Source organism: Ictidomys tridecemlineatus, chromosome 1, assembly GCF_052094955.1.
Source record: "Ictidomys tridecemlineatus isolate mIctTri1 chromosome 1, mIctTri1.hap1, whole genome shotgun sequence".
Taxonomy (NCBI): Eukaryota; Metazoa; Chordata; class Mammalia; order Rodentia; family Sciuridae; genus Ictidomys; species Ictidomys tridecemlineatus.
This window is the reverse complement of record NC_135477.1, coordinates 261,732,218-261,800,473: the sequence shown is the minus strand read 5'-3', so window position 1 is coordinate 261,800,473 and position 68,256 is coordinate 261,732,218. Positions and strand designations below refer to the sequence as shown.

Here is a 68,256-nt window from a genome sequence, read left to right as displayed (position 1 = left end):
GTGACTCTGGGCCCTTGTGATGGGACCAGTGCTCTTGGAAGAAGAGGCGGGAAGGGGCTTGCTCCCCACTGGCTGAGGACATGGAGAAGGGGCCACCTGTGAACAGGAAGAGGCCTTTTACTGAACTCAAGTTGACCAGCTCCTTGGTCTTGGACTTCCAGCCCCCGAGTGTGAGAAGCAGAGGGTGCTGCCTGAGTGCCTCGCCTGTGACCTCCATGCGGAAGCCCAGTACACCAAGACCGCATCCTTGCCGCCCAGAGAGCGCCTCACTGAATCTGTGGAGGGGCCTCCTTGTAAGTTCCAAGTTGAAGGAACGTCAGTGCGCTGTCTCCATACCACGCCGGGCTCCAGGGGGGTCGTCCTGCTGTGAGGTGGTCAGCAGGCAGGCCTCGACAGCTCGGTGGTGGTCGGCCTCCGTGGTGGAGACCTCTGCTCCCAGGGGCTGGGGAGGCTTGGCCTTGCCCTGAAGACCGTCCTTATGTGGTGACCCATGACCTGGACTTCCTGCTGGTCTTTCCTTGGGTGATCCCCCAACCCCAGCAGGGCTGGACCTGGCGACCTCTTCCTAAAGGTGAGTGTCTGGCCACAGGGACAGTCCTCTGAGGTTAGTAAATAGAGGAAGGGCTGGGGGCTGGCTGCTCCTCACCCCTCTGCTTGCTCATGCTGGCAGCCACTGCTGTTGGGGGCCCTGTGGGCAGGGGACAGGGGGCAGGGAAGCCACTGCCAGGAAGTGACCCCTGCCAGCAGCCACAGGGGGAGCCTGCCCCAGCCTCGGTCTCTCTAGAACCTGGAGGCCACTGAGTCCCTCCTGAGCTCACAGCCGCTGTGAGAGGACCGCAGAAGCACCAGGGCTTCCTGGCTTTGTGTGACCTAGGTCTCCTCCAGAGGAACAGGGCTCTGCCCCGCTCAGGGAGGCCACAAGGCTCGCAGCGAACGGCACAGCTGAGCTCCACCGCCTCAGTGAATCTGTCCCTGGGTGCACCGAGGAGGCTCCCTGCACAAGCCCTGCTGTCAACCAGCAACTCTGGGCCAGTCACAGGAGGCTACAGACTGTGGCCCCAGGGCCTGCGTGTCCAAACCAGGGCACATGAGTGGCTCCAGGGTGGTAGCAGAGCCTGAGCGTCTGCTGTCCTCCTCGGCCTGGACCACGCCCAGTGGACGGTGAGGAATTTACAGGAGGTGGGGGCTGCATTCAGGAGGACTCACACTGAGAATCAGCCTCCACTGTGCAGGGGTGAGGCTGCCCTCGGGGATCAGAGTGGGAGCAGCAGGTCTCCAGGCCGGGCATGCTCTCTCCGTCCACATCCCAAGAAAGCACCAGAAGGGCTGGAGATGTGGCTCAGTGGTCAAGTGCTCCTGAGCTCAATTCCTTGCACCCCCCGAGTATGTGTGAGTGTGTGATATTAATATGTATGTCATATTCAGTCCAGACAAAAAGCCTGTGTTTAAAAGCAGCAGAGGGTGAAGCTCAGTGGAAGAGGGGTTGCCTAGCACATGTGACGCCCTGGGATCAAGCCCCAGGACTACAAAGGAAAAAAAGAGAGCCTCGGAGACAACTCTGTCGTCAAACAGGAATAAACAGGTGCCAAATGGACACAGTTCTATAAGCCAGGCAGAACACACGTGGACCTGTGTGATCCACATGGTCCACGCCTTGTCCATACACGAACCCCAGGGCTCGGACGTGACTCCCACACTATTCACACATGATCCACGTGATGGTTGCACACACAGGATTCCCACCGACATGATCCACACACAATTAATACAACTGTGCACCCAACCACGACCGCACGGCAGGACTCCTGTGTGATTCAAATGTGACCCACACACGACTCCCACCCGTGATCCGCACACGCGAGTCACACGCTGAGTTGCACACAGCGCCCGCAGCTCCCCACCCTGCCACTCCTTTGAGCCCTGAGCTTCCCATGAGACTCAGGCAGAGGGGCCAGAGGGGCCCACGAGCTGCTCTACGGTGGCCCTGGGCTTTAGGAGAGGGGAGGAGGGGCAGCAGGAGCACCGTGGGCAGAGGAGGGGATGAGAGGGAGGGGAAGAAGCGCGGACCTCTGCTGCCCTCCTGCACTGCCTAAGCCTGGCCTTGGGGCTGGCCAGCTCTCAGAGTGCCCAAGGGTGCCAGCCACACGAGGGCATGGCACTGCCCGCCCACAGTCCTGCACCTGGTGCCCACAGGCACTCACCAATGCTGAGCGCTGACCTGTGGTCGGCAGCGCAGCCCAGGCTCTGGAGGGCACGCTCATAGGGGACCTCTCCTATCTCTGGAGAAACTCAAGCTCCGGGCCCCCCGACGGAGCAGGGAGGAGCTGCCCCAGAGCACCTGGACGGCGTCCCTCTGCATCCCTCCACGGAGCACCAGACTATGGCCCTCTGCAGAGCAGCTCTGCTGCCGGGGAAGGTCCTCGGGACCCAGGGATGAGGGCCGGGACATGCAGAAATGGCCCAGGCCACTTTTGCAAATGACCACAGGCCATTGAGGACTGGCAGGATCCAAGAACAATCCTGCACAAGCAGCGTCCCACTCCCTGCTCCTCTCGGCACAGCGGCCAGTGCAGGACCTGAGACACTGGCCAGGCCTCCTGAATGTGGAGGGTCCGGGCTGTTTCATCTTCGAGCAGAGGACAGCACAGTTGGCCCATGTCACACTGACGACAGACCCCACATACACTGCAGCTTCTCATGACACTGTCCTCTCTCCTGCTGGTGGCCTGTGCTGGACACTCCTGGTTTGCTGCTCCTCATGGAGTCCACCTGCTTCTGTCCAGTCTGCCTCTGAGAAGAGATGCTCAGTCTAGAAGGAGAGGCCACCCCTGCTCTGTGTGGGCTGGGGGGAGAGGTGTGCCTTGAGAGGGAGCTGGACAGGCTCTGGAGGAAGTTGAAGCCCACCCACCACTCCTCCAGCTGGACCCTCTGCTGTGTCCCTTCCAGCCCCCACTTCACCCTCTTGAACCCCCTGACCCCTCTACGTGCTGCACAAATGGGTCTCTCTTGCTCCCCTAAAGAAAACCCAGGCTGCTTGGAATCGTAGCATTCTCCTAGGGCCCGTCCCCTCTCCTCTCCTGTGCCCGGTCCTTCTGAGCCAGGTAAGGGCACGCACACATGCACGTGTACAGGTGTGCACACCACAGGCCACCTCAGTAGGTTGACACACACTCCCTTGCGTGGGTGCACACACTAACACTCCCTGCCAGCCCCGGGAGCTCTGTGTGGAGAACACCCGCTGAGCCCCACCTGGGATCCCAGCCCTGGGACCCTGCACTGGTTGTGCAGGCCTGACGAGCCACCCGTGGACCCCAGGCCTGGCCACGTGAGGGGCCCTCTGTGGACCCCAGGCCTGGCCACGTGAGGGGCCCTCTGTGGACCCTGGGTCTGGCCACGTGAGGGGGTCAATCTATGGATCCCAGACCTAGCCACATGAACTGCTATCTGTGGACCCTATGCCTGGCCACGTGAGGGGCCACCTGTGGACCCTGGGCCTGGTCACCTGAGGGGTACTCTGTGGACCAGGGCCTGACTACATGAGAGGTCCTCTGTGGACTCAGGGTCTGGCCATGTGAGGGGCCCTTCTTGGGCCCAGAGCCTGGCCATGTGAGGGGACATTCTGTGGACCCTGGGCCTGGACATGTGAGGAGACCTCTGTGGACCCAGGGCCTGGCCATGTGAGAGGACCTCTGTGGACTCCAGGCCTGGCCATGTGAAGGGCCCTTTGTAGAACTCTGGCTGTGGCCAGATTAGGGGTGGCCTGTCCTGAGCCGGTGCTCTGAGCTGGCTGAGGGGATGGAGGGAGGCCACGTCTTCCTCAAGTCCTGGCTGCTGTCCTGCTCCATGGAAGTTGTCCCCTGCCTGGCTCTTGGGAAGGACCTTATTCCCGCCCTGGAGCCATACCCCTCAGCCAGGCCCACTGCCCCCATCCCAGCCCCGGAGGTGTCTCAGTTGTCCCCCCCCTCCAGGTCTGCCCCTCACCCTGACTCCTGCTGCTCCTCCTGGCTCTGCCCTCTCCCCGTCCCCACAAATGGGCAGCTCTGTGGCAGTTCCCTGCAGTCCTCACACTTGGAGCTACCTGGGTCACCTCGAGGCCCTGCCCTCCCAGGCTTGTTGTCATGGTGGGTATATGGTGGCCTGCTTCTCCTGGCCTTCCCTGGGGCCCTGGGCACAGGTGGACAGAGGTCAGGACTAGGCCTGAGAGGATGCTGCAGGCCGTCCACTCAGCCTCTGCCACAGAGCAGAATCAGGCAGAGCTGGAAGGGCCTCTGGGCACCTGGCCTCGTCCCTTGTTCTGTGCATGTGGAGGCTGTGGCAGAAGGATTGGCAGCCTCGTCTCCCAGTACACATGGGGCCTGGAGCCCTGGGAGCCGCCCTCCTCTCCATGCTTGGGGCACGGGCAGGGCAGAGGGCTGGCACACTGCCCCTGGGCATGAGTTAGGCCCCAGGACAGCCCCCAGCCGCATCCTGCTGCTGAGGACTTGCTGTGGGCTACCCAGGTCCCCTCACAGGCCGGCTGGGTATCCTCCTTCTGCTTGGATGTGGCCTTCCGGTGGGAGGACCCTGCCTATTCTGCAAGGACAGGCAGAGCTCATTCCGTGTTCAGTAAGATACAACAGAGGAGATCATTGGAGCAACTGTGTCAGCTTAAATGTATTTCCTTGTACTGTGCGAAGCCCTTCAGGAGGCCCTGCAATTACTTTGTCTTGCTGAAAACAATATGTTCCCCGAAGACCCCAGCACGAGGCCATTACAACAGGAAATTCATATTGCATAAGCTCAGAGATGTTCGGCCCGAATGACAAATGGAGGCTTCGGTGCAGTATTTATGCTCTGCGGGAGCACAGCATCCATAAGTCATGGGCGTCCCAGGGCACGGCCGCCCCGCGCCTGCCCAGGGTGTGCTCGGCTCCACAGTTAATGCCCAAACAGGCCTCCTCTGCCAGCAGCAGCTTGGGGTGACAGGAGGGGACGTGTGAGCGGAGCACCTTCCTGCTCCTCATGCACACTGAAGACTTGTTCAGAGACGGGGCCAACTTTGCCTCCTTAGTGTCTAGGGAGAGAGGGAGGCTGATAGGTGAAGTGCAGAGGAGACACTGTGACACACGCAGGGGACAAAGGGTTTGCATTCAGAGCACAGATGAGAGCAGTGGCCCAATTGGAGGACGCCCAGCGGCAGAGCGGCTCGCCGTCCAGGCGGAAGCTGTGCGCACAGGGAGGCGGGCCTCGTGAGCCACCTCTGGAGTCACATCGTCACCAAGGAACGCGTGACCCGGCCCAGCTGGGCACAGTGAGGATGTGTGCAGACTTCCTGAGCCCCTCGGGGGCCACATGCCGCAGCCACGGCAGGAGCAGGACACACAGCCCACACCTGGAGCTCCCCTGTCCTGGGAGCTCACCCCTGTGACAGGCCCATGCTGGACACAGTGCAGTGGCCACCCGCAGTTGGGGCACAAACCGTCTGCCCTCGAGGAAAGAAATGCCATAAGGCCATGCGTGCGCCAGCCGCGGCCACAGGCGGGGGGGGGGAACTGGCTGGCAGTAGTGCGCTCGCACGCTCGACTGAGACGCAGACCAGGCGACCACCAAACGTTCCCTGGCTGGCAATCTCACTCACCGTGCACGTCCAAAGACCTGCTGGGAAGGCAGAGTGGGTCATGTCCAGGGAGACTGGCCGTGCCATCTGCAGGCGTGATGCCCGGGAAGGGACGGGGAAGACACCGTCAGAGGCCTGAGCTCTGCGGTTTAGGGTAAGGAAGGAGCAGGTCTGCAAGCCCTGCTCTGCCTGTGCTCCTGGGCGCACAGGGGCCTCCCAGGGAGGCTGCCTCCGCAGGCTCACCGTGCTCGCCCTTCCTGCAGAGGCTCATAACCCAGGGTGGGCCCACGTTCCCACCCCTCCCTTCTGTCCAGGTGGGAGCCGCCTCCGGACGTGGGCCACGGAGCAGCCTGCCGGCTACCAGACCTCCTAGGACTGTCCCCTGGGTCCCTAGCCACGGAGCTGCATAAAGCCAACACCCTTGTAGACGGACTGGGTGGGGACCGAGTCATGCCCTGGCTGAGGACACAGAGACAGCCAGCACCCTCTGCTGCGCCTCTGTGAGACGCCTTCGTGGGACCCTGGACAACCTGGCAGCTGCCCCTGGGCAGTGTCTGTGTCTGTCCCAATGCAGACCGCTGACCAGCCTGGATGTCGTGGCTTTGGGCCACAGGGTGTTCAGAGCACAGAGAGGGGACCCCCCAGGGGCTGCGGAGAGGCATAGGAATACAGGTGCAGAAAGACCTGGGAGGTGGTGGCAGAGGGTCGATGGCAGAGTGTCTCCTTCCAGGGACGCAGACTGCTGCGGAGGCTTCGCGTCAACTGTTTTGTGCAAATAATGAAATTAGAGCCAAAAGAAGAAAATGTGATCCTGGAAATTGAAAACAAGCTAAAACAAAAGAAACTAATTATGTATCAAGTTGGTGACAAAACCCAGGAGAGCAGCATTATTGGAGTGACTTGAGGACACCGTATTGTGACTGTTCATCCTCCCTGGGAAGTCCTGTCAGGACAAATGAGAACTTAAAGAGATCTGAGACCTCACGCAGAATTCTAAATTCCAAACTCAATCAGAGCTGCCTCGTGTGCACGGGTTGTGCTCCTGTGATTCAGCCCGACTCTGACGGGAACAATTGGGAACAAGGCGTCTGTGCCGAACACACGCACCTGCTGTCCCTGTCACCAACAGGGCAGCGTGGCTGCTCTCTGAGGAGCTAGTCCTCCCAGGGAGGGGCAGTGCTCATGGCCAAGTGCAAGCACCATGCCTGTGTGCCAGGGACCTGAGGGGCTGTGGCTGCGGAATGCGGGGGCACCCTGGGTGCCAAGGGGCACTTGTGTGTCGGAGAGGAGCACACAGGGAGGCAACAGCACCCTAAATGTAAGCAAGCTCCGCGGTGGTCCTGCCATCGGACGGGGCTGAGCTGCAGAGACCCGTGGCTGCCCGGGGCCCACCTTGGCAGAGCCTCCTCTGGGGGACCCGCTGCCTCCTGGGTTGGTTCCCATGGTCTCAGGACAGTGGAAGCTGGCCAGCAGTGACCTGCTGCGGCGCATGCAGCTTCTGCAGTCTTCTGACCACTTGCCGCGATCCGGGCGGTGTCTTGGTTCATCCTCACCAGTCCAGCACTTCTCGGCTCCCAGAGCCAGCCCTCCTGCCAACCTCCCGCCAACCTGGAGGACTGTGCCTCCCAGCCAGTGTGGGCATTTCCATGGCCACTTGACCCAAGGCCTGCAGAAGCTCCCTTTCTGCATCTTACGGGGAGCCCAGTGCAGAGTCCCCAGCTGCCTGGTGCGTCACGCCTGGCTGCACCCAGGCTTGAGGTGCAGCCCTGTGCACACTCATTACTACCACACAGGGGACAGCGGGGATGTGAGCTAGCCGCTCACCCACCCTGCCATGGCCTGCTCCTTCCTGGCTCTGCCTCTGCTCCAAGGCTGCATCCCTGGGCACATCCTCTCTGGGGCTTAGGACAAAAAGGCTCTGGGAAGAGCCCGCACAGAGGGCCCAGGACCTGAATGACACTACAGCTCCTACTGCACCCTCCACAGGACCTCCATCCTGATACCATCTACTCCTCCAAGGGGACCTGTCCCTCCTGTTTCTCCTCCTAACTCAATAACAGGACCTCCATCCTCCTACCCCTTCTCCTCCAAGGGGACCTGTCCCTCCTGTCCCTCCTCCTGCATCAACCCCAGGACCTCCATCCTCCTCCCCCTTCTCCTCCAAGGTGACCTGTCCCTCCTGTCCCTCCTCCTGCCCCCTCCCCAGGACCTCCATCCTCCTCCCCCTTCTCCTCCAAGGTGACCACCCCTCCTGTCCCTCCTCCTGCCTCCTCCCCTGGACATCCATCCCCCTCCCCCTTCTCCTCCAAGGGGACCTGTCCCTCCTGTCCCTCCTCCTGGCCCCTCCCCAGGACCTCCATCCTCCTCCTCCTTCTCCTCCAAGGGGACCTGTCCCTCCTGTTCCTCCTCCTGCCTCCTCCCCAGGACCTCCATCCTCCTCCCCCTTCTCCTCCAAGGTGACCTCTCCCTCCTGTCCCTCCTCCTGCCCCCTCCCCAGGACCTCCATCCTCCTCCTCCTTCTCCTCCAAGGGGAACTGTCCCTCCTGTCCCTCCTCCTGAACCCTCCCCAGGACCTCCATCCTCCTCCCCCTTCTCCAAGGGGACCTCTCCGTCCTGTCCCTCCTTCTGCCTCCTCCCCAGGACCTCCATCCTCCTCACCCTTCTCCTCCAAGGGGACCTGTCCCTCCTGTTCCTCCTCCTACGCCCTCCCCAGGACCTCCATCCCCCTCCCCCTTCTCCTCCAATGGGACTTGTTCCTCCTGTCCCCCCTCCTGACCCTCCCCAGGACCTTCATCCACCTCCCCCTTCTCCTCCAAGGGGACCTCTCCCTCCTGTCCCTCCTCCTGGCCCCTCCCCAGGACCTCCATCTTCCTCCCCCTTCTCCACCAAGGGGACCTGTCCCTCCTCCTGCCTCCTCCCCAGGACCTCCATCTTCCTCCCCCTTCTCCTCCAAGGGGACCTGTCCCTCCTGTCCCTCCTCCTGCCTCCTCCCCAGGACCTCCATCTTCCTCCCCCTTCTCCTCCAAGGTGACCTGTACCTCCTGTCCCCCCCCCCCCGACCTCTCCCCAGGACCTCCATCCTCTTCCCCCTTCTCCTCCAAGGTGACCTGTCCCTCCTGTCCCTCCTCTTGCCCCTCCCCAGGACCTCCATCCTCCTCTCCCTTCTCCTCCAAGGTGACCTGTCCCTCCTGTCCCCCCTCCTGACCCTCCCCAGGACCTTCATCCACCTCCCCCTTCTCCTCCAAGGGGACCTCTCCCTCCTGTCCCTCCTCCTGGCCCCTCCCCAGGCCCTCCATCCCCCTCCCCCTTCTCCACCAAGGGGACCTGTCCCTCCTGTCCCTCCTCCTGCCTCCTCCCCAGGACCTCCATCCTCCTCACCCTTCTCCTCCAAGGTGACCTGTACCTCCTGTCCCTCCTCCTGGCCCCTCCCCAGGACCTCCATCCTCGTCCCCCTTCTCCTCCAAGGTGACCTGTCCCTCCTGTCCCCCCTCCTGACCTCTCCCCAGGACCTCCATCCCCCTCCCCCTTCTCCTCCAAGGGGACTTGTCCCTCCTGTCCCCCCCTGACCTCTCCCCAGGACCTCCATCCTCTTCCCCCTTCTCCTCCAAGGTGACCTGTCCCTCCTGTCCCTCCTCCTGCCCCTCCCCAGAACCTCCATCCTCCTCCCTCTTCTCCTCCAAGGTGACCTGTCCCTCCTGTCCCCCCTCCTGACCTCTCCCCAGGACCTCCATCCTCCTCCCCCTTCTCCTCCAAGGTGACCTGTCCCTCCTGTCCCTCCTCCTGCCCCTCCCCAGGACCTCCATCCTCGTCCCCCTTCTCCTCCAAGGTGACCTGTCCCTCCTGTCCCTCCTCCTGGCCCCTCCCCAGGACCTCCATCCTCCTCCCCCTTCTCCTCCAAGGGGACCTATCCCTCCTGTCCCTCTTTCTGCCCCTCCCCAGGCCCTCCATCCCCCTCCCCCTTCTCCTCCAAGGGGACCTGTCCCTCCTGTCCCCCCTCTTGCCCCCTCCCCAGAACCTCCATCCTCCTCCCCCTTCTCCTCCAAGGTGACCTGTCCCTCCTGTCCCCCCTCCTGACCCTCCCCAGGACCTTCATCCACCTTACCCTTCTCCTCCAAGGGGACGTGTCTCTCCTGTCCCTCCTCCTGCCCCCTCCCCAGGACCTCCATCCTCCTCCCCCTTCTCCTCCAAGGTGACCTGTCCCTCCTCCTGCTCCCTCCCCAGGACCTCCATCCTCCTCCCCCTTCTCCTCCAAGGTGACCTGTCCCTCCTGTCCCCCCTCCTGACCCTCCCCAGGATCTTCATCCACCTCCCCCTTCTCCTCCAAGGGGACCTCTCCCTCCTGTCCCTCCTCCTGCCCCCTCCCCAGGCCCTCCATCCCCCTCCCCCTTCTCCTCCAAGGGAACCTCCCCCTCCTGTCCCTCCTCCTGCCTCCTCGGACGATGGACGCCTGTGACGTGGCCCAGACCCTGCGCTGGAACACTAGAAAAGGCACAGAACCGAGGGCCCGTCAGGGCTGCCCCAGGGGTGGCTTTGGTGTCCTTGTGGGACGTCAGAGTGACCTCTGCCCCTCCTGAGGAAAGGAGGAGGAGAGAAACAGTGAGACCCACCGCAGGAGATGAATGGAGTAACAGACTCAGCAGAGAAGACGCACAGGCCCGAGGCACTCGCTCCCCGCAGCTGAGCGGGTCGATGCCCACTGGCACAGACCCACAGGCAGGCCCCAGTCAGGGGCAGGGGGCATCCCCAGCCCCGGGGGACGGACGGCCTGCCGCTCTACCCAGCCAGAATAATGCACACGGCCCGCGAAGGATGGCTGCAAGTGACCCCAAGAAAAGAGAAAGTGTGACCAGTCCCTTGTTAGGCTTAGTCCGAGGAGAGACCAGAGCCAGGTGTGAGAGCTCAGCTGTCCACGGGGGCATGGCTGGGTCACGAGAGGGTAGGCTAACCCTGGATTGATCCACTGACGGATCAGCTGGGTGGCCAGTGCCGGCGGGCTGGACGTGGCTGGAGGAGGGAGGTCACTGGGCCACGCCCTGGGGTTGGTCATCTTGAGGGAGATGTGGAAGGGGGAGGCAGCAGGGCAGGAGGGGGCGTGAGGAGGTGGAGACAGGGCCAGACCAAAGGAGCACGGAGAGGGTCTTCTGATGAGGTCAGCTTCCTGCTGGACGAACGTGCTGGTGGACACAAGCTGGGACCCACTCAGACAGACACCTCCGTACTCGTGCTCTTAAGTGTGAGTCCAACAGAAAAACTAAAACAGATGTGTGGACAGGTGGCCACCAGTCAGTAACAGAGAGGACTGCGTGGACAGGGGAGGAGACAGGGAAAGGAGGAGATTCCAGAGCCCATAAGAAGAACAGGCCCAAACTGCCCCGCTGGACTCCCAGCCTGGGGCCCGTCTCTGGGAGGAGTCTGTCTCTGTCGCTGTGCCATAAACCTGTGGTGGCTTGGTGTCTCTGTCCTGCTCTTCCGTTCTCTGCTGAACGTAGACACGAGCCCAGCACCCTGGACGGGGACCCTTGTCTGTGCCGAGCAGAGCTCTCTGCCTCCCGGTGCCACGTCCCAGGCTGCTCCCTGCGCTGTCCTGTTCTGCCTCGCCCAGGCTCGGGCCACGGACTGGGGCTTCTGAAACTGAGCCAAAATAAACTCTAGTTTTTTGTCACAGTGACCAAAAAGCTGATGAAGAACACCCCTATTTATTAACCCCTATTTATTAAAGAACACCCCTATTTACAAAATTTCTCAGAAAACCTCAGGCCCGATAACCCTGGGTGGCAGCTCGCAGGATGGTCAGGAAGCAGAGAGGACGATGCCCTCCGTCTCTGCTACTGGCCAGTGCCCCCTCTGTCCATAGTTTTCTACTGGATCCCCACTTGGGAGCACGAGTACGGAGGTGTCTGTGTGAGTGGGTCCCGGCTTGTGTCCACCAGCACGTCCGTCCAGCAGGAAGCTGACCTCATCGGAAGACCCTCTTCCCGAGGGAATCCCACCAGTGTGCAGGGAAGAAACAGCTCCATCCTGGGAACCTGCATCAACAGAGGAGGCGCCAGGGGTTCCCGAAAGTATCTAGTGAGACTGCCCCAAGCCGGACTCAGGGGACGTCATCTGAGAGAGGAACGCGGAGCCAGCTTCCTTCCGGAGTGGCCTGGGGCTCCGCAGCGCCACCTGCCGTCGAGCAGCTCACCGACGGTGCGTCCTCCCGAGGGCTGCAGGGCAGAAGGTGCTCCCAGAGAGCGGGAGAGCACCCGAGCTGGGAGACACGGCCGGCCACAACGCCTGCCAAGGAGGAAAGGCAGTGCGTCCCTGTCGGGTGCAGAGCGGCCGGCCACTGTACAGGGTCACACAGACGGCAGCTGGCACAGATCAAGGAGGACGGGCACAGACGCCCCGTGGAGGTGCACCTGCCCAGTGGAGGAAGCCCGTCGGCTGGTCTGCACGGAGCAGCTCCCTCTCATGACACTCTGGGGGGCGAGGCTGAGCCCCGCTGGAGCCACCCTGTGGTGCTCGGGAGTGGCCAAAGGGCCCTGGGACCTGGCCCTGCCCTGCCTGGCGCCACCCCTCAGCTTCCAAGAGAAGCAGTGACCAAAAGATCTGACGAGGACGACTTAGGGAGGAAAGTGCACTGGGCTCCTGTTCACAGGTCTCCGGGCGCAGACAGCCAGGTCCAGTCCTCGGGGCTGCAGTGAGGCTGACCACCGTGGCGGAGGAGTGTGGTGGGAGGCCGCTCACAGGATGATCAGGAAGCAGACAGACTGAGCTCAGCGCCCCGCGCCCCTCCTCCTCCAGCCACCCCCACGCACGCGCCCTCAGCCCCCACTCAGTCGCTCCCGTCAGGGGATCAAGCTCTCACAGCCCAGCCACTTCTCCCTGGACCTTCCCGCACTGCCCCCCCCCCGTGAGCTTTTGGGGGACCCTCACATCCAAACCAGAGCATCCAAGGAGTGGGAGCCGGGCCTGTCCTGCCTGGAGCTTCAGTGTGGGCAGAGGGGTGGCCGTCCCTCCTCCGCGCACTGCCGGGGTCCTCTCCGAAGAATGCCACTCAGCGGGCTGGGTGATGGCACCCGTGATGGCCGGGCCACGGGCCTCACGCCAGCAGAAGTCAGGGCTGGCCAGCCTGACGCCTGCCCCCAGCGGAGCCGGGCCGGGGCGTCCGTGTCTTCACGGCGACTTCCACCGCCCACACCTGTGCAGGGTGCTTCCCTGCCCCGTCCCCAGGAGCACTGCCAGGTCTTCCCTCCACACGTCCTCAGTGGTCCAGGGCTCAGGCCAGCACACAGCTGGGGTCTTTGTCTCTGGGGCACCAGGAGTCACCTGCCTTCCCGTGGCTGGTCCCTCCCGGGGCCTGGTTCTCCTGCAGCCCCAAGACCCAGGCCTGGTGGGGAAGGGGCTGCCCTCAGGCTCACAGGCCCAGTCCTCTTCACGCCTGGCCTGCCCCCCCACACTCCTTTCCCTCTGAGTGGCCGCTTCGGGCACCAGGGCAGGACGGGAGCGTCCGAGGAGGCTCTGACACAGGGAGCACTGAGGGCAGAGGCCACGGAGCCTCCTGTGGACAGTGAGTAGGGGTGTCTGTAGCCCTGTGGGAAGGGGAGGGCCCCAAGGGACTTCCTGTCCCTCAGTCAGCGCACCTGCAGCTCACGCTGTCTGCTGTGGCCCGTGACCAGGACAGACCTGGGGCTGAAGCGTGGCCTCCGAGCCCACTGCGCAGCCCTGGCCCCACGAGTCTGTACTGGAGACAGGGTCTCGGGGAAGGGATCAAGGTTCAATGAGGTCGTGAGGGGGACCCCACAGAGCTGTCCCTACAGGAAGAGGGAGACTCGAGAGCCCTGGGCATGGAGGACCCAGGAAGAGGCCTCAGGAGGAGCTGCTGGTCCTGGCCGCCAGCCCCCAGCACCGGGGGGCTCTGCTGTGAACCCCCACCTGGGTGTTCGGGGGCCTTGGCCCTGGCAGGCGAAGACCTAGCGACGCAGGCTGGTGGCTGAGGGCCTGGGTGGTGGCAGGGGCAGGAGGCCCCCAGCAGGCTGGAGGCACAGGTGAGCGGGTGTTTGGGGCTATCTCGTGGAGTGGGTGGCGGGCAGTGGAGCGCTCTCCACTAGAGAGGGGCAGTCACAAGCTCCACTGATGTGGACCTGGGCACTGGCTCTGTGCCTGTCTGTCCTCAGATGACCAGCATCCTCTCCCTGGGACGTGGCTAGGACAGTGCATGTGCACCTGGGATGGAGGACAGGGAGGCCGGCTGTGCTGTCCAGGAGCAGGGACGACGGCCTGCTGGGTGACCCACCAAGGCTGCAGTGGCCACAGGAGCCTGTGCCGGGGATCAGCGCCCTGTGCCTGTCTGTCCCAAAGAGCAGGGTCCCCAAGAGGCGAGTGTGTGTGAGTGTGCACATGCATGCTGTTATGGATGTGTGTACCTGAGTTACTTGCACCTGGGTGTCAAGTGTGCACATGTGTGTCCATGTTGATGTGTGTTGTGTGTGTGTGTTAATGTGTGTGCATGTGTATGTTTATGCTGATGTGTGTTGTGTGTGTGCTAATGTGTGTGGATTGATTGTGTCATGTGTGCATGTATGTATGTTGATGTGTGTGTGCTGATGTGTACATGTTGATGTGTGTCACATGTGCATGTGTGTTTGTGTGTGTCATGTGTGTTGGTGTGTGTCATGTGTGCATGTGTGTGCATAGGTGCTGAAGTGTGTGGGTTGATATGTGTGTGTGCATGAGTGTGTGTGTGCTGCTTGCATGTGGGTTGATGTGTGTGCATGTGTACATGTGTGTGTGCTGATGTGTGTGCATGTGTACATGTGTGTGTGTGCTGATGTGTGTTGTAGGTGTGCTGATATATGTTGTGTGTGTGCTGATGTGTGTGTGTTGATGTGCATGTGTGTCACATGTGCATGTGTTGGTGTGTGTCATGAGTGTGTGCTGACGTGTGTGTGTGCATGTGTGTGTGCGTGTGTGCTGATGTGTGTGTGTGCATGTGTGCGTGTGTGTGTGTGTGTGTGTGTGTGTGTGTTGCTGGCGTCCTCCCAGGAGGAGAGGGGCTTTCCGACCCTGCCGCAGCCCCAGGCTGGGTCTGGGGGTGCTGCTCCGTCCCCCAGGCCTCCTCCGGGCCGCCCCGGGGTGTTTTCCCCAGACAGGGACAGGCCAGGCGGAGGGTGTTTGCTTCTCTGGGAGGAGGCTGCTGCACTGCGCGGTTCTAATGAGCAGCTTTCCTAAGGAGACCCGCAGCGGTAGCGGCTCGGCAGCGGGTTCTGTAAACGTGTAATCGCCGTGTCAAACACAGCGCGGTGTTTTCCCTGTGAAATAGAGGCGTGGGAAGCCATCGAGAGTGGGCCGGGGAACGGTGTTCCTCTGACAGAAGTTAATTCTAAACTAAGCGTTCCCCGGAAGGAAGGCGGGGGACATTTTACACGTCTGTCATCATCCTCAGAGGCTGGAAACAAACGTGTTTCTCGGCGCCTGACACCAGCATTACTCGCTGGCCTCGGGCTATGTGCTGTTTTCCAGTTGGTGGAGTTGGGGGAGCAGCTGCATCAGAGGAGCGCGCTGTGCAGGTTAATCACAGCCCGGCGGGAACCAGGGCGCTGCCCGCAGAGGCAGGGCCTGGCCCCAGAGGGCTGCAGACAAGGTCAGGGCCCGGCCTGGCCCGGGCCACCTGCCACTGGCCAGGCGCCCTCCGTGCCGCTCCCAGAGCGCCCAGAGACAGTGCCAGGGAAGGGCCCCGGGAGGTGGAACGGCACTGCCGGCTCCCCTTTCCCAGAAATGCTGTGTACTCAGATCTGCTTCTTCAGAGCAGATGACCAGGACACCAGGTGGCAGTCCCTCTGCCAGTCTGGTGGTCAGTGCTCCCTGTTAGTGGCGCAGAGGCTCCCAGCCATGTGGGGCCAGGCGACAGAGGTGGCCTTCTGGAGGCAGGTTCTCCTGGTGCTGGGGACGTGCCCAGGGCCTGGCACATGCTCAACCAGTGCTTCTTCTGAGCCCACCCCACCCCAGGAAGGGCTGAGCATGGGCTCCCCAGGGCACCCCGAGGGCTTCGGCTGGCCTCTCCCAGGGCTGGACTTGGCCGGTCCTCGGCTCTCTCCTGGGGTCTCCACCTTGGGGTTCTTGATGCAGGTCCTTTCAGGAGGAGGCTGGGTGCCTTCTCCCAGGTGGGAAACAGGGCTTTGGGAGTGAGCTCTATCACAGTCTAACTTCCCCAACCTTCTGCCCTGACCCTGAGGACTGTGCTCCCACTCCCCGGCCCTGGGACAAACATGAGAATCTGAGGTCAAAGTCCTGCCACAAACCACCCCTCAGGATCACAGCTTGGCCCCTCCTGGCCCGCCTGGCTCCGCCCGCCTGGCTACACTCCTGCCCAGGCCCAGCAGGAGGCCCACTGTGGCCTGGCCTTGCCCCCTCCAGCCACCTCCTGCACCCTAGCCTGATCTGCTGGAGCCTGAGCCAGGCAGGTGCACGGGGCTACCTGGACCCACCAGACCCCCAGTGTGACCAGAGGGTCCCAGCCGGGGCTGCTGGCCGGGCCCTTGCCCCTTCCCACCCTCTCCACAGGCCAGGTGAGCACAGGCCCTTCACAGCCCTCCAGAAATGCCCAGCACTGACCCTGGGGAGCTTCCCACAGGAACCTTCTAGGCCTCTGCCTCCATCCCTGCACCCCACTTCCCAGGTCACCAGGGTCCCACTGGGTGGCCTTGACTGCTCTGCGGGGATGGGGCTCTCCCCTGTCTCTGTCCCCCGCCGTCTCTCTTTACTTTCTCTCCCGTGAGCCCAGCTGCACTTGGTCCTGCCTCAGGCCAAGGCCAGCTCCCACTGACTTGGGGACCACTGGGGGGTACTTGTTCTCAGTCCCAAGAGGATCACCCTGAACCCCAACCAATGAGGAGTCAGCTCAGTCTCGGGAATGCCATGGGCAATGCCAGCCGCTCCCCGCGCTCAAGGACCCTGGCTCAAAGGGCACTCGGGCAGCCCTGGCCCTCACTTCCCTCCCACAGTGTGAGGCAGCACCGGGGGAGGCAGACGGGGTGGGATGCGGGTTCCCGCCATCACTGGGCACCCAGCCCTTCCTGGGACCCGCCGCTGCCCTCCTGCCCTTCGGGAGCTCTCCAGGGAGCCCAAGCAGGTGACGGGTACGTCCCACTGGTGTCTCACTCGCTCCCTGGTGCAGGAGGAGGGAGCCGTGTCCCCGGGAGGTGCCCTCATCTGCCTCCCCCCCTGGGTGTCACGTGGCCCGTCAGACGGTGGTGGCCTCTCAGCAGCGCTCAGGGGCGTCATCCCTGCCTTCACGCAGCTCTGGCCCCCGCACACCCAGTCCTCGAGCTACAAGTCAGGAAACGGATCGGCCCGACCGCCCTCCCCAGCCCCCAGCACGTCTCCCAGGGGAGGCTGAGCACCCAATGTCCTTGCCCAGCGGCGGGCAGCTGCCTCACCCAATCGGCCCCTTACGCTCAGCACTAGGAGGCTCGCCTCCGGGTTCTGCTGCCACCAACACTGGGGGTGGGGGGGCTCGGCCCATGCCCTCCACGCTCCATGGGCACTGGCCACTGCTGCAGAGTGGCCAGGCTCAGAGGTGGTCAGGTTCCCCACCCCCAGCACGCCGCGTCTGCCAGGGCACATGCCTGCACACACACCTCAGCGCACACACAGGGTGCCCGTGTGAGCACCCACAAGTGGTGCAGTGCACACCTGCACACACCCTCATGAGCAGGCACCAACATGCACGCACACAGGTGTGCCCAGCACATGCACATGGCCCACAATGTCACACAAGAACACACACAAACCACGTTGGCACATGTGTGCACACCTATGTGCATGCACTCCCCACATCTGTGCACACTACACTACCGAGTACATCCGCGTGTGCCCACACACGGTCTGTCCTCCTGACAAGCCCCAGTGGACCCCTGCCAGCTCCCTTGTGGGAGAATCTCTGGGGAAGTCATGAGCAGTTACCCCGACGGGCGCTCTGACCCAGCGGGCTCTTTGAAAAGGCCGAGCGGACGCCCAGTCCTGCCAGGGAGCACGAGCACTTCAGGGCTTTCTGAAACAAAGACTCATCCCCTGGGCTGCTGGCCACATGACCAGAGTGGCTGCCCGTCACCCGCCGGGTGTGGGAAAGGGCCCGTAGGTGAGGCTGGATTACTTATCAATAAGGGGAATTTCCCAGCCTTTTGAAGTGCCCTCTGGGTCTGGAGGCTGTGCGCTTGGTGCCTGTTCACAGTCGACGCGTCACCTATAAATAACAGTGGTGACAGGTCCCCTGTCAGCACCCGCTGATGGACGGCTCCTTCTGCTGCCATTACAGCCTTGTGACTGTGGGAAAATTAATTTAAGTGGTAGTTAATTTCTAATGAATTCCACTCAAGCGGCTAATACGGTCCTCGGTGTTATGGTAACCTTCATGGATCATCGCATTATGTAAATAAATTCCACTTTATGCTGGTTTATTAGAAAAGAGAGTGGAGCCCGGGAAGTCTGGCTAACTCTGCTCACGCTCACGACCCACCCACCGTGGACCACTCTGGTGAAGGGGGAGATCCAAGCCCCTCAGGAGTGACCAGGCAGGCTGACCTCTCCAAACTGGGCTCCAAGCACCTTCGGTATCATCAGAATCTGTGCAGTTCTCATGTTCCTTCACACGCAGGCACGCAGGACAGCCTCACTCTGAACCTCGAGTGACAGGGTCCAGGCAGGGCCGGTCCTGGAGCCGGCTGGGAGGAGAGGGCAGGCCAGCTCGGGGCTCAGGTCCAGGCTATGGGGACATGTGTGAGGCGCCTTGGAGAAGGCGCAGGGCTTCCTCTCCTTGAAGACCCACGCACTCCCCATCCAGGTCTGCGTGTGCCGAGGCTGCCCGGCTCACTGCGGAGTCCAGGTGAGGGTGGACGGTCAGCCCGAGTGGGCACCGAGGCTGTGACGTAAACCTGGGTGGGGAGTGCTGGCGCCCGCCAGCCCTCCACGCTCCGCCCCTCCTGGCCACCTGTGTTGGAAGCCCCATCCCCCGCCGCCCTCGGGCCCCCTGGCCACCCCACAAAGCCGCCTGGGCCCCCCCTTCACTCAGCCTGCTGCCGCCTCGCTGTCCCCGAACCCTGCAGCCCTTTCCCGTCCTGGCATCTCAGCCCCCTCCCTGGACACGTCTCTTTCCTGCTGCCACGGCAGAAAGAACAGGGCAACTGGACAGAGTGAGGCCACCCCAGGCAGAGGATGCCATCGCCACTGAGCCAAGGCAGCTGGCAGGTGACCGCACCTACAGGGGCCCGTGCAGGGAGAGGGGCCAGAGGGCGGGAGAGCTGCACCCTCAGGACGAGGCAGTGCGGTGGCAGCCTCCCTTGGACCCATGGGCCACCAAAGGCCCCACAGCCCCTCTGGCAGCAGTTGGGTGTCCTGGGGCTCAGAGGCAGCCGGACACTGCCACAGGCTGGGACTCTGATCTCTGGCACCTGAAATGGAATTTATTTATAGAAAAATAGAATTATGTTGCAAATAGAACAAAACCAAACAAGCAGAAAAAACCTCCGACAGTTCATGACAATGGACCGACCAAAACCAGTCACAGTCCCCTGCAGAGAGGGTGGGCGCTGCCTGAGGGCTGGCCTCCCTGGTGGACACCCAGCACTGGTTCCTGCCGGCCTGCGCCTGGCCAGGCAGGGCCATCTCCAGATGGATCACCCGGGGCTGGCTGACCGGGCCGGGAGGTGGCACTCAGCCTGGGCTGGTCCTGCAGAGGCCACAGCGGCATCAGAGGGGCGGACGTGCAGGCCGGCACCTGCCGGGGGACCTGGCCAAGGGGGAAGGGCCAGGGCGAGGGGCTGTGTGGACTGAGGGCTTGGAGATGGAGCAGGGGCCAGAACACGTGACCAGGTGTGTGCCTCTGGCCCAGCACGGAGGAGAGCCACGGACACAGGCTCCTTCCTGTCCCCTCTGCCTCAGGGCTGGTTCTCTGATGCTGCAGGCACAGAGGGTGTGTTCCTGGAAGGCCCTCCCAGGCCCTCCCAGGAGTCTGTCTTGGTTTCCGCTTCTCCCCCGTGTTTTAAAGAGGACAGGTGGATATGTGGAGAAGGAAATGACTGACCTGAAACCGGGAATGGCAATCATCAATTATAAAACAGGAAAAAGATCCAGAAAGGAACAAGAAGAGAATTCACGTCGGTGCAGGAAAATGCCCTAAATGAAGAGCACTCAGGACACATTCCTCCTGGCCCGAGAAGCCCAGGGCAGAGCCACGTGGGCGGGGTGAGGCCGGTGCTGGCCAGAAGCAGGCTGGGCAGCCTCGGGGGCAGGGGGTGTGCAGGGGAAGCATGGCCTTCGCCAGGGGCCCGAGGACTGAGCCCGCCTGCTGAGCCCCCCGCCCCCAGGAGACGGGGAGACAGAGATTTCACTCTGTCCTGGGGTGCCTTCTGCACCTGGGGACACGGGAGTGACGACTGTAGTCTAGATTACTCCTGTTGCACTTGTGGAGGGCACACCCAGACGTGGCAACGCGACGCTTAGGAAATAGTGTCTTGGCAGACGTACTTAGGTTAAGGGCCTCGATATGAACCATCCTGGACTCAGGCAGGCCCGCGTCCCAGGACTGGGTGCTTGTAAGACAAGGGACAGGCTCAGGACAGCGGAGGGGCCGCGTGGAGGTGGGGCTGCCGTCCAGCCCTGGAGCCGGGGCTGGAACAGGCGGAGGGCGGCCGGCCATGCCCAGGTGCCAGGCTTGTGCTCGGAGTGCAGAGGAATTTCTGCTGCTGCCAGCTGCCCGGGCTGTGGTCCTTGTCACAGCCAGGAAACCACAGGACCTTTCTTCCTGACCTGCTTGCCTCTGGTTGAGTGTGACCTCCCACTTCCTGTCGCCCACCCAGGGGCACAGAGCCAGCCCTCCCAGAGCTGCAGGCTGGCCCGGGCAGTGGCACCCTGGAGGAGGAGCGGAGAGCCCCGGGGGCCTTCCTGGGAACCGGCTTTCCCAGAGAGGAAATGCTTTGGTGAGAAAAACTGGTTCAGTGACTTCCTAAGGCTTTAAATTTTAAAATTTAGGAAAAGCACGTTATTCCAAGATTTAAATTTTTCAACAGCAACTGAAGTAGAAAATAACTAAACCCTGGAGGGAAGGTGAGCGCAGCTTCTCCGTGGGAATCGATCCAGGAAGGGCCAGCGGCAGAGGGGGTCCGAGGGGTGCTTGGGGGGAGTGCTGCATCTCCTCCAGATCCCTCGGTTAATCTGCACTTTCTGACTTTAAAAATGAGTCAGTTAATCCAAGGTCCTCAGAGCAGACATGAAGGCCCAGCTGCTGGCTGCCCAGACGGAGCTGTGTGCACAGTCACTACACAGCCATGCGGCACGGTGGCAGTGAACGTTCTAGAACAGGGATGCAGTACTTTCTGGAAAGCCAGAGGGCCAAGGCCCAGGTCTCTGCCGCAGCGTGAGCAGGTCCTGGTGCCCGCGTGGGGCTGAGTGTGGCTGTACCCGAGAAACTCCACTGGCCGCACCGGTGAGGGGCTGCAGGCTCCGCCAGGGGTGAGCAAGAGACCATCCCGGGCAGAGGGCAGCACAGAGCCCAGAGGGCCCAGTGAGGCGAGGGCCCGAGGACTCCTTGGTCTTCTCACGTCAAGTGTGAAGACTAAAGACACTCTTAAAAACGGGCAGCACCGGGCTGGGGATGTGGCTCAAGCGGTAGCGCGCTTGCCTGGCATGCGTGCGGCCCGGGTTCGATCCTCAGCACCACATACCAACAAATATGTTGTGTCTGCCGAGAACTAAAAAATAAATAAATATTAAAAAATTCTCTCTCTCTCCTCTTGTTACCGCTGTTGACTGGTGACGAGTTCTTGCTCCCAGATGTTGAAGAATGACACCAAAGAAGCACGCCGAGGCAAGGTCAGAGTAGAGATTAGAAATTTATTAAAGGACAGAAGAAAAGACTTCTCCCGGAGGAAGAAGGGGACCCAGGAGGTGGAATCCGTGGAAGTGCGGTTGTCTCCCCTTTTTATAGTTCTTTCGGTGATGGAATGTAGGTTGGAAGGCCGGAGGGGTTCACACAGGTGGGCCAAAGAAGTAGTCTGAGCAGGAAGGACTTCATTATCACTTCTTTGTGATGGGCTATCTTCAAATCTGCTGGGGGCTATTCATTAATACTTCTTCCAGGTGGACTTTGGCCTCGGGCCTTTTCAGGACTTCATTAACATTCCATGAGTTGTCCTGTGTTTCCCCTGAGTCATTCCCAGCATGGCCTCCATTTTAGAGATTTACCTAACTACACTGACTACCTAACTTTTAAATCTGGCTTCACTCTCTCACTCTCTCTTAAAAAAAAACAAAAACGGGCAGCACTGCGGTCACTGTGTGGCTGATGACCGTTGTTCCCCTGTGGTTCTGGAAGGAGGAGAGGAAAATGAGATCCCAGGGCCTTGGGAGGCTGAGGCAGGAGGATGGCATGTCGGAGGCCAGTCTGGGCAACGTAGCGAGACCCTGTCTTAAAAAATAAAAAGGGGCTGGGGCTGGGGCTCAGGGGCACAGCCCTTGCTCAGCTGGGGCTCAGTCCCCAGCACCATATCAATAAACAGCAGGAGAGCAGGGAGGCGGGACCCTGCCAGGAGGGAGGGGAGAGGTGACTGTGTCCCCAGTCCCAGGGGCAGGCTCTGCATCAGGGTGGCCTCCCGTCAGGAGACTCCTGGACTCCGGTTCACCTGAGTCAGTGAGACAGGGCCACGGTGCAGCAGGGGCAGGGGAGGGCCAGGTGGCGGCATCTGGCGGGACAGGGCCCAGCAGCCCTCTCAGGCCCCACCCAGCACTGCCCCGGTTCCTCTGGCCCTGGCCCTGGGCCGTCCGCTGATGAGGTCAGAGCCCTCCTTGTCCGTCATGGCCGGAAAGCCCCACCTCTGAACACGGGAGACTTTGGTGTTAGGGTCTGTAAACAAGTCAGGATGGCGCCTGGCATTTTGCAGAGAGAGTGAGCCATTAAGTGTGGAGATTCCTTGTTGGTTGACTGCTGTATCTAGTTCATGTTAATTAAGATAAACTGTGTGGAATGTATATAGACCCTTCACCCCCCCCCCCCCCTGGTTATTTTGCTGCAGCCGGACTGCAGCAGTGGGAGGTCACAGTTGGGGGACGGGTGTGAAGAGCAGCCTCTTCCTTCGCTCACTCGCTCGCTGGCTCTCCAGGGCCAGCCTCCCCTCCAGAGTCGCCTCAGGACTCCTGTCTGACCATGCGGCCGCCAGCTCCTTGCAAGGCCTGGGAAGGAGGGACAGCGGAACCCCCAGCCCTGTTCTGTCCACCTCCTGGGGCAGCTGTGGGCCTCTGCCTCACTGCAGGGTGCTCTGCACTGAGAGCTCTGTCCCCCAGATTCACCAGTTGACGTCCCAATCCTGGAGGTGGTGTTGTGACAAGATCCTGGGGACAGGGCCCTCCTTTTTGGATTCTGGAGTTTGATTGACTTTAAAAGTGGGTCTTCCCACCTCAAGTCTCCCAGGTCATCTCCAGTAATTCTAGCAATTTGTCCTTGCTACGGTTTGGATGCGAGGGTCCCCAACAGCTCACATGTGAGGCAATGCAGGAAGGTCCAGAGGAGAAATGACCCCGTCAGTGACGTGATCCCCTGATGGGATTCACTGGTGGCAGCTGGAGGAGGAGGGCCCCAGGGGTGAGGTTTTGGGATATTATTTGCATCTGGTGAGAGCAGTCTCTCTCTGCTTCCTGGTCACCATGTGAGTCACTTCCCTCCCCCACACTCTTCCACCTGATGGTCAGCCTCACCTTGAGCCCTGAGGGGTGGAGCCTGCTGTCTGTGGACTGGGACCTTGGAAACCCTGAGCCCTAAATAAACTTGTCCTCCTCTGCCATCGCTCTGGTGTGGGTCCTTCAGTCTCAGCAGCAAAAGAGCCGCCTAGAACAGTCCCGCTGTGTCCTCCTGATGTTTAAACAGACCTGGATCCAACTCAGTGGCTGACGGCCAGTCTGATTCCAAGTGTCTTCTCTGGACAGCCCACTCTCTCAAGGCTCCTCATGGCTCCTGGGGCTTGCTCTTTCTACCTGGTGGAGATCTATTTCTGTGCCTGGGCAGCTGTTTGACCACGACGCCTTTCCAGCCTGTTCTCCTCTGAGCGCTTTTCCTGATACGGAGGGTGCTTGGCTGTTGACACGTTTCCTTGAAGAACATCTAGAAGCAGCTGGCTGAGCTCCTCGAGCATCCTGCTGGGTCTGGGTCGCTTTGCTCTGAGCTCATTAAGGTGTTTGGTTTAGTCCCCTCAAAGTTGGTAGGGACATGACACAGTGAGGCACGTTTGAAATGTGGTCCCAGCAGAAGTGAAGGAGGCTGCATGACCCCTGTGTCCAGCGAGGAGGACTGGACCTGCTGAGGCACACTGATCTCATGCCCCACCTCCGAGGTTATGAGGATGCTGTTTGGCTCATGGCAGCTGCTAAGTCACTCTGAAGTCCTCTTTCTTCGTGTTGACTTGGGCTGGATACAGGGAGACTCTCTCTACTCACAATGAGGACAGTGGGTGGGCATCCTCAGCCTCCCTCTGGGTGGTCCTGAATCTGTCTGCAGCTTCTCCCGACTGTTGCTCTCAGTCTCTCGAGGGCCATCGAGGTGACATCTGCTTGAGCAAGTGTCCTCATCTGTTCTTTTGCTTCAGCCTGAGCCTCACACTAAAAATGGAGGGACCTGCAGGCATGGTGTTGGCACCCACTAAAGCCCTGACCTGTCTCTGGGTCCCCTGAGGGTGCAGGGGCAGCTCCCATGGGGGACAGCATGCCCACCTCCAGCACTGGTCCTTGTGTCTGCAGGGACAGCTCCCATGGAGGACAGCATGCCCACCTCCAGCACTGGTCCTTGTGGCTGCAAGGGCAGCTCCCACGGGGACAGCCTGCCCACCTCCAGCACCGGTCCCCTGTGTGTGGCTGCAGGGGCAGCTCCCAGGGGACAGCCTGTCCACCTCCAGCACTGGTCCCTGTGTGTGGCTGCAGGGGCAGCTCCCATGGGGACAGCCTGCCCACCTCCAGCACTGGTCCCCTGTGTGTGGCTGCAGGGGCAGCTCCCACGGGGACAGCCTGCCCTCCTCCAGCACTGATTCCTGTGTGTGGCTGCAGGGGGAGCTCCCACGGGGGACAGCATGTCCACCTCCAGCACTGGTCCCTGTGTGTGGCTGCAGGGGCAGCTCCCATGGGGACAGCCTGCCCACCTCCAGCACTGGTTCCTGTGTGTGGCTGCAGGGGCAGCTCCCACGGGGGACAGCATGTCCACCTCCAGCACTGGTCCCTGTGTGTGGCTGCAGGGGCAGCTCCCATGGGGACAGCATGTCCACCTCCAGCACTGGTCCCCTGTGTGTGGCTGCAGGGGCAGCTCCCACGGGGGACAGCATGTCCACCTCCAGCACTGGTCCCTGTGTGTGGCTGCAGGGGCAGCTCCCATGGGGACAGCCTGCCCACCTCCAGCACTGGTACCCTGTGTGTGGCTGCAGGGGCAGCTCCCACGGGGGATAGCCTGCCCACCTCCAGCCCTGGTCCCTGTGTGTGGCTGCAGGGGCAGCTCCCATAGGGACAGCCTGCCCACCTCCAGCACTGGTCCCTGTGTGTGGCTGCAGGGGCAGCTCCCACGGGGGACAGCCTGCCCACCTCCAGCCCTGGTTCCTGTGTGTGGCTGCAGGGGCAGCTCCCATGGGGACAGCCTGCCCACCTCCAGCACTGGTACCCTGTGTGTGCCTGCAGGGGCAGCTCCTCTGCAGGACAGGCTTCCCACCTCCAGGCCCTGCCCTTTCTGCAGGACACTTGCTCAGCTGGTGGGGACTTGCTCAACCCCCTTCGAGGAACTTGGAAGAGCCCAAGTCTCAGGGGCCTGGGGGTGGCCCTTGGCTGTGAGTGATGTCCACAGTGGTGCCTGTCGCTCTGCACCCCTTGCTGTGCCTCCCTCCTTGATTCATACCCAAGCCACACCTGGGCTTCAGGTGTCGCCTCCCCCATGGGTCGTGAGCACCCCAAGCCTGGTCCCGAGTCGGGCGAGTTAATACAGGCAACCTCACTCCCATTTCCTAGTTGAGAAACAGGGGCCCAGGGAGGTAAAGCCACCTGCCTTGATGTGGTGGTTCTGAGCTGGGCACCTGGCAGTGTCTGGGGACGTTTGGTGAGCACACAGAGGGAGGGTACTGTGGATGTCTCGTGGGCGAGCCCAGGATGCTGAGCAACACCTGCTGTTCCATGTGTTCGAAACACTCCCAGACTCTTGCACTCTACTTGGAGGTGGGGCTCTGGGAGGTTATGAGGGTGGGGTCCCTGGTGGCTTTGGTGGCTTTATAAGAGGAGAGACCTGTGCTCCCAGGGCTGCTGTCTCCCCATGTGGTGCCAGCCACGTTGACGCAGCAGGAGGCCTCGCCAGGTGCTAGTTCTGTGCACTTGGAATTACCAGGCCCAGGAACCATGAGCCACACACACTTCTGTTCCTTATCAGTTACCTGGCCTCAGGGACTTTGTTATAGCAACAAGAAACAGGCCAAGACATACCCGCAGTGCACAGGATGCCCCGGCAGAGAATGTCCAGCCCCAGATGCGCCTGGTGCTGGGGTGGCAAGTGGCAGGGAGCTACTTCACCGCTGCGCTGGGACTGAAGCCTGGACATGAGTCGCTGGCCTCAGCACACTCAGGGGCCGTTCAACACAGCTCAGTCCACACAAAGCCTGTCTAGTAGTGGCCACTGCACACTCTGGCCTCATGAAGCTGGGCTTCACTTGTAGGCAGCCTGGGTGGGCCAAGCACACCTGAAGCAATGGGGAGAAAACCAAAAGGTTTTGACTCAGGCTCAATTATCAGAAACCAGCTTTGGTCACGGGAGGAGACGTTCTACGGAAGTGCACCCTCTTTGTTTCTTCCTAGATTCCTGTGGTGTACTGTGGCTGGGCATGTGTTTGTGCAACTCCTCGAGGCCGTGCCTATGCATGCCCAAATTTCCACAGCACCCAGGCCTGAAGCTACAGGTAAGCAAGGACGGTCAGGTTCCCTCCACAGCATGATGCATGTGGGAAACGGGCTCAGTTCCCAGCCTGTGCACCCAGCCTTGGCCCTCTGCCGTGCTGCCCCCATGGACTCTATCCACCACCATCCTTCAGGTTCCAGCTGAATGTCACCCCTCACAGGGCCTCAGACTCCAAGGAGGCCAGGCCCTCTGCCTTCAAGACTCTGTATGGAACCCTCATGTTCCATTGTCCCCTCAACTGACCTGCTCCAGCCCTGCCTAGATGGAAGGACAGCCAGAGCAGGAGCCCCTCTCTCCTCCACCTCCACGGGCCTGTGCTGAGGACACGCCACAGCATCAGTGACACCAGGCAGAGATGGAGGCAGGGAGGCCACGTGGCCTCCATGAGACACAACACTGAGAAAGGAAAGGTCATTGGCTGGAGGTCCTACAGCCCACTGAGGTCACTGTGGCGGCTCTGCCAACACATTACACACTCTCCCTACCCTGGCTGTGTGTGTATGCGTATGTGTGCATGGGCATGTTGTGCCTGTGTGCACACAAGCACACGCAGCTGCATGCACACATGTGCCCACATCCATGTGCTCATGCCCACACACAACATGCACATGTGCCCACACACAGGTGCTCATGTCCACACACAGCTGAATGCACACACGTTCATGTTCATGCCCATACAACTGCATGCACACATGTGCTCACATCCACGTGCTCATACCCACACCGCTGCACACACATGTGCCCACACACAGCCACATGCACACGTGCCCACGCCCACACACAGCTGCATGCACACATGTTCACCCTCATGCCAACACAGATGTATGTACATGCCTGTGCCCACAAAGCCGTATGCACACACATGCTTGTGCACACGTGAACACATATACTACACACACACACACAATCATGCACACATGCTTGAGGAAAGCCCTCTCATGGAGGAGGAATTCCCAGTTCTGGTGAAGAGTTTGACATTCTCCTTGTGAAAAGAAGCTTCTCACACTTTGGAGGTCCCACGGGACACATGCCTTGATGTGTCCACAGCTCCCCATGAAGGCCAGCTGGGTGGTGCTCCCTTCTGCAGAGCAGAGCTGAGCTTTCCACACTGTGCTATTCCCTTTGGTGATAATGTCCACCCCCTCCCAAACCAGCTGGGCAGACTCCAGACACCAAGAGCTGCAGCTCTCAGAGCCTTCTGCCCACCAAGCCCTATGTGGGGAGGGCTAGCCGTCCAAAGCAGAGCTCAAGCCAAGATAGGCTTTGTCCTCTTCTGGACAGGACTGGGGCTGCTGTGTCCACGGCTCCCCTCTGGGGCCCCCAGGGCCTCCAGACCTGCTGCTGACTCGAACTCGGGGGTTTCTTCTACAAGGCAGGCTTCTTGCATATCTTTCCCGCTCCCCAATTTTGGAAAACCCTTTTCTGGTAGGATAAGGAGGTCCACCCAATCCCAGGAGACAGGTACAGGTAGAAGTCCACCTTACATCTCACATCTGCAATGGGCTGAATTGTGCCCCAAATGCACAGTAACTTCCCAACCCCAGTGCCTCAGAGAGGGCCTGGATTTGGAGTTGGGATCTTTAGAGAGGTCATTTGGTTCAATGAGGTCATTAGTGTGGCCCTAGTCCACTCTGGCTGGGGTCCTCAGAACATCAGGACACAGATACACAGAGCGATGACCATGTGGGGACATGGGGGAGAGTGTCCACACACCAATGGCAGAGGCTACAGGAACCAGCCTGGCCACGTCATCAGCTGGACCTCTGAGTCTAGCCTCATGGGCGAGGGCACACCTGGGGACCTAACTTTCCAAGTGCCCTGCTGCAGCAGCTGGTGCAGACCAAGCCAGCATCCCACCAGTGAAATACATGACACAGCTGCCCACGCATGCTCTCCTGCCGACTTAGGTGTGGGGTTAGTCCAACTTACCGCTGAACAGGGCAGGCTGGCTCTATCCCTGCTCCCCATGGGTGTCGCCACCTCCAGCCAGGGCAGCCTGGTTGGGCTTACCAGGACTGCCCGAGCTGAGAACTCAGCAAAATGACCCTGGGGATTTGGAGGCCAAGTTCTAGGAAGCCTGGCCTCATCTGTCTGGGTCTACTGGACGCTCACTCTTGGGAAGCAGCCTGGGATGGCCAGTCTGCTGTGCTGAGCGGCCCACACGGCTCAGCATTCTGTGAGAAGAGCCCGAGCTGTCACAGCACAATGCTGGAGACACCCAGAGGTGGCCCTGCAGGTCAGACAAACCACCCAGTGGGGTCCTTCCCCAAGACCCTCAAGAGTGGGCAATGAAACAGCTGACTCAGAAGCACCGGAGTGGCTTGTGTGCCTGATAGGGGATGTGAACTCACCCTTTCTTCCAGGAGGTCCCAAGTATTGTCCCACACTCAGAATTCCTGCCTCAGCCCCAAGCCTGTCTGCACAGTGCCCACCCACACGGCGCCCACGAGGCCGGACAGAGTCCAGAGGGTGAAGGAATTCAGCCATTGGAAAGACTTACTTATTTTTATCGAAAAACAATTTTACTGGAAAACCTTGGGAATAAAAGTTGTCGCTTATTCTGTTACTAATAAAAACACACACAAACTCCACACCTGCATTCCACCACGCCAACTCCAAGGTGGCAGTTCACCTTTCTCACCCACTTCACGAGGGAGCTGAAGCACAGAGCCAAGGTCACACCACGGGCAAGTGGCAGAGTTGGGATTTGGGCCTATGCTCAGACCTCTGTGCACCATCATTCCAAATGGGAGAGCTGGGCATCAGAGTGGATGTGCAGGAGTGGCCATGACGAAAGGGCTCCAGCAGCCCACGGACAGGGAGGTACCACCAGTCTGTCCACTCTGGACCAGGCTCCTGGTCATTCCCCAGGCAGGCAGAGCTGCTACTGTCTCCAGTAGGTGCTGGCTGGGCTGCCCATGACAGGTGACCTGGACCCCAGGGAATAACTATTCATCTGTCTATACCGGGTCCTCTCCCCATAAGATGCCAGGCTCTGCTTATGACACTATCCATTTTCCCTCCTACGGCCTAGCACCTCAAAACCAAAACTCTGCTTTTCTGGAGTCTCCTAGCCATCTCCAGGTTCACATGTGTTCATGGACTAGTGTTAGTCACACCCACCGCCTAGGTCTGGGCATGCTCCTTTCTCTCCCCCTTAAACGCTCATCACTGCCAAGATCCCTCTCCTCACTGCCTAATTACCCCTGGTGCTTGGGCTCCACCAGAAGCATCCCTCCCCACTTCCCTGAGCATCAGAGGCCCAGGGCACAGGCCCATCACAGGGGTGACCTTGGGAAATGACACCTGGTACTTGAAACTCTGTCATTTATTGTCATCACCCACTGTCAAGGTTCCTGAATTTCTGACGCTGGGGCAGCTGGTACTCCAGCAACAGTCTCCACATTCCCTACCCTGGGGAACCGGGTCCACAGCTCCCTGTATTGGACTCATGGGCCCACACACGTTCCCTGTAGTTGAGAAGCAGCCAGTAATTGTGCCAGACTAAGGTTTAATCTACTCATGAGACTCATCTCTGAGACTCACAGCACATGAGGAGCCAGGCCACAAAAGGACCTCGTTTCCCAAGAATCCTGCTTCAGCTTTTCAACACTGACAAATGGCAGCTCTCCAAAATCCCAGAGCAAAATGCTTCCTTCAGATCCTCTGCAAAGACACCAGGGTACGGTTTTGCTTCTCATCTCCTTTAGCAGAGCATCAACTACCACTTTCTGAAAGCATCGACTTGCTGACATGGGGCATTTCTGCTCTGCCTCAGACCCAGAATGACAGGCTTAACTGCTACCCCAAAGGCATTTGCAGTAAACGGATTAAGTGTCCTTTAGCTACAAGTTGCCCACAATGTCTTTCAGTGGGGTCCTGGGGAAGGGGCTGCTGTCCCCGGGGCATGTAAGACACAGGCCAGAGCTCCGCCCCAGGAAGCGCCTTCGGACTCCAGGGGTCTTCCGCCCTCTAGTCCGTGCGCAAACTCTCCAGGGCAGAGGAAGGCAATTCGCTTCCCATCTGGGGCTCTGGCTTGACGGGGTGTGGGCTGATTCCCAGGGCTGCCGGTCCGAAGGTCAAGAGAGGTCAGAACACGGGCGGTTAAAATTTATTTCCTCTGATAAGGCACCTTCCCGAGGTCACGTCGCTCAGGTCGCCCGCGCAGAGGCCGAGGGCTACACCTGCCGCTGCTTGTGCCTGGGGTTGGTCTTGCAGTAGACGAACCAGCGCCCGCGCCGCTTCACCAGGTAGCAGTCCTTGCAGCGCTTCTTGAGCACAGCCTTGGTCTTGAAGCCCGCCGCGGGCTGCGGGAGCGCCAGGCGCGGCACGGCGCCCGCCCGCACGGCGCCCGCGAGGCCGGACAGCAGGGGCGCGCACGAGGCCGACGCCGCGGCGCAGGGGCTCAGGAGTCGGAGCGGGCCCGCGACGGTCGCCAGCACGCGCCTCGCCAGTAGCGCGGCCATGCCTCGTCCCGGCCTGTGGGAGAAAACCCGTCAGCGCCCGCGCCGCGCCCCCGCCCCACCCACTGCCCACCCGCTGCCCACCCGGGGAAACAGAGGCGCCCGGGACCTGACCTGGGAAGGAACCGTCCGTCCGCACCACCCCCTCTTCCGCTCCTGCGCCTGCGCACGCGCCTGCTCAGTGGCGCGGGACGCTACCACCCGGAAGTAAGATGGAGGCGAGTCTCCTGCCCCTCCCCACCCTCCATCAGGCGCCGAGCCAAAGGCACATGCGCACTCGGCTAGCCGGGCGTTTCGCACCGGGCTCCCTCGAACCTTTCCGGTCCGCTACCTGTGTGCCTTGGGCGAAAATGCACTAGTGGGAGTGAAACCGCATATTCACAATGAAAAAGAAATCACAACCACTTAGACACAGAAAAAACTGACAAACCGGTGTCTAAACATAAAGGTAACGTTCTATAAGTGACATCCTGGCAGAAATATGAAGGGGTTCATGGAGGCGAGTGGCTAGAGACAGTGGCCCTAATTGATCACGAATAAAAAAAGCTCCAAACACGTAAAACAGTGCAACAAATTTTAGAGTGAACACCTAGATTGTCCAGTTAGCTCTCTGAATATTTGTTTTCAGGTATCTATAAGTGAATTCATCCATCTTAGTTTTTACGTCTAGCCAAGTGAGTCGAATCAGGCTGGCACTTCTTCGCCAGTTCACAAGGCTAATCCGGTAGCCCACCTTTGTACCTCACCTGGTGAGCACCAGGATCCTGGAGTTTTATTAGCTTTGAGACAATTCTGCCTCTGAGCATGGCATTTGTTGGACCACCTTTTCTTTTTCTGAAGGCTTTTATGCGCATTGTTTCTTATCGACTTTTCTTCCTCTTTGTCATTTCCCAATACCTTCCAGCAATATGTAGGCGTTTTTTCTTGGAGTCACCTGGTCCTCAGACTCTGGCTGCAGCTACCAGTGCATCAAACCAGAATCCAGACTGTGGCGCCCGCATAGATACATGTGAGCTTCTGTTAACTCCTTAGGGAATTAGCACCTCAACCCCACTCCTGCTTTTCCTGTAAATTCAGGGCCCCACCTTAATCTTGTCCCTATGATGTTCGAGCTTGCTCGGTCTACGGGCTGGCCCCTGTCTGACTTTAACCCTTGGAAAAGTCTATGAAAAAGGTTTACATTAGAGGACGAAGCCTGAGGGGCGAAACAGCCCATACCAGGTTTGGAGGCCAGGGTTTTGTACCCTGTCTTAGGCATTTCTCAAGCCTGTGTTTTTGCATGCTAGATAAAATCGACTGTAGTTTTACTGGTAGCTTTTATTAGGTCTCTGTTGCAGAAATCCACAAACTAGGCTGCCTCCTTACCAGGAATGCTGCATATTTTGCAAGGGGGATGCACTTCCATTTTCTTCTGCTAAGCACTGATGTCTACCCAAAATACTGATACTGATACTTCTCATGATTATCGATGTCAAGAGAATACAAGCAGTGCGTCTTCAGTTTCCACCCTCCTCTGCCTTTCCCACGTAAGAATCGCTGGGCGTTACTAACTGCGGATCACCTGCGTACTCCAAGAGCTCGGCCTGGACTGAGCGCAGCCCCAGCCTTCCCAGACGGCGAAGCGCACGCGCACCTCTTGGGGGAGCATAGGCCCCCGCCGGAAGCCAGGCGCATGCGCAGCCCTCGGAGCGACGGCGCGCCGGGTCAAGGGTCACAGGCAAGATGGCGGCGGCAGTGACCTTCCGCCAGCTGCTGTGGCTGCCCCGGGTGGCCCGGAGTTTCGGCGTGCGGGTGTCGCCGACAGGGGAGAAGGTCACGCACACCGGCCAGGTAATGGTCGGTCCGCGGCTCGGCGGGGGACGGCATGGTGGGCTCGCGGGAGGCAGCGGGCAGACAGCGTCGGGGATCGCACAGGCACCGACGGACTCCCGTGCACGCTTGTGCTGCCCCCTCACTGACACGCTCGTGCACGCTTGTGCTGCCCCGCACAGACACGCCCGTGCTCGCTTGTGCTGCCCCCTCACTGACACGCTCGTGCTCGCTTGTGCTGCCCCCTCTCTGACACGCTCGTGCACGCTTGTGCTGCCCCCTCACTGACACCCTCGTGCTCGCTTGTGCTGCCCCCTCACTGACACGCTCGTGCTCGCTTGTGCTGCCCCGCACACTGACACGCTCGTGCACGCTTGTGCTGCCCCGCACAGACACGCCCGTGCTCGCTTGTGCTGCCCCCTCACTGACACGCTCTCGTGCTCGCTTGTGCTGCCCCCTCTCTGACACGCTCGTGCACGCTTGTGCTGCCCCCTCACTGACACACTCGTGCACGCTTGTGCTGCCCCCTCACTGACACGCTCGTGCACGCTTGTGCTGCCCCCTCACTGACACCCTCGTGCTCGCTTGTGCTGCCCCCTCTCTGACACGCTCGTGCACGCTTGTGCTGCCCCGCACACTGACAAGCTCGTGCACGCTTGTGCTGCCCCCTCACTGACACGCTCGTGCACGCTTGTGCTGCCCCCTCACTGACACCCTCGTGCTCGCTTGTGCTGCCCCGCACACTGACACGCTCGTGCACGCTTGTGCTGCCCCCTCACTGACACGCTCGTGCACGCTTGTGCTGCCCCCTCACTGACACGCTCGTGCACACTAATGTTTGTAAGTGCACGCACCGACGGGACAGGACGGTGGGTGTCTCAGCCCTCCTGGGCCGCTCCTGGGCTACCTTCCAGGTGCTGTCCGATGGGCAGCTCTGCCCGCTGTCTAGGGCAGACTTCCTTTACGCCAGTTCTTTTGGTGAAATTTCTTAATGCTGCTTAGTATTAAATCGAGGGTGTTGCTAACTCGAGGAGTCTGATGTAGCGTAAAGCCCAGAATGGTGAACCAACAGATGACCCTGTGTACTTGTCATTTAGTATTTAGAGGAGGAAATGAAGCCATTTGCCTTACGTGAAAAGAAGGTTGGGGGTCCTTCCCGAGTCAGGGTTGTCTCTTCTCTGCAGGTCACCTTCCTGCTGGCCAGCTCCCCTAGGCTTTCCACCTGCCTTTAGAATCTTTCTGGCAAATGCTCCTTCTTGCACAGTACACATCTTGGGCATTGGGTTCAACCTCAGAGGCCTAAATGCCAGGGAAATGCACTTCCCTGAAACGTTGTCATTGATGTTCAGTGACCACTTTCAGAATTGGACTGTAAAATCACAGATGGTCTTTTTCTTTCAGGTTTATGATGATAAAGACTACAGGAAAATTCGGTTTGTAGGTCGCCAGAAAGAGGTGAGTGAAAGATCTAGTTAAGACAGGTAAGCATTCAAAAAGCTTATGTGGGGGGAGCATGCCTAATCCAAAAATCTGGAGCACCCCAAAATCTGAGACATTTTGAGCACCAACATGGTGCTACCAGTGGAGAAATCCCCCTTTGACCTAATTTTTTGACATTTCAGTTTGTGTATGGGGGGGCAGGCACAGGGATCCAGGGCCATGCACATTACTAGGCAAGCTCTCTACCAGTGAGCTTGGCCTCTAAGAGTAATTTTATAGATCACTTTTGGGTTTATAGAAAAACTGAACAGAGCACAGAGTCCCAAACACCTCTGTCCCTCGCGGTCTCTGCTGTTGCTCACATCTATCTTGTGTTGGCATGGACCTTTGTTATAGTTGGTGAACCGGTTTTGGAACTGATGTCTGATTTGCACCCACAGATTACAGAGGGGTCGCTCCTAATGTATGTACTCTCTGGGTTTGACAGATGTGCACTGATGGGGACCCACCATTGCAGGAGCACACAGGGGTTTTCCTGCCCAGCACATCTCTGCGCCTGCCTGTTCTTCCTCTATACCCAGCCTCTGGCAACCCCTGATCTCACTATCTCTAGTTTCATTGGTAGTATTTTAACAAATACGATAAAGCTGGACTTAATCTGAAGACTAATAGAACACTGGGTTGTTGAGCTGGCCTTTGCAGGAGAGAATGGGAAGCACCTCCCCATGGGGCTAGCGCATTCTTGAGCTGCCATAGCTGCAGAGTGCCTGTATAGGGCCCCACGGTCCCAGTTTATGGCAGCTCTTATGGAGGGGAGGCTGCAGATATGCCACAGAATGAGGCACGCCCCGCCCCCACAAGGAAGGGAACAGAAGTAAGACCTGATGTGGTCCTGGAGTTGGTGGTGCTCTGGGCCCCTGGAAGGGTGGATGCCAGGCTGCAGGTTCTTCTGCTGCCGTTACTGGGTTGTCAGGCATGCACTGTTGATAGCAGGTATCCCTCTCCTGCACTGGTGGTACTCTGAGGCCTGCAGTGGGAAGTGGTGTGAAGGGGACATCTGGGACTGGAGGTGGTGGGGACTGGCCAAAGTGCATTGGTGTGTTTGCTTACAAGCTCGGGTGCTGGGTTGTCCTGGCCGGCTGCATTCAGAGCCATGCTCCCACCAGCGAGTTTTCTAACACAGTGAGTCTTGGTTACTCATCTCCTGGGCGTGGGTACCTGGTGCCTGAGACAGGGATGGGCTGGGAGCAGCTGTCCCAGGAAGCACTGGGAAGAGAGCACCTTGCTGTGCGGCTGCTCTCCTTACAGCTGGAGGGCAGGCTCATTTTCAGTGTTTGAAGGTAAGCAATCAGGCAGAAGCTGCAGAACACCAGGAGACTGGGTCCTTCAGCCAGCCTCCTTCCCCGTGGGATGGGCCCCTCCTAAGTCTGCACCCAGGCAACCCACATTGGACCTTTGTAGCCAGGTGGAGATGGGTTCTGGGCACTGCTGTGACCTCCATAGCCTGGGGCTGGCCGGGATGTCAGCAGAGACCCTGTGGCCTCACCTGCCCAGCCCCTCGCTGCTTCTCAGTGGCACTTTAAGGTGCAAGCCATCACTGATTTTAGGGAGCCTGCAGGTGGTGCTCACAGGTTCTCCATGTGAGGTGAATGGATCCTTCTGAGAGGAGTGTGTGCAGCTTAGGCTGGTGGACAGTCAACTGCAAGCCGTGCTGGAGAGGAAGCTGCCAGTGTGTGGTGTGGAAGCACATCAGGGGCCCAGAGAGGAGCCAGCAAGTGCTGTCAAGGCAGCCACTTGCAGGGAACCCGGGACCCGCCATTCCACGCCTAACTGGACCCACAGGAACTGAAGCCGGGGCCATAGGCACGTGGGATCTGCACAGCCGTGTTCACGTCGCGCTGTTCACCGTGGAGAAGATGTGGAGGCCATGCAGGCCTCCTTCCATAGGACAAGGGATGGGAACATGGGGCATGCACAGTGGGACGCTGTCCAGACCTAAGAGGGACGGGTTGGGGGTTCTGATATAGTCGCCTGAACCTTGATGACAGGGTGGGAAGCTTTGGGGGCTTTGTGGTGCTGGAGTGGGTTACAGGGACAAGTGAGCAGGGGTCACGGTTGTACAACTTTGTGAAATGCTTACAGCCACCTCGGCACTCAGGGGGCTTTAAGATGCTGGTGTTGATGTGTCTTTTGCCATCTTAGGGAAACAAGATGAAGCCGGGGCCGCAGGCACGGGGCTGTAGTCCCAGCTGCTCGGAAGGCTGAGGTGTGCGGCAGCTGGCAACACAGTGTGACTTGGTAAGAGAGAAAGAAATTGGGGAGAAGGTGACCTCAGGCCCCTGTGGAGACTGACTGGGTCCCTTTCAGGGGCTCAGCAGCAGTGCTCCCTCCACCCTGTTTGTCACAGACCACTCAGGCAGGAAAGGGATTTCATTCTGAGGCTGTACCAGGGTGGGAAATTGTCACTTGTCACCAGGGTGGGGCAGCTCCTGGGCCAGGGCATAGAAGACATGAATAGTGAGTCCTCGAGGAATACCAATCACAGGCCCGCCATCTTAGAAGGGCGTGGGCTGTCAGGAGTAACAGTTACCAGCCAGGGCTGTTTGCCCCCCAGGACCCAGAGAAAATGTTCAAACCGTAACTCACCCAGGTTCAGGTGTGGTGGCTTCTCCGCGAGGCAGCCGCAAGATCAGCCCTGACTCTGTTGTGAGTAATAGAAAATCCCGGTGGTCCATTTCCAGGATACAGTGTTCAGCTTTAAAGGTAAAATGACCAGGATGGAAGAAAGGCAGCTGAAGGGGCCGACCCACGGGAAAGTTACAGCCCCAACAGAGGAGGTGGGAGGAAGGGCCTCCTGACCAACACAGACGGACTGTCCAGGCCAAAGGCCCTCAGCCCAGGGGACCTGCCTGCCACAAGAGAACCAGGGGCAGGGCAGCTAACAGTGTATTTCTTTAACACACCCAGTAGAAGGCAATAAGACCTGGGTGACATGGGGAGACTGTGTACCCACAGTGCTCAGCCAAAGAGGAACCAGGAGAGAAAACACCACTTGTACCCAATCTGGGGCTTGGGGTTTGAATTGTGTCTGCATGCCCAGATCAGAGGAAGGGTCATCATTTCCAGGGTGGCAGTGACCAGCAGTGAGTCTGTCCACGGATGGCCTCAGAGGACCACGGTGCCCTGCCGCTCCTGTCCGCTCCCCTTGGAAGAGCAGGGGGTGTGTGGACTGCGTTTTCATTGTACTCCTGCATGGAGCTGAGTTCTGGGGAGCTGCTGCTGATAATGGGGGTCAGGGTCGCCCTGGGCTGCGCAGTAAGTGACAGGAGGGCAGTCTCGTGTCGGCAGCATCCTGTGTGAGCTGCCCTTCCCGCAGGAGACGTGGGTCTCTGAGTGCTGGGGGCCTGGGGGTTTGTTAGTGTGGCCTCTGACATGTTGTCACTTAGGTGTCCCATGTTACTGCACCGCACGGCTTCACTCCCTTGGTTCTGGCATCGCTGCCTGGGGCTGAGCAGAACACGCCTTCTTACAGGCCTGCTGCAAGGTGCTGGTGTCGTGGCCGAGGGGCCTGTAGCGCCACAGTGGAGGCCGGCCGCTGCTGGGCACTGCCGTGGGCTTCGGGCACCGTCATTTCTGGTGACTTCTCTGTTTCCAGAGAGCTCCGAGAGGCTGCACTCGGTGGTAGCCCGTAACTGACAAGTCTTCCTAGAAACACCAGCCCTTCTGGAAGGCCATGTTTCCATGAGCTTTGGTGAGAGCACTGGGCGTTGCCTCTCTGCGGCCAGCCTCTGCCAGCAGTGGTACAAGACTCCTCAGCCCTGGCCAGGTAGTTGTGGACACAGCTGCTTACCCGTCTCGTGAGCTTCTGGGCTTGTTTTCAGCCCCGCCCCTGTACTGGTGAGGGTCTGTCTGCCTGGTGTAGTCCAGAATGTGCAGGTGGGAGTTGGGGCTGCAGGGGTGGAGGCCAGCATGCCCCTGGACTGCCAGGACCCTGTTGGACTGCAGCTCTCACCCGATTGGAAACAGCAAGGTTGTTTACCAGCCAGCCTTGCAGAGTGACCTTATGTCGGGCTCCATGCTCCTGTGGGCCTGATGGCTTGTGGGAAGGGTGGGATGCTGCCTCATGCAGTGTGTCCCCTGTGGTATGCAGCAGCTGTGGAACCTCTGGCCTCCTAAGCTGGCTTTTGTGGCACATCTGGTCCCCGCTGCTGAGCTTGGGAATGGGAGAGATCAGGGGACGAGGTGTCATTGGTGAGGTCCTCCTTATAGCCTGTGTGCGAAACAGACCTTTCCTGCTCATGACCAGGATGTCCTGTGTTCAGAGGATGACCGAAGCCCTCCAGAGCCTCGGGAAGAAGTGCCCTGGAAAAGGGAAAATCTCCTGCTTGCAGCAGGCCTAGTGACTCATGAAGGAACAAGGGTGGATTCAGTGGGGCTTGGGGTGGGCGGGGCACTGTGTGGTGGGCTTCTTACCGCTAAGGCTCTGCTTCTTGCAGTGAGAATGCCTGTCTCCTGGCTGTTCTGGCTCGTGACTGAGGCAGTTAAATCAGGGATGGATACTCCGGGAGGTCAGCCCCACCCGGGTTTCTGGATTTGCCACCGGAGGCATCAGGAGGGGCTGCTCACCAAGCCAGGATGCTGGATTGCTTTGTTAAAAGCCACTGTGAAGTGGAGCAGTACAGCGATTCTTTCTTCCCAGGCTCTCGGGTTCAGCAGCCATCAGCTGAGGTCATTGGCAGGTGGCCAGCCCGGCCTCAGCTCTGCTCTGCCAGCTCCCAGCCCTGCCAGCCCTAGGTAACTCTGGGCAAGTCTTTGGCATCACATTATTGCTTTCAAATTTGCCAGCATTCATTTCAGAAGATGACAGAATTTTATTTACTTCAGTAGATGACAGTGTTGTCACCCATGGGGTGCTAAACGCTGTCAGTTTTGCCATACTTTACAGTTTGACTTGGAGCCAGTAAGCCCTGTACACTGCAGTTATCAGGGTATCTCCAGCCCCTCCTGTGTCTGCGGGCTCCCACTTGCCCTTCTCCTTGCCCTGTCCTTCTCCCAGGAATTCCCTGGTTAGGAATCGGTTCTCTCCCGTGGAGGTCTGTCCCTGTAGCGTTGGGCATGCTCCGGTCCTGAGGGGCTTGTAATCTGGTGGCGGGGTCCGTCCTCTGTGTTAGCGTGCCTGTGGCTGATGTGCACTCCACCCAGGGCCTGGGAGAGGTGATGTTCTGCCGTCTCGCAGTACCAGCGAGTTTGCTGTAGGGAGAACAGGAGAGGTGCCCGCTGGCCTCCTGTGTCTGACTGGCACTCGACTCCCTGGGAGGTGTTGACGGGTTCGACCACGTCACAAGAACGTGGTCTTCAGTGCTTGGTGGCCACCTCCCGTGTCCTCACGCCAGCCTTCGTGGGAGGTTCTCGCCCCCCCGGGTCATCCTTGATCCCTTCCTCATCTGTCGCAGCACTCTCCGGTTCATCTCAAGTCCTTCCCACCCTGGAACCAGCCGCTTTTGGAGGAGCCTGGTCCTCTGGGTGTGAAGTGGGGTGTAGGGGCCACGGTGTGCTCATTGTCACTGGTGCTGTTCCTGGGGGACAAGGCGTGTGTGCGCGTGGGCACAGGAGGACACGTGCTTCATGAGTGAGAAGGACAGCCCTGGTGAGGTCAGGGTCGGGAGACCGCTGTGGCTGCTGGCCTCACCTCCGCGTCCGCTGTCCCCAGTGCAGGGCCACCTGCAGAGACCGTGGAAGTGCCCCATTCTCACGGTGTGTCCTGTTGGAGGCCTTCCTCTTCTTTCTTTTAAAGTTACTTGGAAATACCAGGTCCATAGGTTTCCTTTTTATTTTACAGAAAAATGTTCATTTTTCTAATTTTGTGAACCGTAAACATGGTTTTAATATTGAACTTATAAAGTTTCAAAGGAAGCCTAACCGTAACCCTTTCCCCTGGACTCTTTGCCTCCTGTTAGTGACCTTTACTGGCGTGTCCTTCCAGTGTTACGGAACTGTGTGTCGGCGGGGCCCTCATCTTCTGCTCACAGGAGCGGAGGGTGTGCCTGCACTCAGTAGCTGGTGTCTCCGCCTCGCAGTGTCCCCATTCACGCCCTGCAGTATGTCCAGTTGTTTCTCCTTCCACTTAGAGCGACTGTGTGCTCCGTGGGGTGGGTTCTGTTGCAGTCTGTGGCTCCTGGTGGTGGACAAGAGACTCCTGCAGCATGGGCTCAGAGGGCACCAGGGTGTGTACTGACCCAGCCAGTGAGGACCAGAAGGATAGGTTGAGGGCATGATGCCCAGCAGTGTGGGACTGAGGCTAGAAGAGCGTTGAGTGTACCGAGAAGACTCAGTGCTGACAGTCCCGCACAGGGACTGGGGAACAGCTCACGCCCAGGGCACAGCGGTCACGGTACGGGGCACAAGCATAGGGGCAAGAGGAAGAGCAGTCTGCCCAGGGGACAGAAGCAAGTCCAGGCAACCGAGGAGGTGATCATAAGTCTGTGCTGGTCACAGCCTGGTCGGGTCCCAGCTCAGCTGTGAGGGGTGGCAGCGTGAGCCAGGTCAGCGCGGAGAAGGGAACACTGGCGAAACAGTGGAGCCGAAGACGGGCGGGGTGGGTGAGTGAACCCTGCGTGCGCGAGGAAACCCAGCAAGCCACCAAGCCACCAGTCATTCCTCGGTCAAGTGGAACTGCCTGGCTGGAAGAGAACAGATGTGGGCGCAGAGTGAACCATCTCAGTGAGGAGTCGTGGCCCAGTGAGCACCTGCAGTGCACCTCTGCAGGTGTCAGAGGGACTCAGACCGGTGGATAGTTGGACAGGGACACGGTGACCGGAATTGCCTCCAGTGAGAGTGGGAGGCTCAGTCAGACCAGTGTCCGTAGAACTTAAAGCCAAGGAATGGCCCTTCCAGGTGGCTCATGGGGACATTCTACCCAACTGCTAGGTGTCCAGGAATCCTGCAGCTGCGCAGAACTTCAGGGAACACTTTGAGATGTTTTAAGGCACGAGAAGAACAACAACGATGCTTAAGCCTAATAAACAGAGAAGCATAAATGTGGACGCGGGCGCTGAGTTCTGTGTGAGATGCCGGCAGGTGCTCCAGCTGCGCGGTGACCCAGTAGTCTGTGCGAGGAGGTCTGAGGAAGCGTCGTACTGGCCCAGTGGTCTGGAGAGGAGCCATATCCTCACCTGCTGAAAAGGCCCTGGCAGTTTACTGCTGCTTCTGTTTGGAGACTCTGGGGGTCGACCGTGTTTCCCTGCTGTGGAAACATGTTTTACTTCAGTCCCAGAACCTCTGTCCCATAAAAACGCCAGTGATGTCCCCTGTGGTCAGGAATGAGGCCCAGAAGCCCAGGATGTGCTGCACGGTTTACCAGCATCACAGGTGAGGGAGTGGGGGAAGTAATAGCACTCTAATGTGGAGGTGACGTGCTGCGTCTGAAGACCCCTGAGAATCGATGATAAAGCTGAGAAGAATCTGCAAACCAGAGAATGTACAGCTCACACAGAATGGCCAGTGTCAACGGGTGGACTTTACCCTAGTACAGAGGCCTTACTTAGCAGAAACCATGCTTTGGGTTTCGATCTTTTCCTCCACTGATTGACAGGATGCAGTCTTCCCCAAGATGCTGGGCAGTGGTCAGACAGCAGCCACAGCAGCCACAGCGGCCACAGGATTCCATGTGAAGCACTGCACGGCGTGTGCCCTTGCTGCTCTGTGAGCTCACGGGGCTAGTGTTGGTGCATTTTCTGCCGGATGGTCTTTCCCGGTCGTGGTGGGTTTATTGTAACAGTTCCATTGTAAGTGTGCATAGTAGTCTGTAGGTATTCTGACCATGGAAATAGACAGGGAAGCGTCCCCCAGTGAGCAAACTCTTGGGGGGCAACTGGATTGGAATGCCCAGCAGTTTCCCCCTGAGGCTATTAAGGTAACGATGCGGGTGCACTACCTGATTTCCACAGTAATGTCCTTGGGTGTGCGAGGCTCTGTGTTAACCTGGACCTGATCTCATTTGGCCCTCAGGGTTAAAGGAATACTGATCAGAGTGTAGTCACGGTGAAGAGTAATATGTGGCCTTTTTTGAGTGAATAAGCTGGGCAGGAGGGAGGAGCGGACACTTCCTCTTCTTCACCTCTTTACTCCTCTCCGCTCCCGTCTGTCTGCCCACTTGTACCCCGTGTCTGTCTGCCCTTTCGTGCGTCTCCTCACAGGGGTTCGTTACACTAGTCTGGTAGGCGATGCGGTGGACAAGGAGACCAGGACTCGCCAGCAGACACAGGAGACCCTGAGGAAGGTCTCTGCCGCGGTTCCGAGCCACTGCTGAGGGCTGGTCCCCGAGGCACAGAGTAGGTTTGGACAGGCGAGGGCCTTTTTCTTGTGCACATGTTTCAGCTTTGTCCGGGGTGTCTGGCTAAGTTAACGGGTCAGCTTGACGCATGCCCAGTCCCCTCGAAGTAGGCTTTTTCCTGCAGTTAGACAAGTCACTACTAGAATGTGCCTGGAGAAGGGGCATGTCGGAGTCCTGGTGACACGCTGGAAGTCAGAACCTGGGTGTGTGGTGGGACAGTCACGGCCTGATTTGATAAAGGTCTGATGTTCCATGATGAAGAACTTTAAAATATACAGGAAAAGGCACCAGAGTCCTGTGGAAATGGGCAGCAGACCTGGACTTGGCGGAGCTCTCAGCTGCCCTGACGGAGAGCAGCACCACCCAGAGCTGCTCTGAGGTGCCCCCAGAGGCGGGGCTGAGCCTGGCCAGCGTCTGACAGTTCTGTGTGCTGTTCATCCTCGGGCCGTAGGGGCCCACTGCCCGGTGCTCCCTGAGGACACACTTCCTGTTGTGCACACCTGTGTGCGGGGCTGCTCATGCAGTGCCGTTAAGGGAGAAGCATGGAAAGCGCCGCGTCAGTGGCCGCACACCGGGCACGTTGGGTACTGTTACGGAAGGGGGCTCTGGGGAAGGGGGCTCTTTCCAGGAGGTGCTGGTTGGCAGCAGCGAGCAGCATTTTGTGATGGAGAGGGAGGCGGCAGGAGCCCGTGTGTGCAGGTCAGGACCTGCTGTGGACGCTCCCCCACCTGGTGAGGTGGAGCAGGCTCCCTGCCAGGCTGGGGAGGACCAGAGGGCCTGGTGCTGCCTGTCCCTTCAGGTTTGTTTGGATGTGTGGAAACGTGTTTGAGTCAGCCGGGAGGTGGGAGACTCACTGCGGCAGGGCCAGCTCTGCGTTTTGTGAAGCCGTAACATGCTGGTGGGGATCTGCCTCGGGTGGGTGTGCAGCCCCTGGACTCTGGTGTCGGGTCCGCAGTTCCTTCAGCTGGGACCGTGCAGGTTAGCACGTGCTGTCATTGAGCGCCAGGGCTCTCACCGTGGGAAAAGGCGCTTGGGTGGGCACTAGCAGAGACAGTTTTGTAGATCGGAGTTGGCGCTCTCTCGAGGACTCACTGTTCTGAACCGCATGTCTTTGTGGGTGTCTTTGTGCCTGCGAGAGCGTGTGGGTGTGGATGTATGTGTTGACATGTGTGGGGTCATGCTTGCCACACACCAGCTTCCCTGACAGGTCTCTCGAGAAATCCCGGAGGCTTGTGGCCAGCTGTGCTCTTCTGGGTCTGGAGAGGGTGGGCATGAGCACTGGAGGGGACAGGAGAGTGAGTGTGGGCACCTGGGGCAGGCTTGGCAGTTGCCGAGCCAAGGGCAGAGTGAGAATTCTTCCTACTGTTCCAATCCTTGCATTCCATGTGAAAGGTCAATGTGGACATGTGGCTGTGTTTCAGGGAATTGTTCGTCTGTGTGGAAAGACAATGGTCATCTTTAGTGAAATGTGCCGAGTGCATGGGTTGGGTGGGTGCTGTTGACAAGCTTCCATGGTATAGATGATCGAGGCTGTGTACACCTGGCTAAGTTTCCTCTTGTTCCAGGTGAATGAAAACTTCGCCATTGATTTGATAGCAGAGCAGCCTGTGAGCGAGGTGGACCACCGGGTGATCTCCTGTGACGGCGGCGGGGGCGCCCTGGGCCACCCCAAGGTGTACATCAACCTGGTAGGTAGCCCTGCTGCTCACTGGTGCTCTTTGTGTGGCCTGCTGGTCCCCAGTGGTCACCTGCACACAGTCGCCGGCCAGCCTGCACGGCGGGGCCTGTGTGGAGTGGCCTTTGGGAAGCAGCTCGTGCCTGAGTGCTGGCTTGGGGTCGTCCTGGGGCCTCTACCCTCCCCCTTTAGCACCAGGCCTGTCTCTGAGCCATCCCCCTGGCTGCTGTCCCAGGCTGCCAGGCAGGGTGCCTCAGCCTAAGGCTCAGGCCATGCATGTCCATGCCCTTCCCAAGGCTGGAGGCCCAGGTTGGCGGCAGGCCCTCTCCTGACGGCCCTCCCTGATTGGCAGACGCTGTGTCCTCCCTGGGTCCACATGTGGTGGTCCCTCTGCATGTGTCTGTTCATGCGGACCACCTTAGTGACCCATTTTAACCTCCCTGCTGCATCCAGCCACACTGAAGGTCGGGACGGCAGCATGCGACCCTCAGAGGGAGGCTTTTCCTGTCGGTCCCCTGCAGTCCTGTTGGCTAGCACCACACGGGCTCCTGAGGACGAGGAGTGGGCCAGCGGAGGAGCTGTGAGGCCCTGGGGCACGTCCCAGTGGTGCAGGTCATGTGTTGGAGGGGAGGAGACTGCAGACCCTGTGACGGGGCAGGTGGGGCTCTTGTTTCACCAGCTGGCGTCCTGGTTGGTGGCCTGTCACCTTGGAAGTGGCCTTTACTGGAAGCTGGCATTCATCTTGGGTGCTTGTCAGGGTAAAGGGCAGTGTAGCAGCGCAAGGTGTTAGCAGCCTAGAACAGGATGCTGTCACCTTGTGTCCAGGTGACATCCCTGGAGCCCGGCCCATGGGCTGAGGTTGGGGCGTCCTGGTCCTCGGGCTCAGAGAGCAGGTGGGTTGCAGCCAGCTATAGCTGTTGGGGGCACGGGAGTTCCTCTGGCCATCCTTTGGGATGGCTGCATAGGCAGGGCCTGAGGCGGGGTTCCATCCTCGGCCTCCCGCTGCCCCACAGGTCAGGTCAGGGTGAACCAGGATCCAGGGCCTGCTTGTCCCAGCTCAGCCCCCACCTGGGCCTCAGTGAGCTTCTGGTTGACATGCATCTCCAGTCCTGTGCTGCTCCTCAGGCTGTGGTTGGAAGTGGAGTGTACACTATGAGATTTTCCTTTTGAATTTTTTTCAGGACAAAGAAACGAAAACCGGGACATGTGGCTACTGTGGCCTACAGTTCCAACAGCATCGTCATTAGCTTCAGCTCCCTGTCGCCCAGCACCGCGGGGTGCCTCAACCTCAGGAGCACAGTGTAGGCGCCACTCCCTGTGCAGGGGCCCTGCTGAATAAAGACACCTCCCGCGAGCTCTCCGGTCTCTTCTTTCCTAGGACGAACTTCCAAGGTGGTGGGGAGGAGCCCACAGACAACAGGCACACCCGGGTCCCCAAGACTGTGGAGGAAAGAGGCGAGGCGGGTTCAGGGTGAAAGAAATCAAGCTCCAGCCTCTAGGGTCTAGAGAAGAGAGCAAGCGCCCTCGCTGGTGAGCTTCCAGAGGGCAGCGGGGCGCTGGGAGAGCCGTGCCAGCCCTTGGTTGTCAGGGACCTTGATCACCCGAGCTCCTTCTGTCCTGAGACGTGCCTGTGTGAGTGCAGGGAGTTAGCCACCATGCCTGACCCTGGGAACACCGGGCAGGAGGGCTTGGCCTGGGGCTGTGCTCTGTCCTCCTTGGGGTGGGGGGCACTCGAGTGTGGGGATGGCTGCAACGAGTGGGCACCAGCCAGGTTTGTGAGAGAGGCCTCCGTGTGCAGAAGGGACAGCAGGCCATTAAGGGTTGGTGCCAGCGTTGGCAAGTCTCAGTGGGCAGGGGAGGGTAAGGAGAAGTCCTGGGTCTCAGGAGCTGTCCTCTGGACTGGGGTGAGACTGACGAGTCAGGGAAACACTGACTCCTGGGCTTCAGGTCACAGTGGGAACGTGACATCTGTGCTCTGCAGGGTGCAGCGAGGAGGAAGCCCACGCCAGGGAGTGGGACACGGGACTGGGAGGGGAGGAGCACTAGAACCTGTCAGCCCTGTGCCAGAGCCGGGAGGGAGCCACAGGCCCTGCTGGCTCTGAGTTGCTTAACCCAACGGCCGTGTTTACCGAGGGTCTCTTGGTCGTGTCGGCATTCTGCTCTTTAGCTCAACTTAGGTCAGTGTGTTGGGTGCCACTGGTGTCCCTTCCCTGGACAGGCGTGGCCCTGGAGAGCTGCAGGGCTCTGGCTGGGTTTTAGTCTCTGAAACCCAGACTCTGATAGCATTGCTCCAGGAGAGGCCCCAGGGACTCTGCGATCAGCGTCCTTGCTGAGGTCGTGTGGCATGTGGGTCACACTCTGGGGCATCTGCGCAGGGTGAGCGTGCTGCTGGTTCCCTGTGGAGATGGTCATTGGGTCTTGGTGTGGGTGGTGCTGCGTGAAGGTGGGGCAAGCCAGAGTGTCCCTGGGTGTGGAGTTCAGGGCGCCTTGGCGGCCTTAGATCCTTTCCCCTCACGGCTGTTGGATGTTGATTCTTGAGCCACTTCCCTAGGTTGGATTTCTTTCTAGAAAATGAGCCTGTTGCTGGCCTGTCTGCTCTGTATGGCCGGCCGCCTCTCCCTCCCCTGGTGGCCCTGATGCCTGTTGGCCTCTGGCCACTCCCACCAGAGGTCTGTCAATGGCATTTGTGTTTACAGTGGCCTTCGGCTTGTCGGTCCTCGCTGGTGTCTGTCTGGCTTCTTGTGTCTGTTTCTGCTCATTTGCCATTTCGTCTTCCTTGCTGTTTATCGTGCTGTTCTTTCTCACCCCTAGGTGGATGATCTGGTTTGTTCCTTTGCACGTGGACTGAAGGCTACACCTTTCCCTCCCTCCCAGCGTTAGCTGCATCCCTCAGTCCTGTGCATCATAGAAGTGTGTCTACAGGAGGGGACGTGTCTTTGCGGCTCTGCTTACCTCCATGTGGTTTGTGCTGTAGTCTGAGCGTGCTCCTGTACCTCGTCTGGGAGGCTGGTTGACTTGCTCCGTGATCCTCCCGTGGCTCATTGCTCAGGTCTTGCCTTAGGTGGTGTTTTCCTGCACTGTGTGGCCCGGGGGGCACCCTCCTGGTTCTTGATGTTTTCTCTTTAAAAAAGAACTAGCATTTGCAACTCTGCTGTGTCCTGAGTCAAAGTGGTAGTGTCTTTCCACTGACTGGACCTTTCAGATGTGAGGTTTTCCATAATAAAACTCTGTGCCTTCCAGTGTGCTGTGCCGCCTTCCATCTGCACACCGACTTCATTCCCTGAGCCTTCGCATGCTCTGGGTTCCGGTTCTTTGACCATCGGCCTTAATGGAGCCTGGTGTTTAAATTGTGTGTCCTAGGAGCAGAGATAGGTGGCCCCTCGCCAGTCAGTTCCGCTCTTGTCTCTTAGTTCATATCTACATTCCTGACCTTGTCCTGGGCTGGTTTCTCTGTTGCTTGGAAACATCATTTTATTTTCTCTTTTCCCTACTGTAATTTTTCTTTAAGACAAAAAGTCACATGCAAACGGGGGAAACATTGGCAATTCGTGTAGCAGGTCAATGTGGAGAGGAGGCTGCCATCTTTGGGGGGAACCAGACAGGCGCTGCCCTGTGGAGGAAGCCAAGCAGAGGCTAGTGAGCGGGTTCACCCTGAGCTGCTGTCACGCCTGTAGGCAGAGAGCTGTGGTGTCGGGGCTGTAGGCAGAGCTGTGGTGTCGGGGCTGTAGGCAGAGCTGTGGTATCTTGGCTGTTGGCAGAGAGCTGTGGTGTCAGGGCTGTAGGCAGAGAGCTGTGGTGTCAGGGCTGTAGGCAGAGAGCTGTGGTATCTTGGCTGTTGGCAGAGAGCTGTGGTGTCACGGCTGTAGGCAGAGCTGTGGTATCTTGGCTGTTGGCAGAGAGCTGTGGTGTCGGGGCTGTAGGCAGAGAGGTGTGGTGTCGGGGCTATAGGCAGAGAGCTGTGGTATCTGGGCTGTAGGCAGAGCTGTGGTGTTGGGGCTGTAGGCAGAGAGCTGTGGTGTCGGGGCTGTAGGCAGAGAGCTGTGGTGATGGGACTGTAGGCAGAGAGCTGTGGTATCTTGGCTGTTGGCAGAGAGCTGTGGTGTCGGGGCTGTAGGCAGAGCTGTGGTATCTGTAGGCAGAGAGCTGTGGTATCTGTAGGCAGAGAGGTGTGGTGTCGGGGCTGTAGGCAGAGAGCTGTGGTATCTGGGCTATAGGCAGAGCTGTGGTGTCGGGGCTGTAGGCAGAGAGCTGTGGTATCTGTAGGCAGAGAGCTGTGGTGTTGGGGCTGTAGGCAGAGAGCTGTGGTGTCGGGGCTGTAGGTAGAGAGCTGTGGTATCTGTAGGCAGAGAGCTGTGGTGTTGGGGCTGTAGGCAGAGAGCTGTGGTGTCGCGGCTGTAGGCAGAGACCTGTGGTATCTGGGCTGTAGGCAGAGAGTTCTGGTGTCAGGGCTGTAGGCAGAGAGCTGTGGTATCTTGGCTGTAGGCAGAGCTGTGGTGTCGGGGCTGTAGGTAGAGAGCTGTGGTATCTGTAGGCAGAGAGCTGTGGTGTTGGGGCTGTAGGCAGAGAGCTGTGGTGTCGCGGCTGTAGGCAGAGACCTGTGGTATCTGGGCTGTAGGCAGAGAGTTCTGGTGTCAGGGCTGTAGGCAGAGAGCTGTGGTATCTTGGCTGTAGGCAGAGCTGTGGTGTCGGGGCTGTAGGCAGAGAGCTGTGGTGTCGGGGCTGTAGGTAGAGAGCTGTGGTATCTGTAGGCAGAGAGCTGTGGTGTTGGGGCTGTAGGCAGAGAGCTGTGGTGTCGGGGCTGTAGGTAGAGAGCTGTGGTATATGTAGGCAGAGAGCTGTGGTGTTGGGGCTGTAGGCAGAGAGCTGTGGTGTCGCGGCTGTAGGCAGAGACCTGTGGTATCTGGGCTGTAGGCAGAGAGTTCTGGTGTCAGGGCTGTAGGCAGAGAGCTGTGGTATCTTGGCTGTAGGCAGAGCTGTGGTGTCGGGGCTGTAGGCAGAGAGCTGTAGTATATGGGCTGTAGGCAGAGAGCTATGGTATCTGTAGGCAGAGAGGTGTGGTGTCGGGGCTGTAGGCAGAGACCTGTGGTGTTGGGGCTGTAGGCAGAGAGCTGTGGTGTCGGGGCTGTAGGCAGAGCTGTGGTGACGGGACTGTAGGCAGAGAGCTGTGGTATCTTGGCTGTTGGCAGAGAGCTGTGGTGTCGGGGCTGTAGGCAGAGAGGTGTGGTGTCGGGGCTATAGGCAGAGAGCTGTGGTATCTGGGCTGTAGGCAGAGCTGTGGTGACGGGACTGTAGGCAGAGAGCTGTGGTATCTTGGCTGTTGGCAGAGAGCTGTGGTGTCGGGGCTGTAGGCAGAGAGGTGTGGTGTCGGGGCTGTAGGCAGAGAGCTGTGGTGTCTGGGCTGTAGGCAGAGAGCTGTGGTGTTGGGGCTGTAGGCAGAGAACTGTGGTATCTGGGCTGTAGGCAGAGAGCTGTGGTGTTGGGGCTGTAGGCAGAGAGCTGTGGTATCTTGGCTGTTGGCAGAGAGTTGTGGTGTCGGGGCTGTAGGCAGAGAGGTGTGGTGTCGGGCTGTAGGCAGAGAGCTGTGGTGTTGGGGCTGTAGGCAGAGAGCTGTGGTGTTGGGGCTGTAGGCAGAGAGCTGTGGTGTCGGGGCTGTAGGTAGAGAGCTGTGGTATCTGTAGGCAGAGAGCTGTGGTGTTGGGGCTGTAGGCAGAGAGCTGTGGTGTCGCGGCTGTAGGCAGAGAGCTGTGGTATCTGGGCTGTAGGCAGAGAGTTCTGGTGTCAGGGCTGTAGGCAGAGAGCTGTGGTATCTTGGCTGTAGGCAGAGCTGTGGTGTCAGGGCTGTAGGCAGAGAGCTGTGGTATCTGGGCTGTAGACAGAGAGCTATGGTATCTGTAGGCAGAGAGGTGTGGCGTCGGGGCTGTAGGCAGAGACCTGTGGTGTTGGGGCTGTAGGCAGAGAGCTGTGGTGTCGGGCTGTAGGCAGAGAGCTGTGGTATTTGTAGGCAGAGAGCTGTGGTGTCGGGGCTGTAGGCAGAGAGCTGTGGTGTCGGGGCTGTAGGCAGAGAGCTGTGGTGTCGGGGCTGTAGGCAGAGAGCTGTGGTATTTGTAGGCAGAGAGCTGTGGTGTCGGGGCTGTAGGCAGAGAGCTGTGGTGTTGGGGCTGTAGGCAGAGAGCTGTGGTATTTGTAGGCAGAGAGCTGTGGTATCTGGGCTGTAGGCAGAGAGCTGTGGTATCTGTAGGCAGAGATGTGTGGTGTCGGGGCTGTAGGCAGAGACCTGTGGTGTTGGGGCTGTAGGCAGAGAGGTGTGGTGTCGGGGCTGTAGGCAGAGAGCTGTGGTATTTGTAGGCAGAGAGCTGTGGTGTCGGGGCTGTAGGCAGAGAGCTGTGGTGTCGGGGCTGTAGGCAGAGAGCTGTGGTGTCGGGGCTGTAGGCAGAGAGCTGTGGTATTTGTAGGCAGAGAGCTGTGGTGTCGGGGCTGTAGGCAGAGAGCTGTGGTGTCGGGGCTGTAGGCAGAGAGCTGTGGTGTTGGGGCTGTAGGCAGAGAGCTGTGGTGTCGGGGCTGTAGGTAGAGAGCTGTGGTATCTGTAGGCAGAGAGCTGTGGTGTTGGGGCTGTAGGCAGAGAGCTGTGGTGTCGGGGCTGTAGGCAGAGAGCTGTGGTATCTGGGCTGTAGGCAGAGAGCTGTGGTATCTGTAGGCAGAGAGCTGTGGTGTTGGGGCTGTAGGCAGAGAGCTGTGGTATCTGTAGGCAGAGAGCTGTGGTGTCGGGGCTGTAGGCAGAGAGCCGTGGTGTCTGGGCTGTAGGCAGAGAGCTGTGGTATCTGGGCTGTAGGCAGAGAGCTGTGGTATCTGTAGGCAGAGAGCTGTGGTGTTGGGGCTGTAGGCAGAGAGCCATGGTGTCTGGGCTGTAGGCAGAGAGCTGTGGTATCTGTAGGCAGAGAGGTGTGGTGTCGGGGCTGTAGGCAGAGAGCTGTGATATCTGGGCTGTAGGCAGAGAGCTGTGGTATCTATAGGCAGAGAGGTGTGGTGTTCGGGCTGTAGGCAGAGAGCTACCTCCTTCCTGCTGGGCCTGGGGATCTGGAATATGGCCTGGTGGCCAAGAGCCCCACCTGCTCACTGGTAGACCTGCAGGACTGCTGCTCTGAGCAGACTCCTGTGGGACCTTGTGGCTGTTCTTAGTTAGCGGTGGGCCCAGCTCTCGCCCTCCATAGCAGCCTAGTGTTCAGCGAGCACTGGTGTTGGAGTAGCTGGCTTTCTCCCTGGCCAGGAGAGGGGCTGCTGGAGCTGGAGGCTGTTTTCATTTGCCCTGTGTGTTTGCAGTAGTTACCTGCCTTCCTGTGGGATTGTTACCAGTGTCCAGTCTCCCAGTTGTCCCAGCAGCCACTTATTATGTGCTCGTTACACATATCAACTCATCCAGGCAGAGACCTACTTGGAAGTTGTATTGATGTCCTCAGGCTGCCCTAGGAAATTATCACATCCCGGGATGCTTAAAACAGTTTTACCCTCTTCCCAAAGGGTAAAGGTCAGAAGTCTGAGGACCTGGTGCTCGTGGGGCCACCTCCCCTGCAAGCCCCAAGGAAGTCTATATGGTCACTCTCTTCCTGGTGTCCCCTAGCATCCCCTGGTTTGTAGCCGCATTGCTCTGACCTCACATGGGCTCTTCAAAGACACCAGTCCTTGGATCAGGGCCTACTGTCACCTTGCAAAACCCAATTTCCAAATAAGGTCACCTTTGGAGATTCTGAGGGGACACGAGTGGGCAGCAGGATGCTAGTCCGTTGAGATGTAGTGATCCTCCAATTTCACACTAGAGCAGGCTGAACACAGCCAGGCCCGGGAGTCTGCAGCCTCAGATCAGGAGGCCTCTGCTTTCTCCACAGGCCCTGGGAGTGCGGGTGGGTCTCCGAGGTGGGCGGGGCCTCGGAATCAGTCATGGGCGGTGGGTGGGCCTGGGGCGGGGCCTCAGAATCAGTCATGGGAGGTGGGTGGGCCTGGGGTGGGGCGGGGCCTCAGAATCAGTCATGAGAGGTGGGTGGGCCTGGGGTGGGGCGGGGTCTCTGAATCAGTCATGGGAGGTGGGTGGGCCTGGGGTGGGGCGGGGCCTCAGAATCAGTCATGGGAGGTGGGTGGGCCTGGTGTGGGGCGGGGTCTCTGAATCAGTCATGGGAGGTGGGTGGGCCTGGGGTGGGGCGGGGCCTCAGAATCAGTCATGGGAGGTGGGTGGGACTGGGGCGGGGCGGGGCCTCAGAATCAGTCATGGGAGGTGGGTGGGCCTGGGGTGGGGCGGGGCCTCAGAATCAGTCATGGGAGGTGGGTGGGCCTGGTGTGGGGCGGGGCCTCAGAATCAGTCATGGGAGGTGGGTGGGCCTGGGGTGGGGCGGGGCCTCAGAATCAGTCATGGGAGGTGGGTGGGACTGGGGCGGGGCGGGGCCTCAGAATCAGTCATGGGAGGTGGGTGGGACTGGGGCGGGGCGGGGCCTCAGAATCAGTCATGGGAGGTGGGTGGGACTGGGGCGGGGCGGGGCCTCAGAATCAGTCATGAGAGGTGGGTGGGACTGCGACGGGGCGGGGCCTCAGAATCAGTCATGGGAGGTGGGTGGGCCTGGGGTGGGGCGGGGCCTCAGAATCAGGCATGGGAGGTGGGTGGGCCTGGGGTGGGGCGGGGCCTCAGAATCAGTCATGAGAGGTGGGTGGGACTGGGGCGGGGCCTCAGAATCAGTCACGGGAGGTGGGTGGGACTGGGGCGGGGCCTCAGAATCAGTCATGGGAGGTGGGTGGGCCTGGGGTGGGGCGGGGCCTCTGAATCAGTCATGGTAGGTGGGTGGGCCTGGGGTGGGGCGGGGCCTCAGAATCAGTCATGGGAGGTGGGTGGGACTGCGACGGGGCGGGGCCTCAGAATCAGTCATGAGAGGTGGGTGGGCCTGGGGCGGGGCCTCAGAATCAGTCGGGAGGTGGGTGGGCCTGGGGCGGGGCCTCAGAATCAGTCTTGGGAGGTGGGTGGGCCTGGGGCGGGGCGGGGCCTCAGAACCAGTCATGGGAGGTGGGTGGGACTGGGGCGGGGCGGGGCCTCTGAATCAGTCATGGGAGGTGGGTGGGCCTGGGGTGGGGCGGGGCCTCTGAATCAGTCATGGGAGGTGGGTGGGCCTGGGGTGGGGCGGGGCCTCAGAATCAGTCATGGGAGGTGGGTGGGCCTGGGGCGGGGCGGGGCCTCAGAACCAGTCATGGGAGGTGGGTGTGTCTGAGTTGGGCCTGGCCTCTGTTAGAACCAGTCATGGGAGGTGAGCGTGGGGTTGGTCTGCCTGAAAACCTGGGGAGCCTAGGACAGGCCACCCTACAAGGCCTCTAAGGAAGTGTGGACAGAGAGCTGCAGGCTTAGAGGTGGAAACTAAAAGGATGTAGAGATTTTCTTTCTCCTTATGAAAATATTCTCTAAATACATAAACTTAATTTGGGTGAGAAAGTAAGAAAGTTACATTGTCATCTACCAGTTCATCTTAAGGCATTAAAATGGAAATAACTATTTCTGAAGCCAGATGGAAGAAAATGAAAAGCTATTAAAATGTACGCAAATATCGGTATTTCACCAGACAGAATGGAAATTGAAATCCCCCAGCCTCAGGGCCTAGGCCTTCATTTGGAGGTGATTTCCCCCAGCTGAGAAGTCAGGCTGCTGTTAGCTTTCTCATGTGGCCCTCATGGTGCTGTATAGACACCTGAGTGGCCCTCACTCTCGGGGCAGTGCCTGCCCATGAGCACCGCGAGTGAGAGCCTGCTGAGTAGCGTGTGCTGGGTGACCATCTACTAATAAGCGGGGACCCCAGTGTTTCCCCAGTTTCCAGGGGAGACAGAGACGTGCTCATCCAGGTGTGTGGGTGTGTTGTCGGCTCCAGTTCTGACGTGGGGCCTGCTCTTATCTGCGGACCACAAGGGCCGACTTCCCTTTCTGGGCACGGACTTGGCCACTCACTCTGATGAGGTGTATTCAGTCCTGTCGAGAGCAGCCAGTTGTGCAGGAGGTCCATGTGCCCCACTCATGGAGAGACCATGGCCTCCGAAAGCCCCCACAGTCAGTTCTCAGCAGAGCCCAGGGAAGAGAAGGCGGCATCCATTTCTGATGGAAATCCCTAGACATTTCCATCCAGGCTGCCTGGGGAGGTGTGGGTGGGTGAGGGTGCTGCACATGGCCCCATTCAGCCAGGTCGCTGGACTCTGCACGACAGACAGCAGCATTCAGCGGCTGACCACGTGGAGAGGGAGATGGCAGATACGGTGGAGGTGCTTCAGGGCACAGCAGGGCAGGGGAGCAGTGCTACAAGGGATCATGACATGGTCAGAGGTTCCGTCTCCTGGCTGCCCAGGTGACACTCCACTCCCTGGGCGAGAGGAGGGCTCACACATACATGGGAAGAGTGCCCTCTATGGGCCTCTGTTGGTGCCATGGAGTTGGGGTCCCTGTGCCAGTGAAATGGCAGGATTCTAGAATGGCAGAGAGGATTAAGTGGTCAGAGACACCAGAGTGTGCCGCTGTTCTGCAGCCATCTGAGCTCAGAGCTGAGACTGGTGTTTCTACGGATGTGCTGGTGACACCCACCTGGAAAGCTGCCTGGCTTGTGCAAAACAGCCCTCAGTTTCCAGGTCCAGAGGTTGGCAGACCTGGGGCTGTGAGGAAGGGGGACAGGGAGTCTCGGGTACATGGAAGGGCTCCAAGGAGCCACCACAGAGCTCGGTGGAAATACCCTGATCCTCTCCCAAGAGACCTGGCCCTCCACAGAGCACCCTGCACTCTGCTGGACTTGGTGTTAGGTCTGGGCTGACCCGAGGGACCCACAGTGCCCTCCCCGGGGGACCCACAGTGCCCTTGTGGTGCTCCTTGTCTCTGGTAACACTGTGCTTTGAGTCCACTGGGCAGGGCACTGTGACAGCCGCTCTGGCTGTTCGTGGTTGACGTCAGCCTGATCTACCCTGGCCCACAGCTTGCCCACCTTACTCTGGAGGTAGCAGGTGGCTTCCTGGACCTCTCTCTGATCTCTCCTTTTAATGCTCTGTTTAGACCATTTCCATCATTCATAATTAGTGATGTTAGGGCTCATATCTGCCTTTGCGTTTTGTTCTGTTTTTATTTACCTTTTGTTTATTTATTTTTGGTACCTGGGATTGAACTCAGGGGCTCTGAGCCCATCCCCCACCCTATTTTGCATTTTTCAATTTAGAGACGGGGTCTCACTAAGTTGCCTAGTGCCTCCCTGTTGCTGAGGCTGGCTTGTGTGGGCAGGCTCAACCTCAGCCAGGGACAGGCTCCAGCTTCTTTGGGGGTCTTGCTGCCTCCTGTTCCTCCCAATGGCTGGGGCGGGGACAAGCACTTCCAAAAGCAGTGTGCCCAGAGAGTGGGAGGAAGGGCAGCATCTGGCCCAGAGCCCTGCCTGACCCCCTTCTACAGGACAGTTGGTCAGGGGCTCTGGGACTGCGTGTGCGGCTGAGCTGTCAGGAGAGGGCCGTAACTACCCCAGGAGTGGTTTCAAGTATGGATGTAGAGACAGTAGGAGAGGAAGACCAAGGAGACAGCCCCCTGAGCAGGCAGGAGAGGGCTGCTCCCTGCAGAGGGACTCTGTTGCGTTCCACGGCCACTCCAGGGGAACTGGGCTGCACGAAATGACCACACAGAGACAGAGGTGCCTTTTTCTTTGGGTCCTGTGACAGCTCCTCCGACCTTAGGGGTCCATGAAAAGAGGGGGGGGGAGGGAGGGAAAACATGTTGCACCATTTTATTGGGGAAAAGCCATTCAGATGAGGCAAGGGATCAGTTTTCAGGAGTTGAGTTTTCAGGGGCTGAGTCTAGCTTCTGATGTCCGCTGTGAGCAGGGTGACTGACATCTAGGAAGGCCACACCCAAAGGCAGAGCAAGAGAAGGGGACACACAAAGGGCGTTTCCATGGAACATTCTACCCCAAACAGGGCAAGGGGTGGGATTATGAAAGAATAAGTACGTGTAGCCACCCCAGGGTGTGCCTACTCAGAGGACTGGCCTTGCTGTCCGAGCAGGGGAAAGACCGAGTCATGGCCCTACCGCTCCAGACTGCAGTGATCTTTCAGATCCCGGTGCATCAGGACTGGAAAGCGTGGTCACTCAATGTGGCTCCCACAGGACCCCGCAGCAGCACCGGTCCTTGGGGCAGAGTCCACTGGAGGGCTGGGGCTGCGCTTCTGAGGCTTCTTGGCCTGGCCTGAGGGGCGTGGCATGGGTGCAGAGTGACAGGTGGGCAGGCCAGGGCTGAGCAGGCTGGACCTCCTCGCCCTGAACCCTGTCCCTCTTTATGTCCTCATGTTCTAACTCAGAAGTGAGGAAGGCCCCTGGTGGCACCACTGTGGCCTGCAGCCCAGGCCTCCGCATCAAATGCCCGAGTTACGCTGGAGCATGGGGTAATGGCTTTGTGGTAAAACGCTTCAGGAGACCCGCACCCTCGGCTCAGGTGGTTTCTGGAGAGGAGAGGAAGGGTCCCGTGCAGTGTGCAGAGTGGTGGCTGCTCAGCCCCTGGGGGGAGGCCCCAGCCCAGGAGGTCTCACCTGCCAGGTGGGAGCTCATGAAAACAGGTGAGATGCTGTTCCACAGGGGCATGTGGAAGGCTATGGGTTCCCCCTGCTCAGTCCCAGCACCCACCCCTTCCACTGCCAGCCGGAATATTCTGGCAAGTGTTGGTGGGCTCTGGTGAAAAGCAGGGGGACAGGAATACAGACTGATGCTTCTCCCAAAGGGTGGACATGGGGTCCCCTGTTCCCTGGCTGCCCTCTACTCCAGGGCTTAGGCGGGGGCCTCTTGAAAGGGGCACTGCTCCGGGAGCAGTTGTCATGGCCCCTTGTGGGCAGGGACCCTGGCCTGGTGAGCCCCGCCTGCCCACCAGAGGGCAGTAGCGCACAGCCTGCGTCTGGCCCCAGCAGCAGGGGCCACGTGGGCACCAGAGCACCACGACCACCAACCCCGATCGCTTTGTGCAGAGGCCCAGGGGCACCCAGGGTTGTCTGAGGAGACACCTGAGGTCCATGACAGCAGGGCTGTGCCCCCAAAGCAGGTGCAGTGTCCTGGGGAGCCTCCTCTGTGTGGGCTTTGCCGTGGCGGCCCCCAGATAGGGAGGGCCCTGGGCAGTATTTGCAGAGTCAGTGTTTGCACCTCTGGGTGGTGTCCCAGCCCAGGGCCGCAGTGAACCTCCACTCACCGGTGGCAGCCTTTCCTGCAGCGGAGGCGGATGCCAAGGACCCCTGGTGGTGTGCACCCCAGCCTCCTGGCACCCCTGTACCTGGGGTGACTTCGCCTGGCTTAGAAGGGCTGAGAAAGGGAGGCTCCTCGTCACCTGTCATGGGGGTGGCCTCCACCTGCCCCCAGGGGGCGGCTGGTCTCTGGGGAGTCATTAGGTTCCCATAGAGGAGCCACTGGAGCCCCCGGACACCTGCATCTGTTCCACAGGAAGCGCACTGTCCAGGACCCAGGAAGCGGCAACTCCCCTGGCAGCCTGTGGTCACACCACACTGCACTCTGGAAGGTGCTGGCCGAGCTGCCTATACCTGGAAACTGCACTCACGTCCATTTCCTGAGTGTGGACACTAACAGCACGCTGGGGCTCACACATTGCTCACAGCCTAGGAGCCCACGAAGACCCCTCTGCTGGGAGTACACAGGATCCCAGTGGACAGGAAGTCAGCCCACCACACCTGGATGCCACTCCCTTCCTCTACCCCTTCTCTGGGTTTGCCTCAGGGCCCTTCTGGGGGTGGAAACTTGTGTTGCTGATGGTGGTGGGCCACTCCCTCCTGTCCCAGGTACCCCCATGGCAGGTAGGGCGCCCTGGGGCTGAGTGCTGCTCCCCCACTGGTTCCCCTCTGGTAGGTGGGGCCCCCTGGAGCTGAGTGGTGCTCCCCACTGGTTCCCCTCTGGCAGGTGGGGTCCCCTGGGGCTGAGTGGTGCTCCCCCACTGGTTCCCCTCTGCCAGGTGGGATCCCCTGGGGCTCAGTGGTGCTCCCGCACTGGTTCCCCTCTGCCAGGTGGGGTCCCCTGGGGCTGAGTGGTGCTCCCCCACTGGTTCTCCTCTGCCAGGTGGGGTGCCCTGGGGCTGAGTGGTGCTCCCCCACTGGTTCCCTCTGGCAGGTGGGATCCCCTGGGGCTGAGTGGTGCTCCCCCACTGGTTCCCCTCTGGTAGGTGGGGTCCCCTGGGGCTGAGTGGTGCTCCCCCACTGGTTCCCCTCTGGTAGGTGGGACACCTGGGGCTGATTGATGCTCCCCCACTGGTTCCCCCATGGCAGGTAGGGCCCCCTGGGGCTGAGTGGTGCTCCCCCACTGGTTCCCTCTGGCAGGTAGGGCCCCCTGGGGCTGAGTGGTGCTCCCCCACTGGTTCCCTCTGGCAGGTGGAGTTCCCTGGGGCTGAGTGGTGCTCCCCCACTGGTTCTCCCATGGCAGGTAGGGCCCCCTGGGGCTGAGTGGTGCTCCCCCACTGGTTCCCTCTGGCAGGTGGAGTTCCCTGGGGCTGAGTGGTGCTCCCCCACTGGTTCCCCCATGGCAGGTAGGGCCCCCTGGGGCTGAGTGGTGCTCCCCCACTGGTTCTCCCATGGCAGGTAGGGCCCCCTGGGGCTGAGTGGTGCTCCCCCACTGGTTCTCCTCTGCCAGGTGGGGTGCCCTGGGGCTGAGTGGTGCTCCCCCACTGGTTCCCTCTGGTAGGTGGGGTCCCCTGGGGCTGAATGGTGCTCCCCCACTGGTTCCCTCTGGCAGGTGGGATCCCCTGGGGCTGAGTGGTGCTCCCCCACTGGTTCCCCTCTGGTAGGTGGGGTCCCCTGGGGCTGAATGGTGCTCCCCCACTGGTTCCCTCTGGCAGGTAAGATCCCCTGGGGCTGAGTGGTGCTCCCCCACTGGTTCCCCCATGGCAGGTAGGGCCCCCTGGGGCTGAGTGGTGCTCCCCCACTGGTTCCCTCTGGCAGGTGGAGTTCCCTGGGGCTGAGTGGTGCTCCCCCACTGGTTCCCCCATGGCAGGTAGGGCCCCCTGGGGCTGAGTGGTGCTCCCCCACTGGTTCCCTCTGGCAGGTGGGGTCCCTGGGGCTGAGTGGTGCTCCCCCATTGGTTCCCCTCTGGCAGATGGGGTCCCCTGGGGCTGAGTGGTGCTCCCCCAATGGTTCCCCTCTGCCAGGTGGGGCCCCCTGGGGCTGAGTGGTGCTCCCCCACTGGTTCCCTCTGGCAGGTGGGATCCCCTGGGGCTGAGTGGTGCTCCCCCACCGGTTCCCCTCTGCCAGGTGGGATCCCCTGGGGCTGAGTGGTGCTCCCCCACTGGTTCCCCTCTGGTAGGTGGGGTCCCCTGGGGCTGAGTGGTGCTCCCCCACTGGTTCCCTCTGGTAGGTGGGACACCTGGGGCTGAGTGGTGCTCCCCCAATGGTTCCCTCTGGTAGGTGGGACACCTGGGGCTGAGTGGTGCTCCCCCACTGGTTCCCTCTGGCAGGGGGGGTCCCCTGGGGCTGAGTGGTGCTCCCCCACTGGTTCCCTCTGGCAGGTGGGATCCCCTGGGGCTGAGTGGTGCTCCCCCACTGATTCTCTCTGGTAGGTGGGGTCCCCTGGGGCTGAGTGGTGCTCCCCCACTGGTTCCCTCTGGCAGGTGGGATCCCCTGGGGCTGAGTGGTGCTCCCCCACTGGTTCCTCTCTGGCAGGTGGGGTCCCCTGGGGCTGAGTGGTGCTCACCCACTGGTTCCCCTCTGGCAGGTGGGGTCCCCTGGGGCTGAGTGGTGCTCCCCCACTGGTTCCCCTCTGGCAGGTGGGGTCCCCTGGGGCTGAGTGCTGCTCCCCCACTGGTTCCCCTCTGGCAGGTGGGGTCCCGGGGGGCTGAGTGTTGCTCCCCCACTGGTTCCCCTCTGGCAGGTGGGATCCCCTGGGGCTGAGTGGTGCTCCCCCACTGGTTCCCTCTGGCAGGTGGGATCCCCTGGGGCTGAGTGGTGCTCCCCCACTGATTCTCTCTGGTAGGTGGGGTCCCCTGGGGCTGAGTGGTGCTCCCCCACTGGTTCTCTCTGGCAGGTGGGGTCCCCTGGGGCTGAGTTGTGCTCCCCCACTGGTTCCCCTCTGGCAGGTGGGATCCCCTGGGGCTGAGTGGTGCTCCCCCACTGGTTCCCTCTGGCAGGTGGGATCCCCTGGGGCTGAGTGGTGCTCCCCCACTGGTTCCCCTCTGCCAGGTGGGATCCCCTGGGGCTGAGTGGTGCTCCCCCACTGGTTCCCCTCTGGCAGGTGGGATCCCTTGGGGCTCAGTGGTGCTCCCCCACTGGTTCCCCTCTGGCAGGTGGGGTCCCCTGGGGCTGAGTGGTGCTCCCCCACTGGTTCCCTCTGGCAGGTGGGATCCCCTGGGGCTGAGTGGTGCTCCCCCACTGGTTCCCCTCTGCCAGGTGGGATCCCCTGGGGCTGAGTGGTGCTCCCCCACTGGTTCCCTCTGGCAGGTGGGATCCCCTGGGTCTGAGTGATGCTCCCCCACTGGTCCCCCTCTGGCAGATGGGGTCTTCTGGGGCTGAGTGGTGGTCCCCCACTGGTTCTCTCTGACAGGTGGGGTCCCCTGGGGCTGAGTGGTGCTCCCCCACTGGTCCCCCTCTGGCAGATGGGGTCCCCTGGGGCTGAGTGGTGGTCCCCCACTGGTTCTCTCTGACAGGTGGGGTCCCCTGGGGCTGAGTGGTGCTCCCCCACTGGTTCCCCTCTGGCAGATGGGGTCCCCTGGGGCTGAGTGGTGGTCCCCCACTGGTTCCCCTCTGGTAGGTGGGGCCCCCTGGGGCTGAGTGGTGCTCCCCCACTGGTCCCCCTCTGGCAGATGGGGTCCCCTGAGGCTGAGTGGTGCTCCCCCACTGGTTCCCCTCTGGTAGGTGGGGCCCCCTGGGGCTGAGTGGTGCTCCCCCACTGGTTCCCTCTGGCAGGTGGGATCCCCTGGGTCTGAGTGATGCTCCCCCACTGGTCCCCCTCTGGCAGGTGGGGTCCCCTGGGGCTGAGTGGTGGTCCCCCACTGGTTCTCTCTGACAGGTGGGGTCCCCTGGGGCTGAGTGGTGCTCCCCCACTGGTCCCCCTCTGGCAGATGGGGTCCCCTGGGGCTGAGTGGTGGTCCCCCACTGATTCTCTCTGACAGGTGGGGTCCCCTGGGGCTGAGTGGTGCTCCCCCACTGGTCCCCCTCTGGCAGATGGGGTCCCCTGGGGCTGAGTGGTGCTCCCCCACTGGTTCCCCTCTGGTAGGTGGGGCCCCCTGGGGCTGAGTGGTGCTCCCCCACTGGTTCCCTCTGGCAGGTGGGATCCCCTGGGTCTGAGTGATGCTCCCCCACTGGTCCCCCTCTGGCAGATGGGGTCCCCTGGGGCTGAGTTGTGCTCCCCCACTGGTTCCCCTCTGGCAGGTGGGGTCCCCTGGGGCTGAGTGGTGCTCCCCCACTGGTTCCCCTCTGGCAGGTAGGATCCCCTGGGGCTGAGTGGTGCTCCCCCACTGGTTCCCTCTGACAGGTGGGGTCCCCTGGGGCTGAGTGGTGCTCCCCCACTGGTTCCCTCTGGCAGGTGGGGTCCCCTGGGGCTGAGTGGTGCTCCCCCACTGGTTCCCCTCTGGCAGGTGGGGTCCCCTGGGGCTGAGTGGTGCTCCCCCACTGGTTCCCCTCTCCCTGGACAGATGTGCAGTGTAGTTACTACAGCACGTGGAAACCTGATGTCCCCCCTTTTTTGTTATGTAATGCCATGTTGCCTTAGGGTGGGGACTCCCACAATTTTCCTCCCAGGGCCAAGGACCCTCCTTACCCAGCTGAGAACACAGGTGACCAACCCTGAACTGACTTCCCCAGGTCCTGGCCCCTGCTTAGCAGTGCCTCTGTCCAGATGGAGGACAGCGGGGACCTTGCAGCACCCCGACCCCTCCTCCACAGTGTCACCCTCACTGTTTATCCCTTTGGTCCCTCCCAGCTTCCTCCGGTGGCCATCGTGGCAGGTGGCTGTCCCTTTGTTGTGGCCTGGGATCCACCCTCCCGTGGGGGGCGGCCTCCGTTCTCCTCTCCCAGGGATCTCTCGGGCCTCCACCTGGCATGGCCGCTCTCCTCCTCCAGGGCAGGACTTCCCTGACCATCACCAGTCCCCATCAGGCCCTAGTCCCGGGCTGAGGACTCTTGGCCCTTGGTGCCGTCTGAGAACTTGTTTCTGGTTGCATGAGCCCCACGCTGGCAGGCCACGTCCACCTGTCCACGCTCAGTGCCCCTTCACGGGGCGGGCAGGAGGTTTTCTTCTCTGCGGACCTGTCAGAGCCCTAGAGTGCCTGGGGCAGGGCAGCTGGGGGTCCCTGGCCTCCCCACAGGCGCACTGGGGAGCGGACTCCAGGGCTGAGGGGGGACGGCGTGGACAAGAGCAGAAAAGCCCCCTTTAAAGCAGAGGGTGCTTCCAACAGGCCCTGGTCCTGTCCCTGTGCTGGGGGCCAGCCCCTGAGCCCACCCCTCTGAGGGCCGCCTACCCATCCATTCTTTCTTCCCGTGACTTGTTCTTGGAAACAATTAGATGGCAACACCGTGGTCGCAGGCCGTGAGCCCCTCATTGTCCCGTGCTCCTGAGAAGCTCGTTATTTTATGCATGTACTCAGGGCCATTTGGCCGCCCGCCGCTGTGGACCTGTGGTCTCAATCACTCCCGGGCGCTCCCCCACCACGGGCCGGAGCTCTTCATCAGTATCACTGCCACTGCTGGTGCTTCCGTTAATTTAATTTTGTCGTACACCACGGAGAGCGCCACTTCCTTCGCACGCGCATTTGCATATTGAAGTGAGTTATGGCGCCCTTGTTAATGGAGGCAGCTTGTTCTGTGCGGGGAATGGCCATCGTGCCCGGGAGGCGGCCAGCCCCGAGGGGGTCGATCCCAAAGTCTGCTTCGTCAGTAGTTTCTCACTGCTGTGCTTTCCAACAGGAAAGGGCGCGGCGGGGTGGGGGGGGTGCCACTTCAGTGGCTGCCAGGCTACACAAGATGGTTCCAGGGACCACACTCACTCTAGCCCACGGAATGTTCCAGAGACACATCTCCCTAGTGCTGCCCTGGGCCCCACCTGCCTCCCCAAGGGCCAACATCTGGCCGCCGTGGGTGAGGGTCACCCTGGGGCAACTTGCTGAGTTGGGAGCAGGTGCCTGAGAAGGGCTGGGGCCTGTCGCCACCTGCAGAGCCTGCCTCCTGATCCCCATGTCCCCTCCTGGGACGGGCTGCCCTGCGACCCTCCTCTCCCTGCAGAAAGCCCCGGGCCTGGCTGGGCTGCAGGTTTTGCACTGGAAGCTCCTGCTGGCTCTGCCCATGGTCGGAGGCTCTGGGTGGGCAGGTGGGCTGCAGACCCCAGGGCAGTCTTTCTTCATTCGGGGTCAGGCTGTGGCTGGGAGCATGTCCTCTGGCTGCTCATTGGCCACCTCAGGAGCCACCTTGCCCCTCCACCCTCTGCTGGCCCTGCCACCTCAGGAGCCACCTTGCCCCTCCACCCTCTGCTGGGCCCTGCCACCTCAGGAGCCTTCCTGCCCTCCACCCTCTGCTGGGCCCTGTCACCTCAGGAGCCACCTTGCCCCTCCACCCTCTGCTGGGCCCTGCCACCTCAGGAGCCGTCCTGCCCTCCACCCTCTGCTGGGCCCTGCCACCTCAGGAGCCACCTTGCCCTCCACCCTCTGCTGAGCCCTGTCACCTCAGGAGCCGTCCTGCCCTCCACCCTCTGCTGGGCCCTGCCACCTCAGGAGCCGTCCTGCCCTCCACCCTCTGCTGGGCCCTGTCACCTCAGGAGCCACCTTGCCCTCCACCCTCTGCTGAGCCCTGTCACCTCAGGAGCCGTCCTGCCCTCCACCCTCTGCTGGGCCCTGCCACCTCAGGAGCCGTCCTGCCCTCCACCCTCTGCTGGGCCCTGTCACCTCAGGAGCCGTCCTGCCCTCCACCCTCTGCTGGGCGCTGCCACCTCAGGAGCCATCCTGCCCTCCACGCTCTGCTGGGCCCTGCCACCTCAGGAGCCGTCCTGCCCTCCACCCTCTGCTGGGCCCTGCCACCTCAGGAGCCGTCCTGCCCTCCACCCTCTGCTGGGCCCTGTCACCTCAGGAGCCATCCTGCCCTCCACCCTCTGCTGGGCCCTGTCACCTTAGGAGCCACCTTGCCCCTCCACCCTCTGCTGGGCCCTGCCACCTCAGGAGCCGTCCTGCCCTCCACCCTCTGCTGGGCCCTGCCACCTCAGGAGCCGTCCTGCCCCTCCACCCTCTGCTGGGCCCTGCCACCTCAGGAGCCGTCCTGCCCTCCACCCTCTGCTGGGCCCTGCCACCTCAGGAGCCGTCCTGCCCCTCCACCCTCTGCTGGGCCCTGCCACCTCAGGAGCCGTCCTGCCCCTCCACCCTCTGCTGGGCCCTGCCACCTCAGGAGCCGTCCTGCCCCTCCACCCTCTGCTGGGCCCTGCCACCTCAGGAGCCGTCCTGCCCCTTCACCCTCTGCTGGGCCCTGCCACCTCAGGAGCCGTCCTGCCCTCCACCCTCTGCTGGGCCCTGCCACCTCAGGAGCCGTCCTGCCCTCCACCCTCTGCTGGGCCCTGCCACCTCAGGAGCCGTCCTGCCCTCCACCCTCTGCTGGGCCCTGTCACCTCAGGAGCCGTCCTGCCCTCCACCCTCTGCTGGGCCCTGCCACCTCTGGAGCCATCCTGCCCTCCACCCTCTGCTGGGCCCTGTCACCTTAGGAGCCGTCCTGCCCTCCACCCTCTGCTGGGCCCTGCCACCTCAGGAGCCGTCCTGCCCTCCACCCTCTGCTGGGCCCTGTCACCTCAGGAGCCGTCCTGCCCTCCACCCTCTGCTGGGCCCTGCCACCTCTGGAGCCATCCTGCCCTCCACCCTCTGCTGGGCCCTGTCACCTTAGGAGCCGTCCTGCCCTCCACCCTCTGCTGGGCCCTGTCACCTTAGGAGCCACCTTGCCCCTCCACCCTCTGCTGGGCCCTGTCACCTCAGGAGCCGTCCTGCCCTCCACCCTCTGCTGAGCCCTGTCACCTCAGGAGCCGTCCTGCCCTCCACCCTCTGCTGGGCCCTGCCACCTCTGGAGCCGTCCTGCCCTCCACCCTCTGCTGGGCGTCTGCCCCCTAAGGGCAGCTTCTCCAGGCAGTAACTCGCCATCTCTGCGCTGGTCAGGAGGCCTTGAGGGCCTGTCTCTGGGCATGACGTGGCGGGCAGAGGGCTAGGGCTTCTTAGGACTGGAGTCCTTGACAGTATTCCCTGGGGACAGGCTCTCCAAGGGGCATGCCACCCCCCGTACCTGCCCCCTGGGTATCAGCAGCTGCTGCGTGGGGGAGGCTGAGTCTCCCATCCCAGTCCCGTCCCCCAGCAGGCCTCCTGATGGAGTGGGCCTCGGTGCCCTCTCGAGTGGCCGTGGGTCAGTGGTAGTCCTGGGGAAAGATGTCCAAGGGGGACGCTGTGTTACTGCTGTCTCCTTTTGTTTAAAGCACACCCCTTGCTCAGGGGCCTCTGCTTCCACTCATGGGCAGTAGTTTGTGACCACACTGTTACGTAGCCAGGAGTGAGTACTGCCCATAGAAAGGACGACTAGTCTTCCAAAGGTACAGTCACAGCGCCTCAAATAACATCTGGGAACAAGCCAGACCAAACCACAAGTGTTGTTCCGCTCAGGTTAGCGTGGGGCCCGCGTCCAGCTTGCAGGGGTTCTAGCCTCTGGGCACAAGGTCTTAGACTGTCCAGCCCCAGGGGAGTGTTCTGCCCCTGGAGGAGAGTCGAAGCTCTGGAGAAGTCTTGGAATCCAGCCAGGCACAGGTGATGTTCCCAAAGGTGAGGTGGAGACGGCACAAGCCCTGGTGTGAGCCCTGCAGGGAGAGCATGGACACCCACTGAGGACACAAGGGGTCCCTGGACCCCTGCAGGGTCCGCCCCAGGGAGAGCAGGAGCCTCTCAGAGCAAGGCCTGTGTGAAGGGGACCAGCAGAGAGGTGCTGCACTTGGTGTCTCTGCTTAGTGAGGGCGTCCTGGGGGGCTCGGCCCCCAGCACAGCAGGGGTCCAGGGCCCGGCCCCCCTGGCTCGATGCCTGAGGAGGGATCCATGGAGAGTTGTAGGTGAGGGCAGCTGGTAGCCGCTGGGGCAGGTTCAGATGCCCGGTGGTGGGGACGCTGTCCCACAGAGCCCTGAAGTCTGCAGCCGCGGAGCCTGAGGCAGCACAAGGCCCAGCACCCTGCTCTGCTCCTGCGCGGCTGGCTTCTGAGGAAGTTCCAGTGCAGCGGGAGGCGAGTTCACCCCTGACCTTCATGCCTTTGTCCTTCAGGTGCAGCAAGGGCCTTGACCTTCAAGGTGGTGTGTTTCCCTGAATTTAGTACCTCACAGGGATTTGGTCTCCTCACTGTGTTGGGGACAGTCCTTGTGCACCTGGGAGGCCTTGTCTTCCAGCTGTGCTTGGCCATGGGCAGGAGTCTTTGGCAGTGAAACCTGGGCATCTCTCTCTGATGGCTGACTCACATTCTCCTAATTCACATGCTGAAGCTCTGACCCCAGGGCCTTAGGAGGGTCTCAAGGGGCAGCTAGGGTACTGAGGTCCTGAGGTGGTCCTGGGCTAACATGAGGGCACCCTCATGAGTGGTGAGCAGACACGGGCACACGGGAACGGCTGTGAGGCAGCAAGAGGACCGTCCTCGCACCAAGGAGAAGAAGGGCCAGCCCCACCAGGCCTCGTCTTCCAGCCTCCGGGACTCTGGACAGGAAGTCCTGCTCTCCAGGGCCGGGCTGTGCTTTGCTGCAGCTGAGCTGGTGCTACCGCTGCCTGTGGGCGTTCTCTGCCGTCTCTCCAAAGGGCCTGGCAGGAGCTCGCCCTGGGGCAGCTGGGGAAGGCACCTGCTGCCCTGATGCCTGTCTCAACGTGCTGCCAGCTGTCCAGACTCCCGCAAAGCTTCCATCCAGGTAGGGGTGGGCAGAGGTCTCCGGCCTCCACGCCCTGAGCTGCTCCTGTCCACCCTCACCCTTCCATCAGTGTGTGTCCAGCTGCCCTCTCCCAGGCCCTGTGGGGGAGTGTTTTGAAGGCAATGTAGCCATGTGGCCCCCACCAGGCTCCCAGGCCCCTGGTGAAGCCCCCCAAGCCAGGCCAGGGCACATGCTTCCTGTTAGGAAGACCTCTCCTGCACACCCCGATCTCCTGCGGCTTGTGGCTTCAGAGTCAGATGAGTACTCTTAAATACCCACCCTTGGCACTTGGAAAAGACTCAGGGTCAGCACACTGAAGTACTTCCCATAACACCTGGAAAGGACTCAGGGTCAGCACGCTGAAGTACTTCCCATAACACCTGGAAAGGACTCAGGGTCAGCACGCTGAAGTACTTCCCATAACACCTGGAAAGGACTCAGGGTCAGCACGCTGAAGTACTCCCCATGGCACCTTGAAAAGGACTCATGGTCAGCACATTGAAGTACTCACCATGGCACCTTGGAAAGGACTCAGGGTCAGCACACTGAAGTACTCCTCATGGCCACTTGGAAAGGACTCAGGGTCAGCACATTGAAGTACTCACCATGGCACCTTGGAAAGGACTCAGGGTCAGCACACTGAAGTACTCTCCATGGCACCTTGGAAAGGACTCAGGGTCAGCACACTGAAGTACTCCCCATGGCACCTTGGAAAGGACTCAGGGTCAGCACACTGAAGTACTCCCCATGGCACCTTGGAAAGGACTCAGGGTCAGCACACTGAAGTACTCCCCATGGCACCTTGGAAAGGACTCAGGGTCAGCACACTGAAGTACTCCCCATGGCACCTTGGAAAGGAGTCCGGGTCAGCACAATGACGTACTCCCCATGGCATCTTGGAAAGGACTCAGGGTCAGCACGCTGAAGTACTCCTCATGGCACTTGGAAAGGACTCAGGGTCAGCACGCTGAAGTACTCCCCATGGCACCTTGGAAATGACTCAGGGTCAGCACAATGAAGTACTCCCCATGGCACTTGGAAAGGACTCAGGGTCAGCACGCAGAAGTACTCCCCATGGCCACTTGGAAAGGACTTAGGGTTGGTC

The 68,256-nt window shown here is 60.3% G+C and overlaps 2 protein-coding genes and 1 long non-coding RNA gene across 3 annotated transcripts; 2 read left to right on the top strand and 1 right to left on the bottom strand.

The window, feature by feature from the left end:
* Positions 1-30,636: 30,636 nt before the first annotated feature.
* Positions 30,637-31,227, bottom strand: Mrpl36 (mitochondrial ribosomal protein L36). The gene is made up of 2 exons (XM_005340727.5): positions 31,115-31,227; positions 30,637-31,016 (listed from the first exon to the last, which is right to left on the bottom strand). The coding sequence occupies exon 2, from the start codon at positions 31,001-31,003 to the stop codon at positions 30,716-30,718; it is 288 nt and encodes a 95-aa protein (XP_005340784.2). The 5' UTR covers positions 31,004-31,016; positions 31,115-31,227; the 3' UTR covers positions 30,637-30,715.
* A 1,444-nt stretch (positions 31,228-32,671) lies between these two features.
* Positions 32,672-45,610, top strand: Ndufs6 (NADH:ubiquinone oxidoreductase subunit S6). Its single transcript, XM_005340726.5, has 4 exons — positions 32,672-32,830; positions 34,211-34,264; positions 44,147-44,269; positions 45,438-45,610. The coding sequence occupies exons 1-4, from the start codon at positions 32,723-32,725 to the stop codon at positions 45,501-45,503; spliced, it is 351 nt and encodes a 116-aa protein (XP_005340783.2). The 5' UTR covers positions 32,672-32,722; the 3' UTR covers positions 45,504-45,610.
* Positions 45,611-45,801: 191 nt separating this feature from the next.
* On the top strand, positions 45,802-47,495 carry LOC144365824 (uncharacterized). The gene is made up of 2 exons (XR_013424564.1): positions 45,802-46,433; positions 47,068-47,495. It is a non-coding gene; the product is annotated as an uncharacterized LOC144365824 (long non-coding RNA).
* Positions 47,496-68,256: the final 20,761 nt, after the last annotated feature.

Coding starts and splice junctions, on each gene's coding strand:
- Mrpl36 (XM_005340727.5), bottom strand. CDS start 31,003: ATGGCCGCGCTACTGGCGAGGCGCGTGCTGGCGACCGTCGCGGGCCCG.
- Ndufs6 (XM_005340726.5), top strand. CDS start 32,723: ATGGCGGCGGCAGTGACCTTCCGCCAGCTGCTGTGGCTGCCCCGGGTG. Junction 34,265..44,146: donor TTGTAGGTCGCCAGAAAGAG/GTGAGTGAAAGA, acceptor CTCTTGTTCCAG/GTGAATGAAAACTTCGCCAT. Junction 44,270..45,437: donor CCAAGGTGTACATCAACCTG/GTAGGTAGCCCT, acceptor AATTTTTTTCAG/GACAAAGAAACGAAAACCGG.